The sequence below is a fragment of the Bombus flavifrons genome, chromosome 3 (assembly GCF_040668555.2).
Source record: "Bombus flavifrons isolate JBK064 chromosome 3, iyBomFlav1_principal, whole genome shotgun sequence".
NCBI lineage: Eukaryota > Metazoa > Arthropoda > Insecta > Hymenoptera > Apidae > Bombus > Bombus flavifrons.
This window is the reverse complement of record NC_138444.1, coordinates 3,022,611-3,080,478: the sequence shown is the minus strand read 5'-3', so window position 1 is coordinate 3,080,478 and position 57,868 is coordinate 3,022,611. Positions and strand designations below refer to the sequence as shown.

Genomic DNA, 57,868 nt, shown 5'->3' with positions numbered 1-57,868 from the left:
TAACCGGAATAATTTCAGCCACCTCGTGAAAGCGATCGTTTAATGTCCCCATTTACCAGCTGAATCTTTTTTTTTTCGTTCGTTCAAGCTCCTTTTACCAATCAAGTACCAGCTGGGCTAATGCGAACCGTTTACATCGTGTTAGGAAAGTAAACATAATTACGTACGCGTTGTTCGTTAATTGATACAATTCGTTGGAGTATCACACACGGTAGATACGTAATTAGAGAGGCGCTTGTCCCGCGAATTTCTTTGTCGCGCAATAAAGACTGATCCGTCGGCACGTCTCGCCAGGAATACTCACGTGGCGCCAATACGAGCTTCGCGAGCTTAATTATAGTCACTCGATTAGAATGCACCGGCAGGAGAACCGTGGTCGTTCGAGGTACAAGTGCAACGGTGCACCTTTCCTTTTGTGTTCGTGCCTCTCGCCTCGGTTCCCTCCGTGCGATTCCTCGCTTTTTTTGCGAACTGCGCCACCAAGACTACGTTCACGCGACAAAAATCGTATTTGGATGAATACGAAGGGAAATAGAGCGTCTTTATATAGAAAATCGACTTCTAAAATAATTCGTTCCATTTAACAATTTTTCATATCAATAAATCTTCGCACGTATACACATCTGTTATACTGAACTCGTCGTTCAAAATATCCTATTTGCAATTTCGGAACATAGGAGGAAACCAAAGCTTCGTCCTCTTTTTGTATATCTATATCTATATCTTTTTGTATATTGTATTTTTCTGCATTGAATTAAAAATATCCAGTCATTACGACGCAATAGTTTGTGTAATATAACTCTATGTACAGAACAAAGCATACGGGAAACATCAAATATTTTCCAATATTTTGAAAAATCAGCTCGCTCAGCGCTAAGGAAATTTGAAAAAATTTTCTACGAGTATCCAAATACGTTCGCCAGTCACTGTACGCATCTATCGACTTTTCAGGAAAGTTGCCCAGCGGCGCGGCGTGGCGTGGCGGGCCCAGTTCCGGCAACATAACGATCCTTCGATAGTTCGGACGATCCTATTCTCCGCTCACTCCGCTCTATTCCGCTCGATTCTTTCTGACATTTGGAGCTCCCCCGGTTTATACACACCTTTGCACGCAGGTATGCAGAGCTATACCTCCTCCTACACCTTCTCCGCGAGCTGCATGCCCTCCCCTTTCGTGTCGTACGTTTAAGTGATCGAACCTTAACGGTCTACCGGCGCCGCGGCCGGTTTTACCTAGATTCTAAGCGTACGTACAAGTACGCTTCGAACAGCGCCGAGAGAGAACGCTGGTCAAAGAACCGATAGAGAGGAGAAGAGGATACTACCGGCAAGGGTCAACTCTCCGCCACCTCCGACGCGCGTTCTTTTCGTCGGCAGGATGTGCGCGCACGCGGTTGATATCCTTTGACCTTACCGGTACTTAAACGCGAGGATTTCGATTGGATTTTGTCGCGCGTTTTCGTGCCGCTTCGCGCCTCTTCAAGGCTTTCCTTTATCATTCGTTTCCTTCTTCGATTTCTCTGTTTCCTCTTCGTTTTTACATACATACGCCAGCGTAAGTATTTATTCACTTCGAATGAAACTTTTCAATGTAATTCTTCTTCTTACGTCATGCACAATATTATTAAATTAATCAGTAGAAATAAAGATAGTTGATAATTTGCGTTTCTTGAAGAACGTTTTGAAGCTGCGATGTGGTGCGTTTCTATTCCCTGAGTCTCTAGTTTCTTTAATCAGTTTACATTTCTTTCGTACCAAATTTGTTGCATTTTTAGCAATTATATTTTAAGTAGAATAGAAATTGATTCAGTTCAATGACTCCATCGACAAATGCTTTTATCTACCCTGGAGAAATTAGAAATATTATAAATATTATTCTTATTATATTTAATATAATGTTGGGTAATTGAAAATATTAGATTTTATTATTAATATTATTAATTATTATTAGAATGATTAGAAATTATATTATCAGAAATATTATAAATTATAAATATTATTCTTATTATATTTAATATAATGTTATGTAATTGTAAATATTAGATTTTATTATTAATATTATTAATTATTATCAGGATGATTAGAAATTATATTATTAGAAATATTATAAATTATAAATATTATTCTTATTATATTTAATATAATGTTACGTAATTGAAAATGTTAGAAATATCTTTATAACAATATTAATATAATATCGGAAAATTAGAAACACTATAACGAATCAAAGATAGGTTGATTCTACTTGGCGAAGTTAATTGATGAAAATTGCAAATCTTACGGGCGAGCGTAATGTATGGGCCGACGTTGATAATGTCTTGATGTATAATTTACATTGTTTCAAGCATCCAGTTCTTATGTGCCACGGACACTATCATGGAGATTACTGTAGGAGGTCAAGTATAGCGGATGGTCGAGGATTTTTCGCGGAGGGGATGCGTGTACGCGGGGCATGCAGGTGATATCCTTTGACCTTACCGGTACTGAGCAGACTCTAATGCGGGCTCGAGTTTGGCTGACTGTGGATGCATTTTAACGCGCTATGCCTGCACGTTTAAAACCGTTGCTTTTAGTTCTAAACACAAAGTCGACGAGGCACGCTCATTCGATCCGTTTAAACTTTCTAATACTAATTTTGTATTTTCTACAAAAGTTGACTAATTCGTAATTTCGAGTTACACAGCAAATTAATAATTGGTCACAACGTTAACTTCAAAATATTGCCATCAGCGTGTTTCAAATGTAACTCTCATAACACAGCGACTCGTGAAACCAATGATCCTTAAACCAGTAGCATTGCTATCGTAGCAAATCGGTTACAAGCAGAATAAGAACAACGTTTCAATAAATCGAACCTCGACCAGGAAACAAGTGTTCTTATCGTAAACACACACATTGCTTGCCAGCTGAGGGGAACCTCCTACTTTCTCATTACGTGCGTACATCGATAAACAATCGTTTTAAGCAGACCACCGTCTACGATTTTATCGCACACTTCCGACTTAACTTTTTTAATTCAATTTACTGTGAGAACGAAACAAGATAACGCGTAAGAAAGTGTAAATGAACGTATTCATCGCAAGATCGAAAGTCGTCTCGATCTTGGAAAAAACAGTTTTCCATTCAGTCCGGTGTTTTCAATGTGAAAAACTACGAAAATTTCATTGTTCCGTGAATTTGTTAAGAAAAGAAAGACGAACCAGAGGGCAGGTAAGGAAAGAATCTTGCACGTAGACGATGAAACGATGCAAAGGGATACGATGCAGCAAGGTACGGCACGGTACGGCACGGTACGTTCACCAATGACCGAGTGGCACGGATCTTCTTCCATCCTTTCCTCTCTTCTCTCATCTCCGCGTCGTGCAAACACTTTGTACCCACAAGCGTACCGCTTTCTGTACATGTGCCTGTATATATGTGTAGAAGAGTGTACGACCATGTGTACTTAGAACCACCGCGAACCTATTCCCCTTCGAATGCAAGGCTTGAATATTTCCAGCGGCACTCTTTGCCGGTATTAATAGTCCTTACTTTGAACGTGATATCAGACTTCTTACCGATGAATGATTTTCACAAGCTAGCCAGCAGTCATCGACGTTTTTAATTTCATGCTGTTACTGCTCGATCGATGCAACTCGACATTCATTTAGCTTCGACTTAGTGGATTATTAATCCTTAGAAAAATGAAATAATCCGAGGCAATAGTTCCTACTTCAACAAATAGAATACAACGATTCAACGTGCTTCCACGATTCATTTTATCAATTACTTTTAAAAATCAATCTTACAGACTGTTACTGTATATAGATGCAATAGTAACGATCGTAGAGAATAAAATCGTCGTAGATCCTTTCACGAATACGATTTTCCAATTAAAATACATTCAGCCAAAAGTATGGAAATTTCTAGAAATGTTTGACCAACGATTACGTTCGCAACGATTTATTCGTCTTATGCAGAGGGAAAGAAAGATGAGAATATGAATGACGATGGAACGAAGAATTGGAAAATTTTTAATTAGTCAGGTGTATGCTTCACGAGCGTCGGTCGAAGATTAAAATCCTCGAATCGGAAATCAACGAGAGGAAAATCAGTGAAAATTAAAGAGACGACGCGAAGAAGGAAAGTATCGACATAGCGATAGAGTCTTGATAAGAAAAAAGGAAGGTAATAAATAGCTGGGATGGGAAGGATGCAAACAAGTTGAATCGACGTTGGCTTCGCGGGGAGTCAGCCGCGGAAATCAAACGGAATTCCACTTGCATTGCGTTACGCTGCATTCTCCGCGATCGGAGGCTCCTTGTACTTTCTAATTACGCGTTGGTTTCTCATTCGTCGTGAAGGTGCCTCGTAACGGACGAGACGCGGCACGATAACACGGGCCGATGATTTTTTCGTAACAACCCGACCGATTATTTCGGAACGTGAATTTCTCCTGGTGAATTTTTTTCCATCGATCCAGACCACAACGTAGCCTAGCAAACACAGTCACGCTCGCTTCCTACTGGGAACAGTGAATCACTGGATTAATCGTACCAGCCGATGATATATTAATTTGTCGCTCGGTAGCTCGTGAATCAAGCATTTATTACGTTTAATGCGTAGTAATTGCAGACACAGATTAGATCGTTTAGAAAAATCCAAGTTCGCGTATCGCATGTTTCATAAAAAATTTACAAACAACTCGATATGTATCTAGCCATTGCTCCTTAACCCTACCGCGGCCCTCGAATTCTTCAAATATTCCAATCTCGTTCTTGTATCAATACGGAAAAAGAGACTCGTAATATTTTAGGAAAACTTTAACAGAAAATTAAAAGAGAAATTCCTATCTATCGATGATGATTCTTTCGTATTTCCTTCACAAATTGTAAGTACAAGTACGAATTAAATTAACTTGAATTTGCTATAGTCTATCGCTATATGTCTCTACTATTATTATTATTATTATTATTATTAATAAAGTTCGAAATTTATGCATGATGTAGCGAATAGAAATGAATAGTTAGTAATAAGAAAAATTGATACTTTGAAATTAAAAGTTGCTAGTTCAACTCAGTGTATTAAAAATAAAATGCAGCAGACTAATCTTCGCGTTCCATCATTTAAGATCCAGCAATCCCATTCACGCGCTTTCCTAAAGCGAATCGTCAGTAGCGGACTATTACAGGCTATGGGAAGTGGCTTCACCTTTTCCTCCGCCAATAACGTCTAACGAAAAATCTGCAACAGCCATTGTGGCATAACGCTTGCAAACCGCTTTTACAAGTGAAATTGCGGAGGACAAGAGGTGGCGGCTGGTTGTGTTCGAGGCATAGAAAATCGCCAGCGATGAAGGCAGGAATTACGACGCGCGGCGGCGCGTTGCACACGTTCGCCCACCTTGAAAACAGAGAAGAAAGAGAGAACACCGACGCATCACGTGCATTCATCGGCTCCTACGAATTAATCCTATTATAGCGGAAAGCCTCACCTTCGTCGGCCACATCATCATCGGCGTCGCCGTCATCTGACATCGTCATCGTATTCCATCGTCGATCCCACACCGCGCGCGAAGGCGAGCCTTTTACGTAATGGACCGGAGGTTCCGTTTGTTTATGTAATCAGATCCCCCAGAAACTCGCGGAGAACGGTTCGACAATTTTGCAATGAATTCACCATTCATTTCCCGTGCTTTCTGCACCTCGAGATTTAAGAGAATATCGTAATAGGCGCATAGATATGGATGGATCATCCGTTTCCGAAGAGAAAACTACGCCATTCAGATTACAATAGATATCTTTAAAATTCCAATTTTTTGCAACTTTTTAATGATACCGTGGTGAGATGGCGCATTTTATCGACCACATCTGCAATTATACATAGAAACATAGATTTTTGTTTTGACGCTTAGCTAAAGCATGTATCGAGTTTATACTACGAGTAGACTGTGCGTGTTTGTACATTTATGGGAAGCTTGAAAATTATTTACTTAAAAATATAGAAAATGTTCAAGCTACACCGCCTTCGTTCACGATAACTTTTTCTTCTTGTTTCTTCTTCTTCGCTACTCGTTTGTTGACTAATTTGTAATTTTCTGCTTGACCACTGTGTAGCAATTGAAGGAAAAAATTAAGATGATAAAAATATCGAATACGTGTCTCTTTGTATCAGCGATTACTCGCCGGCACGGTATTCCATTTCTGGTCTACGGTACTCGTGTCCTCGTAAATATCAATTGCAGCATTGGCAAATCGCTCTTACCATAAGGAGAACGCATCCAGTCGATGGTCGAGCGGGTTACAATCACCGTGCACCGAGTAAAAAAATGATACGAGCGCCACGTGTAACTGCGCGATTACGGCTCATGGGATTTCCTCGGGAGATTCGATCTTCTCTCGCCTTCGATCAATTCCAGGGACAATCGATAGTTTTCTTAATCGCGTTGCACCGCCATCGAATATCTATTTTACGCCGCTTGTTCAACCGCGGTCGCCGATGCGTAAACACACGTCCTTCGACGTTAATAACTACGATAATGATATCACGGTTGCAAAAATGCCGCAGAGAATTGCGTGGCATCGTTTTCTGCAATTTTGCACGCATCGAAAATCCAACGCTCTTATCCGAGTCCCATGGATTTTTCTGCCTGCGAAGAACGCGCTAATTAATGAATTGCCGACGGTGCTGCACCTTTAAAAGAATGCGATGGGAATGCACGGGGTGATCGAGGATCATAAATGAGGTCAGAAGATTGTATTATTTATACATTGATCCTTTCTGTTTCTTTTCGGTTTGCAAACCAACGCTTAATTAATCCCGTTTGATTTAATCTTTATGATATTTATGATAATTTTTAATCTTCAACTCATTCTCAATATACGCTCTCGTCCATAAGTCATAAGAAACTTGCCTATTTCTGACAAAATGATCGCTGGAATGTATAATATAAGATGCTTTTCGATTGATTTTATCGTTTCGATTAGACGTCGAACGTTGAAATTACAAATTACGTCAAAAGTATTGTAAATTGTAACAATCATTTTGCCCAAAGTAGGAAAGCGTCCGGTGAATTATAGACGAGGCTGTAACGATTATCATCGATAATAACGAAACACCCTGTGTATGTAGATATTCATTTTTCACTCTTGCCTCTGCCTTGTCAATGATCGTGTTCAAAAAAACAGCCTTAGGTTCCCATTTCGAGCGCGTCGGATGCAAAGAGTACAAAGTGTGAATAGTGAAAAGCGCTATCCAAAGCGTCGTGTGTGTTCCCTGCAGCGTGCGATTGTTTCGTATTTCTGGTCACGAGTGCAGCCGCGGGAGGAGACAAAAGAAAAATGAAAATGAGGGAAACGAAAGGAGCAAGTGGAACAAGACGATTCTCGACGGACCAGCGACAAAAGAACCGATATATGTAGACAAGAAGATAAGGACGAGGAATAATAAAAAGAAATAGAGAGATGCAGGGAATCTAATGCCGCTGGTGTAAATGTGTACATACGTAGAGGACAGGAACACGACACAGGACAGAAAAACAAAGAGCGAAAAAACAAGCTGGAAATACGGATACAATAAACGACGGATACAAATTCTCTACAGAGGAAAACGTCCTCGTTTTTCACAATGACTGAAAAAGAATTGCCGCGTTTCGTATCTCCGGGCTACATTCTAATTTTCAAATGATCTGTACAGTTGAAACGATTAATTTATAACATAATAATTCGGTGTACTACACGTACGTGAATTTATCGACAGCGATCATTTTACTGTTCTATTATTCGCTATCAAGATCCATGTAGTTTTCGAAGATTAATTTCCGATCCCAAGGGGTTAATGTATCCTAACCGTCACAATGGCACATAAACGTCACATCAAACGATCGGTAAGAGGCCGGCGAACCGGCAGAATTGCCAGGAACAAAGTAATCCGGAGGTTGTCTACTCAAAACAGAAGAATTCACCTGACTGACTTCGTGACCCTAAGCCCAGGCACAGAGAGAGCAGACCCGGATTTCCCATTAGGCTAATCATCAGGCCGCGGGCGCACGATCGTACAGCATATACCTAATCTTCGTGAATGTACCGATTAAGGCAAAATTGCCATCTTTTTTGCTCCTGAAACGAGTCCTCACTGGCGTTTCGTGATGAATTCGAATCTACTTTTTGATAAACAGATGGCATTCGTTTAGATTCAATAATTTTTCGTCTGTAAAACATACCCAGACGATCGTAATCGTGAGTTCTAATAATATGCGAATTTACATTAGTAGTAATTATCTATTGAAATAAATAATGTCTATGATCGAATGTCTAGAATGTCTGTAATTTTCTTAATTTTTCTCAATTTTAAGAATTCGTATTCGAAACAAAACGTATACGTATATCGTGATTACTTAATATATTCACAATTTTTAGCAACAGGCTATCGTGATGCAAAAAAGTGGGCAGAAACAGTCGGATCAGGAACAAAGACAGATAACGACTTCTAATATAATAATAGCTGATGCGTGTGCTGGCCTACGGCTATCTTTTTTTTCTTTTTTTTTTATACCATTCGGTCCATCCTCGCTCTGAATTTAAACGCCGGAAGCAGGAGCAACGCGCTGGCACCTTAATAGCTCGTCGGAAGAACAGTCTAAAGCTTCGACGAATCTTCGACGTCGTAGGTCAAGATTCTAATAAATCAAGGCAAGTAATCCCCAATATTTCACCACTTTACGATTCATTCGCGTTGAAATTGAGAAAGCCAGTAGCAGCGTCCACTTATGGTGAATTCTTTACTTTATGGTCAATTCTTCCGGGCGATAGTATCTCTCTCTCTCTCTCTCTCTCTCTCTCTCTCTCTCTGTCTCTCTCTCTCTGTCTGTCTGTCTCTCTCTCTCTCTCTCTCTCTGCATACCATCACTGGTATTTTGACTGGAAACAATATAACGAACGTACAATAAAGGTTCTTTGCGCAAAAACGATCATAAATCAGAATTTTCCATACATCGATAACAAAGCCCGAAGTTGCGAAGCTTAGTTCAAGCAACACCGTGGTTATCCTTAAGACTATTCGAAAATAAAAGAACAGCTTCCATAGGTACATACCCCATTGACATCGGGGAATCTCGCATTTCCGCGTGTCTCCTCCTCCTGCTCCCTCCGCCCCCCGTCAGCTGAAGTACCGCTCACGTGACTAGGTTAGGACAAGGATGACGTGGTCATGGGTTAGCCGAAGGTTACTCGGAACTCGTCGACTCGTCGGATGGTAGTCGGCTAGCTATTGGCAAATCGCGACTCGGAGGAGCCAGCGGCCGCTTCCTTCGTGCAGCATGTCCGCAAGGAAAAGAAACCGATACCGAAGGAGGAAGAGGAGGTGAACAACTTTCACGCGACCACGAGCTTCTTCGTATCGGAATGCATCCGTGCCAGTGTTCGGCCTCCCCGAGGGCAACGAGTCCCCCTAGCTGTTTTAATTGCAAATTTCTCCTGGCCGCTTGACCAATCCTCCTGCAAATTGTTCAACGGAACTAGCATTAGAGGTCGAACATTACCATTAAGGGTCTACGATCAGCGTCGTGAATTTCTGGCGAAAAGTCGCGCGTTCTCTGAAAACCACTTCCTCAAGGTTATATAGCGTGATTTTCTTTTGTTCGATGGATTTACGCGTGTCGGCGTTCGATCGTATATCGAGAGTGTGAAAACGAGGTTATATTAGAAGGATGCTTGTTGCAAAAGCCGGCTCTTGAACGAGACGTAATGAACTTCAATCATGACGCTGCCGTGTTTCCATGAGAGTCGGGCCGCGTAATAAGCTTTGAAAGTAACTAGCAAAGAGCCAAGTGATTCAGTCGGCGATAGCGCGCGCGGGGATGCAGAAAACTTGATGACGCAAGGACAGAGGTATGCGTGGAATTTCGCGGCTGTTCGCTGAATTTTTCTAGCCATTTACCTGAAATAACAATCAATATGCTAATGGACGTTTGAAACCTTCTTGTAAATGCTTATTACCTCTCCTTCGTCAGTCATTAATCATTGTATTATCGACGTGTAATACACGGCGAAGATGCCTATTAAAAATACATCTAAATCTTAGACGTTTCAAGACACTTGTCACATTCTATTACTCCTTCGTTTGGCAAGCAGCTTCGAACATTCTTAAGCGCATTGCCATTTTCCGACCATGGAACATGGCCGTAACGCGCGCGGACCGATCGACTTAATTATTCGCGAGATTTTGGAGAGCATAATCGTGAGTGTAAAGGTGGCGCAATAACGGCGAGGGGTTAAGCGTGACGATTATTTGACGTCGAATCGGATCGACAAGTTCATGGTCACGGCATCTCCGGTGCCACGAGCCCAAGAAAAGAGATACAGGTACCGAAAACGGTACCGGACACGAACAGCGTGTGCGGCAGGTGGATGACGCAAGCGGGATGACTTTACTCGTGGTTATCCCCTCCCGAAAGCGAAGTTTCTTTCTCCCAGAGGGACTTTACAGCTGACATTTCGCATCTTTCTATCTTTCAGGCTCCCTCATTTGCCAGGTTCTGGCATGATGTCGGCTTTCAGTAGACAGGTTATATACACACAGCAGTATACCTTTATACCATGCAAATTGCTTTGCGCGACGTCCTCCGCTTGATATATTTAAGAATTATCGGCTTCGATCGGCTATTATTAACAATCCTCCTTTTGATCTTTCAGACCGCGGTACATGGAAACTCTGTTGTGACCAGCGTCGCATCGTTCGATTTCATTCGCTCGTTGTTGACGAAACCTGTTCACGTTTGGCAAATTATGCGTGACCAATTGTTGCAATGTTTTATACTATTACGTGTTAGGTAATATAGTAGCTTAAGCATAATCCGACGTTTAATCGTTCGATAGAATAATTCCGTTATAAAAAAACAGTACGGTAGTTCCACGTATAATACGAAATTCGTCTGACGCCAAACGTATTTCTCTTATATTGCGTTTGTATCTTTTTCAAGATATCTTTCTTCTTTCTTTTATTTTTATGTTTGCATGTTTATTAAAAGAATCGAAAGATATTTGTGTTTCTGGTAAAATACACGGGACACGGTGGAAAATGTTCAGGTTACAGTAACGACGACATAGTGATCGAGCATAATCACGCACCGTGTCCTCTTAGAATTTATTGTTTCGTTATCGAGCGATTCGCGATCCACTTTGATAATTACGTACCGTGTAAAACGATATTAAAGGGATAGCGTTTCACGAACGTAGCAGGTGATAAGTAGGTTGCTACCCCGTAAATTTATGTGAACTTCGTGAGGCACGTTCTTCCTCGTTATTAACTGCACATACGCGACCCAGTGTGCCGCGCTTGCGAATCATCCATCTATCGGTCGATCCACGCTCCGTCGTTCGATGAAACCATTCGAAATCGGGTCTTGCTCTCGTTTCTTTCGACCGGTGTTCCCGCGGTATCGAACGTTATTGATCACCTTGCCCAATTATATCGACACAGTTTCTCGACGAGTGAAATACAGATGTACTCTCAATTATATTCCATCTTGCTTGTCGTCAAAACTTTTTCCTCTCTTTCTTCGTGGCATATTTATTGCACGCCAATGTGGTGCTTCAAATTATCATTCGATAAATGAAAAATTACTCGATCAAGTTTCTCGAATCAGCCGATAAGCGAATACGACTAACGTTCTCAGCGTCGTTGGATCGTTCAACTTGCGTATTCGCTTCGATCGATGATGCCACCGAGCGCAACAGACGAATCACCGAAACGGACATGGAAAAATCACGTTGATTATTCCGAGGATTACACTCGGTCATTGACTTGCTGTCTTCCGGTAAATATCCTCGCTGAAATTGACCGTGCAATCTGCTTCTCGGCGCGATGGTAACACGTTCATTTGCATAACAACGAAACACGCGAAACAAGAAATACGTCTGTAGGGGACAAATTTTGCGCAACGGTCACTAGCCAATCTTCCTCAAGCTGGTTTTCAACGAATGCGAAAAATACGTGAAATTATTAACGCGGAAATATGTCTTTGAAACGACTCGTCCTTCTAATACTATTAAATACTATTAAAATACTATTAAATATCACCACAAGATATTCAGAGTTCCATTGTACCACCCTGTACAAACATTGATTGTGGACTATTAAATGCACAATGGAATCGTTATGCCTAAACCCATCGCCGGCTAAAACAAGATAAATCGTACGATTTATTTTACCGGGGATCGAGCAGCGACGTGGATCGCAGTCTCGCAACTTGAAGCTCGCGTAGGTGCATCATGCGAAGCGCTAAGCACAGATATTTCAATAGCGCAACCAGCAACGAATGCCTGTACACGATCGTGTTGCCCACAGGCTTCGTTTGCCCCGGCACAGAAACCTTTCTCTCTTTCATCTCCTCGAACGCATCTACGCGATGCTACGTCCTGCAGTATATGCAACCATGTGCAGTTAATTGATGCAGCGTCGCGTAATGACGCGGTTAAATGATCGACGAGGTGCACAGAGACAGTCACACGATAACCAAACCGACGCCACGGTTTCCTACGAAATGCTCGCTTTCTCTCGCTTACTTAGCGTTTGCTTTTGTATACAATTCTAACGATATGTCGACCGTTAATAGGCTTATTTTTATATATAGTAGCCGACGAAAGTAGTGAAACACTTACAGGAACTTTGTACGAATGTATTGCGTTGTACGAAGCTTCTATAACGTATAACGACAATACACGAGTATAATTTTACATTCGTGACAGTCGTGTCTCATTAGAGCGCTGAAATTTCAAAATGTTTTATACATATAACACATATACAGAACGTACGGGTGCAAGTAATATTTTATAGTATGCGTTCGAATATTTTCACGAGCCAATGTACGTGACATCTTAGATAAATAAGCGAAGATACGGTTAGAAATGCGAGAAATTTGTTTCACCTGAAAAATACAATGGTTATTGTAATTTGCCTGGAGCAATATTTGAAAAGTTATGAAAAATAGAGAAAACAGGATTGTCTGAAGGATTTGTCGCTTTCTGCTGGTCCGTGCGAGTTGATGATGCAGATACGCGTGAAAACATATACTCATTGTTGGAGCACGTTCGTACGCCACGACCCACTAAAACTAATAAATCCGTGAATACGCTTAATTAATGCGCCGCGACGGAAGAACGCGGCTAAAATGATCAACGACGCGCGGAATTAACGATGTTAATGAGACAGTTTCAGCTATATAATCTAATTTTATGGAGCCGTTTGGTACATGTCAAGGTGCTTCTCATTTCTTTTCTACCACGTTCTTCATTAGGAATCCCCTTTAATTAAGCCTTCATTTCGAACGCGTTTACTTGCAATTAGCGGTCGATGTAACCCGCAAGTTCTCACGATTGAATAATCCGGAATATTTAGAAACTCGGGCCGAATTCGAATTAGCCGAGCACGTTTTTAATTTCACTCAAGTGGTCCGGCTATGTTTGCTCTGGCTTTGACAGTGCCACGCATCAGGACCTTTGATAATAACGTTCTATTTAAAAGGAGGAGACAAGCGTCACGTTGAACACGGGGAAACGTGCGTGGTGAAAGTGGCTTTTTCTACAAAGAAACAAAGAGACAAGGCAATAATGGACGAAATATCACGGCGTTCATCGTACCATATGATTGTGATCTGCATCTGCCCGGTTGTTACGCCTAAATTACGCATTGCCGGAGAAATTTGATGCGCCGTGGCAACGTAATGTCATTATCCCGAGATAGCAACTCTTCTCAGCAACAACATCACCGATAAAGTAATTCAATGACAAGCCAGATGCGTTTAATTAAACGATTGCTCCCTCTTCCAGATGACACGATGTTAAATCTTGAAACATCAGGACGTGCTAGCCACGTAATAATTCGAGTCTGTAATAAAAATTGTTCGCTAGCTCGGATGAAATTTCATTATACGAATTTTTCTCTCTTTCTAATATTACCATTCTGCAACAACGCCATCGCAGTCTAATTATTCGTAACCGTCGCAAATGATATCGCCTGACGATAATTGCTAACAATAATAATTGGACAATTACGATTACAACAATAATGATAAAGAAATAGCCAATATCGGATAACGATAAAACATTTAATTTCACCTGTTTAATGTTTAATTTTAAGGGAACGTACCGCAACGATTTTTCACCCACGATAGCCTTTAACGATCGACAAAAGCGGAAGAAAATAGATGCCTAGGACAACAATGCAGATACGAAGCGTTGTTGCGTGTCGAGGTGATCGTTCTGATTAAGTTTTCACACCGTCTTAGAAATCGTGCATTTTCAATCAGCTGTGTACAGCCTTGGCCGTATTCCGATTTCAATAGTCGTTGAAAAGAATTGAGATACGTACGTGTGATTGAACGTAACGCGTGGATTCGATTGCGATTAAGAGGATGCGCCAGCTAACGCGTCTGTTCCATGTGCCAGAAGAGAAAGGATTTTACTTGATAAAACGAGCGGATCGCAAAAGGAGGCTGGCTGCCGCCTTATTGCCAGCCACCGGTCTCACGGTCGGTAAAAACGGCCCGCTCTTGTTCCACGATACGATGAATAATTGATTCGTAGTTTCACTGTTTCGTGGGTTACGTAACGATAAGGGAGCATAATTTCATTACTTATGGATAATCGATGTGTAACGAGAGCCGTGACGTTTCAATCGTTGCGCCGTAACACAGCAACCAGCCAACTTTCATTCATCCGTGAGATTTTCTTTTCTACAGCTGGCTTTCTTGCATTTTCATCCATCGAACATGTACTGTCTTCTTTCATCCAACACTTTCAACCGGTCGCTTAAATTAACACTTTACCGACCGCTGGCGGTTCAACAGCATACGCACTCCCGACCGGTAGTTCAGGCACAGATTCTCCCTGGCGCCGGCTCTGTTTCGGTTTAGACTCTCCAATACCATTCTTTTCGTTCATCGCGAACGGTAAGTTTTTCAAATTGTTATAAAGCTGTGGGAGCTTACAAAGCAACGAAACTGACGCAACTGAACAAGGTACCTTAGCACTAAATAACAAATTACTGCTCAAATAATAAGAAAGATTGTCGGCAATGAAAAGCCGATTAATAGGCTATCGGTCGGTAAAGTGTTCATTGCGTTTGAGAAATCTGGTGACTAAAATGTTTGCCGTGTTTTTCGAAAAATTGTGTTGGTAAAATTGAAAATTTCTAAATTCGTTAACGCTTTGACTACCGCGTTTGTCATACATAACCGGCCGCGGTTTCACCTGTGACTCCACGGTGGTCAGTGGTGACCGGAGCGCTTGAACTTCTTACAATTGAATAAATTGAATGAAAATTGTCAGTTAGTGCATTTTAAAGTGCCCCATTGGACAATTAAACGTTTTTATTGGAACATCAATAAAAAAAATGAGAACACACCTCGCATCTAACGGTGCACTGTGTTAAAACACTTTAAACATAAATGTGGCTCATCGATACAATCTGGACAATAAATAGGTGGTCACCTTTTTGGTCCGATTCTTAGCAATTTTTGGTCCTAACTGTTTAACATTTTTTTATAGCACTCTCTGCAAAATTTTCGTGCCAGGTACGCTTGCCCTTCTTTCTTCTGCATTTCGTGTCGCAATCTTTGTCGAATAAGTATATTTGATGGCTCTGGTAAATGGCACTGTGTAAGGTGTATTGCGAGTGCCATTCTAAAATCTGATACCTTGATTTTTGTTTTTCTTGCTTGTTTATAGAGTGTCATCGCGTTTGAAATTAATGCGTTTAATAATAACTGTAAAGCTAATTTTATATACCAGTTGAGGGTTCTTCTATGTGGTGTAAAATATGCTACCGTTTGATCTGATAAATCTACAGCACATTTTCCTCTGTTGTAATCTACCACTACCATTGGTTTATTACAAACATAATTTTTTTTTACCTCTACCATTTCAGCCGAATGTTTCGTCGAAATCATAAAAATGTCACGCTTGTCTCTCCACCTTACCATTATATATAGAATGAGCAAATACTGTTCACTAATATCTTCTACACGTTTCAACAATATATTCTGGACGTTTTGCTTACGACGAAATAACGAATGCGAATGGTTTGTTGAAATAAACGAAGCCTTGTTATAATACGTCGCTATCAACTGTTACCAAGGCGTCACGGTGGTCACCCGTGACCACCAATAAGATAAACGGTCCATTGCAGAAGAATGTTGTCTTACATCATCGATTTATTATTATTTATTATTTGCCATTATATGCTTTGAATAATAAAAATGTGATTTCGGCGTGGCAGTCAAAGTGTTAATTCGTATTGTAAATCAAGTGTAGTAGTACACTGTTTGGAAGAAGAAATGACGCGGCGACGGTAACTTTTTAGTCACGAGTACTTGACACAATAACGTGACGGAAATCGTCATACCGCTAACAAAACGTGTCGTGCTTTACGCCTTTTAAACCGGCCCACGGCCTCGTCACTTTTTTTTCTCCTTTTTAATGGCAGCTAGTTTTCAGAAAAACGCGCGGGAAAACGTGCCACCAAGCGAGTTAAGCGTCTATTTTATCGTTGCGGAAATCCAACGACCATGAAGAGCTAAGGAAACAATATCACTGTTCAATTGTAATACTGCATAGAAATGATCGTCCTATGACATTGGGAATATTTCGTTACGTATAGCCCAACAGCTTTCTAATCTTGCGTATTTTATTTGTTTCAGGTTGAAATGTAGCAGGTTTATGCGGATTGCATCGTATCGAAATTGCTCGTGGGTGATTGAAATCGATGCACGCTCCGAATATCTGTCGTGCACGATAGAAAAGAAAAGAAACACGCGTTTAATAACCGTGACGAGCAATATAACCGTATTCGACTTTTCCGCACCAAGGCAAACTTATGGAGACCATTTGCCAACGGAAATATATTTTCGTTGCGGTCAGCCTCGGACGATTCTTTTGTGCAACCTACGAAAATTTGTAATTCGCTAGAATATATTTTTGTATTAAATCGATATACTAGAATAGTACAGATGCTAAAATAAAATAGTGGATCGCTGCCATTGAATATACATAGCAAACAGAATACTCGTCCCGATGAAAATCTTTCTAATTCGTCGTTTACCATTATATGGCCATTTAGAGTTTCAGAGTTTGCAATAAAATTCGTGGATTTCGAAGTGTGCGGTAGAAAAGGACAAGAAGACCTTTGAAATTGTCCAGAAAGTACATTAGTGGAATTACAGGACAGCATATACGTAGCCAGGAGTAACGTTATCCCTGAGATACCTGGCTGGCTTTATCGTCACGATGCGTGACGAACGTTCGTTTACGTACGTTCCGTAAGCAGCTTCTCCAGTCTTTCTCCCTACGTCCACCGTCGGGTTGTCCAGAAAACCAGGAACTCTGCGAACCGCGTAAAAATATCATCGTACGTGGTGTAGTTGGTACCGGTGCCCTTAGAATTCCAAGTGATTCTCGTTAAATTGTAAACTCGATGGACCTGCTTTTTGACAGACCGTCGATTACTGCGTTGCGTCTCGTCATATTTGGAGGTCAATGGTTTGAGATTCGTGAGTTTGTTGAAATGAAACATTCTTCGATTATCGATGATTTTGGATGGCGATCGTTAAAGATTTACCGATAGAAATGTATATATATATATATATATATATATATATATATATATATATATATATATATATATATATATATAGGCACTTATACAAGTATGTTGGTATTAGGAAGTTTTAAATTGAGGAGATATAACGTTTCCACGGTTCGGTGTTCTTCATTTGATTAATTATTTGCGAGATCGCCAGATGATTTTCGGGCTACTTATTTCGAAAAAGAAACGACGAATTGTCTGTGTAATAAATTGGACAGAATCCGCACGAAGAAGTTAACAACTCGTACAGGAGCCAACTCGAGCGTGCACCCGTACACGCTTCGTTTCGCTGAAATAATAACGAAGATCTTCGAGGCCCACCACGCCGTCACGGCGTAACCAGGAATTCCATGCTCCCTTTTCCTCGTATTTTTACCGAAAATTATGAAAATCATGTGTGCAGATGTTTTCTTCAGTTTGCGCCCTCGCAAGTAATTTTAATCAATTACAAATCATAGTTGCGACATCTTATTATATATTATATGTGTATTGAAGGAACAAACATATTTTTAAAGACGGCATAAAAACTAAAAAGAAAAAACTGCGTACAAGTTGAGTGTACTATGTATTGCTTTGGTTTAATCGGATGTAGAATTGGGCTGAAACATAACGTAAAATATTCTTTAGATTATTATATGGAAATTATTTAAAATTAACTAAAAGCAAAGTCATGTAAAATAATATGGTAATTGAAAGTTCAACCAGCGTTCCATATCAGAAATATTTAATTTCTATCTTATATGAATATTATATCAATTCTTTTAAATATATCATGTCATTTTTAGAACGATACAGGCCAGTAAAAATTAATTGAAAAATATTACAATTTAAAAGAATGTGATACAACCGTAAAATTGATATTTTATCATCAACATTTCACTCTTATCAATTTTTTATTATCAATGTTTGTTTCTGTTCCAAAAATTAGATATACGGAATTATCATATAGTATCGTGTAATTTGAAGAAATTCAAATTTCTAATTTCTGGAATAACTATGCGTAGAAATTAATGATTTTTGTCGAAAGTCGATGAAGAAGAAATTTTATATGTAGTTGTTACCAACAGGACATAATTGTAGATCGTGACATACCATTTGTTGATTTTCCTTCTTATACCTTTGAATGATATATCGTTTCTACTTTATCGACTGAAGTATAATTTTATTTTTTCAGATGGTACCACTGCGCGATTACTCTTCGAATGCTTTCCCGATTATGAATATGCAGTATAATTAAGTTTAAGAAATGCAAGAAACCACGTACTTAGAAAACGAAATATCCAGTAATATATTTAAACATTATCTCTTTCATAAATCTTCGTTCCATGCATTCGGATACAAAATTTGTTATTAACTTGTAATTAAGAAAATTGTAGGAAGGGACATTTGTCCTATGTTTGTGCTTTTTACGATTAAGGCACAATTGCTTTCGAAATAATATAATCCTAAATAGTTTCCAGCATATTTAAAAATAAAAGTGTGATATTCGTACTTGCAAATATATTTTACAATACCAAGCTGCCAGAATATGACTTTCATTATGCTTGAACTATTCGTATCACAGTCAAGCTATTCAAGAACAATGATTATTTAATATACATATGTTCTCGAAAGATACGAACGTTTTTACACAAATTGTCTACGAAGAATATTATCTAATTATCATTAATTACATAAATTCTCTGCATCTCGGTCCAAGCATTCGATAATTATTGATATAAATAGGAAATGCAGTCTACATTTTGAGGCAACGCAAAGTCTTATCAGGTACTTGAAGAGCGAATTGGAAGGAATTTTTCCTGAGATTATTGGTTGCGTTATTGGTGACTAAGTCACTGTCCTCATCCTTGGCATCGATCTCGACGTCCTCCAGGTCGATATTGAAGTCTCGCTTGCCCATTAACGTATCCAGACACATATTCGTTTCCTTTATCCTCGAACGTACTAATAATTCCAATGTAAACAAATGCTCGTCGTGGGCTTCTGGTAGATAACGATGCATAAACTCTGCTAATCTGTACGTGACATATGGAATAAAATTTCGAGAAGAATATAAATTGCCGATTTAAAAATTACAACTGAATGATGTCATTTATGGTGAAACGAACCGTAAAAGATACTCGACGTTATGTCCATTCGGTCCGGAACATTCAGAAATTTGCTTAGCGATATTCTGAAGCGGCGCCTCACCGAGCCAATGTTTATTCTTGTTGGTGGCAATGTAAATGATGACTGGAAAACTCTTGTTTCCTTCACGACTATAAAACGTGGCAATCGTCGTCATATATCCCCCTAAAGTACACTCGCGATTTTCCAAGTAAGGAAATGCTGCAGTGTCTTGGACTTGGAAAGCCCGGCCGTAAACAACGCCCTGTGAGTAAACAGAATTCATGTAGTTTGTCGTAAAACAAAGTCACGTAATATAAGAAACAATGAAAATGAAATGGTAGTGTATGGTATGTACGTTAAATAACTTAATGAAGGATGTTTTAGGAGTAAATAATGTTTACCTCTTTTTCCTCGACCAGCGTCGCTACTCGTCCAGGCTGCAACAAAAATAGGGCAACGAATTACTAAAAAAACAACTGATAACTTCGATTACAACGAAATAAATGAGTAAGAGTTTTTCTATTTCACGATGGCATGACGCAAACACATAACGCGAACAAAGAAGGAAATCGTGTATTCGCGAAAGATATCACTTACTACAAGTTGTAACTGGTTTCACATTAATCGACAGGCAACCGCAACGTGATATCAAGAGAAATTCTCGTTTGATAAATCTTGTCTATATCCATAATAGTAAAGGACATGCGATGGACTGTAAGAAGTCGAAAATATCAGAAGAAAACGCTTGTATATATTTATAATATATAAATAATATTGTATATAAATAATATTGTATAAATTAGAGAAATTGGAACGGCAAGCTCATCAGGTGAAACTGTACCCGATTTTCATCAATCTTAATGGAAGCATCCGTAAGTACTTACTGGAGCGTACTCGCACCGCTCCTACAAACATTATGCTCTACCGGATATTTAAGAGAATTACCGCCTATTAAATATTTTTTATATTACAATTCTGATTAGGCAATCGAAAGGACAAGACTAAAAAAAAGAAAAAAGAGACAAAACCATTTTTCTCAAAAAATCTTTGTCAAATATTTTGGATTATATATTTACATTATACTATTCATTAATTATCGTAAATACATTCATTGTCAAACGAAACTGCAACTTTGTCATCTGACGTGGAAGTCTGCCAGATCTTTGTGAAAGAATTCACGTGTTGAATTCATGAACAAGAAAATTAAAGGTATAAATAGAACATGTGAAACGAACATCGTGCGAAAAACTCAATCTGTCGGAGAACTTGATTCAAAGCTGAACTGATGTGGCCAGTTCGACGCAAATATTTATTCATAAATGTTGTGTTTATTATAATATTATCTTATAGTGCGTAATAAAATATTTCGAAACTCTGCGACATACATCAGCATATTTTAGGACTGGATGTAACGTGACAAATTATTTAAATATAATTATTTTATTTCTAAATGCGAACGTCTGCAGTGATTTCACCATGTAGAATGATTTTTACGCATATATGTAGAAAAAGCTTCACAACGTGGTATTAATAAGCCGTAAACATTGCTTCTTACGTTACTGAAATGGTGAAACTGCCAGCCGAAATGTGTTTACACTTTTTACAGAACGCAAATAACAGTAAACATTTCCGAGAAACTATAGATATTTGGCTAATTCGCTTTGTTTGGCCATGAAGAAAGAAAGGAGAAATGGGAATGCATTCGCCAGAGACTTACCTTTTCTATTGTACCACGGTGAGTCGTATTCCCTTGCCAAAATCTTCTATTAAACCCCTTAATGTGTCCCACAGCACTTCTTTTGTATTTAAAACCTGGATGCCAGCACAAAGATCCATATCCGAACACCCACAGAAAATTCTCGTTATTGTTCCTAGCTTCCATTTTATTTAGGAATTGAAAAGCGCGGAAGAGTTTCTAGCCAAGAGTAGTTTCTTTTTCCAATGGGTTGTTTAATTCTATCTTTATGTTCAACCAAAGCATATCTCTTCCAATTTTGTTGTTTGCGTATCTTCTTGTTTCAGTAAATATTTCGATTCTATTTCAAAATAATCTTGTGAAAATATTTCACAATTGGTCCTTAAATATTTTACCCTCTACGTCAATGTATGCATCTCAATTTACTATTTAACTATTTGAACGGACAATTGGTCAATTTCAGGTACGATTTACGTTTAAAGCGATTTCAATATTCAAAGCCTTCACATTCGCATATTTTACTTAATTTACATTATCGCAGAGGAAAAACGAAAAGATAAGAAGAGCATTAGTCGTCCGTTTTCTACTTTATCATTCGAAATTGTAACGTAAGAATAATTGATTTGACAAGTGCAGCACGTGGCTCCAGTGTGCTTTTACCCCAATGACTGGCATGTACTTTAAAGCTCGCTGTCAAGACACTCACTCCCACTATAACATTCTAATTCACATGTTGCCTCCCACTTTCGCTTGGTGATTTTACAGGATTATTATCCTATTCATCTGGTCAATCATCGTATGTCTCTTTTCTTTTTCGTCTTTTTCGCGTCGGTTTTTCAATATCACCCGTGCCATTTTTCAATAATAAATATCTAAATCTTTATCTAAAGCATCGTGAATGATTTTAGTTAATTACCTTATCCAAACCTTATGATCAATTAGTAGGATCTTCGTTGAAATTTTACTTGGTCGATACTTTCTTCGAAGTGTCGTATATAAATTGACAATTTGACGATTAATCTTTGTGACTGTTGAATATATAGAAATCTTTGAACTGCTTGACTTGATCTTTGCGAATGTTTCATTGGAACTTTCACGGTTTAAATCAACAACAGACATTGACAAATTTGGAAGATCCGAATGCAACGTATACACCGTACGGATGCTTGACCGAGACTGCCGGTCGTCGGGCGTATACTCTTACTAGTCTTGCTAGAAGGAGATAGAATTATGCTGACGGAGAGGGGTATAGGCGACCGTTATTAGTGAGAAAGAAGAAGATATAACGTGAGGTGCGAGTAGGAGAATCGGATGAGATGGATGATGAAACACGAGGCGCGGATTGACGTATGACATCAACCGTATATACTTACATACATATATCTAAATTGCATAGATACTTAAAATGTACACTTATCTAGTAGTTATTAGTTACGTCAGACAAATTGCAAGTATTGTGATTAGCTTAGAATTATATAAATACTGAAATTTCAATATTTTATTGTAAACATCATATGGATATTACGTATTAATAGGAAAAGACAAAGCATTTTATACCGTTATTTGTTGGTCGAGTGTAAGTTAATTTCAATTCATGAAAGAAATACGATATTATCACCTCATTATTATTAACAATGAAGTATATGTGATATATACGTTTAATTCTAATATTCGTCTTTTATTCCAAATTTGATTAGTAGTCATTTAATACGAATTTATAATTTTATATGACTAAATTGCATAGTAAATTACATAGTAAAGTTTGCAAATTTAGATAAAATCTATCTTTTGGAAGAAAATCTATTTTCCTTCACATGATAAATGCAAGTTTAACTTCTTTTTAAAGATGTCGCTACTGTTATAAGACAGATCTTAAACATTACCAATAACAAAAAATCCCTATGATTTTTGTAGCATCCAATTTCCAAATCAGCTGGTGCTTCCGAACTCCGATTGTTGACGGGCGTTTGAATTTTTACTTTTTCGAATGAAAGACTGAAATTTTGATTTTATTACTTAGATAAAGCGAAAGATTTTAACCGGACGCACAATTTCTACATAAGGTAATACGATTATTCTTAAGATTTTATTTACTTTGGTATGTAGTGGCATGTAATTAAATATATTTGTATCCTCTTAAAACGTGACCTGTATCTGTTGCACGCTTTATGAAGTTTTTAGAGTAAATCATGCATACAGATACTCCTCCCTCTTCTCCAGACATGGCTAATCAAGTAGATGACGAAGATATGATATACATAGGAGATGTAGAAGAAGTGATAGATGCATATGATACAGGAGACATTGAAGAAGAAGATGCCATGGAGGAGGATCCTTCAGAAGGAGATGCAATTTGTGTTTTTAGTAGTCACGAAATAGGTAAAGAACATTTCTGTTATTACAATCAAATTTATGTGTTGATAATAGATTGTGATTTTCTATGAAATCATTAGGTTCTGTCTTTTGTGGTTCTTTGAATAAAAATGGGAAACTAGCTACTACAGGTGGAGAAGAAGATAAGGCTTACATTTGGGATACATCGACAGGAGAAATCATTTTGGACTGTACGGGTCACAAAGATAGTATTATCTTTTCAGCATTTAATCACGATGAATCATATTTGGCCACTGGAGATATGAGTGGAATGATACAAGTTTGGAAATTAGCCGATAAAACTAAAGTTTGGGATTACAATATGGGAGATGCCACCGTTAGTTTATTCTCCATAATTAAATGTTATAACATTATGGATTCCAGCAAACTGAAATATTATTTTCTTTATCGCAGTGGATGATGTGGCACACAGTTGCAAATATTTTATTAGCAGGATCTGTTGATGGGGAAATATATATGTGGAAAATACCTGATGGAGATTGTAAAGTTTTCCAGGGATATGGTTGTCGGGCAGAAACTGGTTCAATATTTCCAGATGGTATTCATGTCTTTGTATTTCTCATTTTTCAATTAAAGGCATAACTGAACTAAATGTAATATTTTAGGCAAGCGTATAGCAGTAGGTTATGAAGATGGAGCTATTAGAATATTAGATCTAAAAACAAGTTCGGTGTTGTCATCCATATCTTCTGCATTAGGTCATTCTTCTACCATAACCACCATTGATTGTCATTGGGATAACAATTTAATACTTTCTGCAGCTGTAGATGGTAAAACTATAATCAGCACGTCAAATACAGGGAAGGTAATATATCCAAAAGATTCCTTATCGAGCAGTTGAAAGTAATATTGTTTAAAAACCTCAGATAGTTTCCATCCTGCAAAATCTTAATAATGGTGAGCACAATAATGTTACGAATAATGATCAAAATGCTGTAAGTAGTGAAGGAAACAGGGATAGCAATTGGGTAGAAACAGCAGCTTTTTGTAAAGATCCTGCATTTCAAGTTGCTGCAACTGGTACAGTTAATGGAGAAATCTTCATCTGGGATATCTCAAAACAGGTACTGCTATTTTCCCCATTTGACTGCAATATTTACCATTTCAAGTCAATAACTTTGTATTATTACTTAGATGCTTAGACAAAAGATAGAGCAAGAAAGTGGTATATCTAAACTTCTATGGAAGGGAAATACGGCTCTATTATTTTCGGCGGGACTAGATGGTATTCTGAGGTGTTTTGACGGAAAAGATGGTCAACGTTTACGTTCTTTCGTTGGACACATGGCAGATATTCTTGACTTATATATATCCGAGTAAGTTGAAAGAACTATAGATATTTATTTTCTTATGTCAATCCTTTAATAAAAATATACATAACAATAACAACCTTTTAGAAATGGAGAAAAAGCACTGACTACATCTGATGATTCTACAGCTCGAATCTTTGATATTTCATCTTTATCTTAACAAAATTTATTAGATAGAGAACAATTATAAATCTTTGTTATTATCTAAAAATATATGTACATTTTATGAAAGTTGTTCATATATCGTGCTTAGCTTTCTTTTTTAATTAAAAATAAAGTTTATTTATTTTTATCTGACAGCCTGTGGTACTTTATCCTTATACCAATTGCAATCTAAAGTATATTTCCTATTTTCCCAAAAAATATGAGTTGGACCATTTTCTTCTCCTTTTTCAAAGTTAAATAATGGGCTAAGTTCAATTGCAATTTGTGACCTTACTAGACCAATTCCTCCTGCCTTTTCAGGTGCAGGATGGTATATTCTTCCTGATTGAATATCCATATATATTTTATCTGGTTGAAATGGAACCTATAATGAATTTATTACTAAATATTGAAGACTAAATGCATAGTTATTTAATTACTAATAAAATTAAATATACCATTAATAATTCTTCAGCGTGAGCATAACCAAAGCAGTCTTCGGTTTTCTTTGTTGCACTATTATACATTTTAAGAACTTTTGTGAAAACTATTGGCAAATCATCACATCTTATAAAATTCCTCTCTGGACCACAAAGAGAAACATAAGGAAAATGTTCTACATATCTACCTGTGTCATTCTTTTTTAGGCGCTTGAAAAAAAAAGCTAAAAACTTTTTATCTAAAATAATATGGCTGCCATGAGATATAAATTAACATAAATAATAAATTACTCCATTACTCATGCACACCTTTAAAACATGATGTGAAGTTTCTCATACGTGTATCATCCAGGAACAACTATAGCAAATAAAATACAAATTTAACATTTAAGAGAAAGAACTTTAATATGATTATTCCTAAACTTCTACACTTCTGAACATAAATTTAATTAAAAATCATATTGTACCATGCCTTGATGGTCGATGTAATAAAAATATTCACGAACTCGAGGTTCTGGCGATTGTCCTTGCACATACTTTACGCAGTACCTTTTAGGTGTCTGGGAGTAAATTGACTTAATTTTAATTGCGAACACTCGTGAACGATCAAATGCAAATATTTTATTCAATATATACATAATTCCAAAATTATAACCTCACTTTTAAATATTTACAGTACACTATGAGTTTTAATTGCGTCACGTACAACGTATCATGTATAATTCATGTTATCATGCGGCATACACTGTAATTAATTACAAACGATACAACTTTTTTTATTTGAATAACTTTTCTTTTATTTGAATAATTAGCTCTTCTTCTCACTCTGACACTTGCCGAGGTTAGGATTCAATTGACCGGAGAACTGGTGACATCTGGTGCGGTCGATTGGAACGTAATCTCGATAGAAACAGAACTTCGATATTTTTCAACGTCACGTTAGTTCGCGCTACCCACGGACAGGCAGATTCAAGAAATGAGATACGACGAAGAGGTGGAACGAACGGTTTGTGAAAACGGTCAGAAGTTTCAAGGAAAGGATTGCCTTCAGGACCAGAACGCGGCGAGATGCTGCCGCCCCGTTGAATAATCGTTCCTGCACTAAATAATAACACTAAGTAAAAATGTTACCTACGAATTCGAGCAAAAAAAAATTGTGCATCTGCAAGCTGAAATCTCAAATTGTTGTCGTTGCCAAATAAGTCGTGCACAACGCAATCCTGTGGTCCCGGAATATGGCTTCGTCCACGAAGAGGTCATGGAAACTCCGTAAGTGATTGTCTCATTCCCAGTTGTATATTCTTTATTTAATACATCAGTCGGTTCGGTGTGCATCTAACGGATTCCGTTCTGGCGCTCTTTCTTCCCTGAGATAAGTAAACAATTCGTGTTTACAAATCTTTCGTTAAGATCCAATAATTAACTGTTCGCTGCATCTTCCTATTATGGTCATAACCTTTTTCAAACCGAAAATATACTGTCTTTATGATGTCATTGGTAGCTGACATCTTGTTCAGCTCATTTTGAAAGAATGATCTCTTTTTCCTTGTACAGAGGATTTTGTTGCCCATTCGTCCAATGTCAATTGCCTGGCACTAGGTCACAAATCTGGACGCGTTTTGGTCACTGGTGGTGATGATAAAAAAGTGAATCTATGGGCAGTTGGAAAACAGAATTGTATTATGGTACAGTTTTATTTTTTACTTGCAATTGGTTCATTAAAAGGAATATTTCAGTTGGAATACTATAGTTCAATTTTATAGTGTTTAATTTATTATTTGTATAACCCTGATTTGCTGGTTTACAGAGCCTGAGTGGTCATACCACTCCAATAGAATGCGTAAGATTTGGACAGACAGAAGATTTAGTATGCGCTGGCTCGCAAACGGGAGCATTAAAAATTTGGGACCTAGAGCATGCTAAATTAGCCCGTACATTAACTGGGCACAAAGCAGGCATACGTTGTATGGACTTTCATCCTTATGGAGAATTATTAGCATCAGGAAGTTTAGACACTGCTATTAAACTTTGGGATATCCGAAGGAAAGGTTGTATCTTCACTTATAAAGGACACAATAGGATGGTAAATAGTTTAAAATTTAGTCCTGATGGTCAGTGGATTGCTAGTGCAGGAGAAGAAGGAATGGTTAAGGTAAATGTTATACAAATCCTATTTTGAAATAGTGTTAATTAATATAAGTAATCAATGCCTTCTTTTTGAATCAGTTATGGGATTTAAGGGCTGGTAGACAGTTAAGAGAGTTTTCTGAACACAGAGGTCCAGCAACAACAGTGGAATTTCATCCTCATGAATTCTTACTAGCCAGTGGAAGTGCAGACAGAACAGTTCACTTTTGGGATTTGGAATCTTTTCAACTTGTATCTTCTACAGACCAAAGTCATTCCTCTGCAATCAGGTATTCACCAACTCTGTAGAATTTTTATTGCTATTAAAGGTTTTCACTAATTTATAAATATTTTTTCTTTTGAATAGATGCCTCTACTTCAGTCAGGGTGGAGAATGTCTTTTTGCTGGTTGCCATGATGTATTAAAAGTTTATGGTTGGGAACCAGGTAGAACATTAGATTCAGTCCCAACTGGCTGGGGAAAGGTACAGGATATAGCCATCGCTCAAAATCAACTGGTAAGATAGTTGTTCATTGATTTCTTGTATACATAATAATTTATGAATTAAGAATTGTGTTTATTGGTTATTTAGATTGGTGCAAGTTTTCACACCGCAAACATTGTTTTGTACGTGTGTGACTTAAAGAAAATTGCTCCATTAGGGGGAGTATCAACATCCAGTTCTCCATTTAGTCATGGGAATTCGTTAAGGAAAAGTTTTTCTAGGGAAAGGCCACCTGGATTAAAAAAACACACGTAAGTTTAATAAATAAGTGTCATGTATTTTGTTATGTTTTTTTATACCTAATATTTTGCTTATAGATTAGATGTACGGACCATAGAAGAAGCAGACAAGTCTGGAACTGATCCTGAAGATGAAGCAACATATGCAGATATTCCTAATGTCACTGAATATCATGACATATTTCAACCTAACAGGTCATGTAAGTACAATATAAAATTATAACCATTACTCATTCTTTGTTGCAAGATCTGTGTCTCACAACATATTCAATTTCTCTTTTTGTTCTAACTCTTAATTACTCACCTACAATCACGAATCTGAAAATATAAACGCATTTAAAATTTGAATGTTCTGCTGTATGGTTTGTGAATGAGCATGCTATGCACGATATGTTTCAGTGTCTCGCACTCCACCTCCAGAACCTGAGGCTTTCCCGGAGCCTCAAGATGTAGGTGAGTTCTCTCTTATAGCAAACTCTTCTTACCTATTTTCTTTTCTTACTCCAATATTGCATGAATGCCAGTGTACAAATACTTGTATGGTTTACATAAAGAGTTCAACTTTACATCGTTTCGCGTGCTTTCTTTTTACAGATCCTACACAGCCACAGATACTACAAAATCTTTCTACCTCAATGTCAAATTTAAATACGGTGGATACAGAAGAAGTTCCACCTATCTCATCACCGTCATCTCCGCCTCCACCCGCACCAACGTTATCGTTGACAAAACCTGTACCAGTTCGTGTTCAACCGATTAAATCGTCGCCGCCAGTTCAAAGAAATGCAATTACGAGTACTAGCCAAATAAAAGCAAACCTTCAAGCAAATAACGGTCTTGGTAGAACATCAAAAAATCTCGCGTCTATACCACCTCTAAGACAAAACATTACACCTCTTCCCGGGAAAAAAAGCGGTCCTACCAATGATATAGGAACACTTCCACAACCTTTGGGCCCGCAAAGGTCAAACTCTACGCTGACGCCACGTGTAGCACCAATGGCTGCTGTTCTTCCAGTAATGGATGATGGAAAACTAAAGAACAGAGCACCTAGCCCGGATTCTCCTAAGCATTACTTGAAAAGACAGAGTAGCTGCAGAGATGGAGAACAGGGTTACGAAAGCGATTACCCGGTACAGTAAGTATAGATACTTGAAGCGTAGATATTAGCGTATTATACAACAGTGACAATTATCGGAAATGCGTTTAACGTTCTTGCAGAATTAATAATATAAGGCACAGCCCCTCCGACCCTGCGTTAAACAGGCCAAATTCTGCGCAATCTAGGTCTACTTCGCTGAACAGAAACTTTGCTACCTCAACGTCGCTGTCCGCGCGCAACGCTTCCACAACCACGACATTCGTTATAAAGAAAGCAAATAAAGCTCAAGTGCCCCCGAATCCTAAGTTAGAGGTCCGTGCGTCCCAAATAAGGCCCAACATCGAGAACACGGAGAAAGGCGAATTTGTCCCCATAAGCGCCGATAAACCTTACGGCTTGGATGTTGAAACTTTTCTACCAGTGAGTTTTTACTATTTTGTCGATAAATAAAACAGTGTTTTAAACATTAACTTCATAAAATGGCGTTGTCTTCCCTTTTTTTTATAGAATCATTTTGCAACTTCAACTGGTTTGGGTTTCTCGCAAATGGGAGTTCTTAATGAAATGTCAGAAGCCGAAGTGCTCAACAGCATGATGCGCGGTCATGAATCGATGATGGCAGTACTCACAAGTCGTCATCGTTCTTTACAAATTATTTACTCTTTGTGGCACAATAAAGATCTTAAGGTAATCGATCAACTTCCATTATTGTACGTAAAATAGCTAAGACAAGATTGTAAATTTTCAGGCTGCGGTGGAATCTGCTGTGGCAATGAACGATCTTTCAGTTATTGTGGATCTATTGGGGATACTGACATTAAAACCGTAAGTAATATGATTTCATGAATAATTGAAGAACATTATTGACTTCTGAGTTCTTATAATTTGTTTTTTATTTTCTTCAACTTTTTATTTACAGGACTATGTGGAACTTGGATCTCTGTAACTCTCTACTTGGTCCAATTGGTGATCTACTACAAAGTAAATATGAAATGTGAGTAAAAATCTTTCTTTAACACTTCTTTATTTCTTGTTTCACAACTTTTATTTTATTTTACGTCTCTTTTTAAATGTCTCTAATTACGCTTACTTTTCATATTTCACACTTTTATAAAAACTATTGAGATTTAAAAAACCTTTAAATTCTTAAAGAGATCATTTCTCATCCCATTATTATTTTTCTTTCTCTTTTTTTCTATATTGATTAAAAGTTTGAAACACATGCCTATTCACGCGTATCCTCTAACGTTACTTCAATTTCTATCGTGAAACACAACACGGTTGGTGAATTAAAGAAAATCGAGACACCCCTGTGTGGGGTGAGTTCTCGAATGGCGGATGAGAGGGTAAACAGGGTATTTCGAGTGGGGTCGCGTACACTTCACGTAACACGGCTGCCTGTATGGGAATGGCTAATTCAACGAACAGGGAAATACGAGGCGAGAAGAAGGGTTCACGAAAATTAGCCGAAACAATGGAAGATAGTGGCAGATGCAAATTCAAGCTTCGAATCCTCGGCTGTCGCGGGTATTATTGTTGAATCTTAAAACTCGAAGGGCCACGCATATGTTGACGCACTCCATGGACAGTTACGGACAGTAAGTCCTTTTCTTTCTTGGCACTGACAGCCGATCATGAATATTAATGATGGCGTAGGAAGTTGGATATGGCTGTGACGCATTCTTGAAAAGCATACTTTCGTTCGTAAACGTTATTGATATTGGTGTTTATTCAAAGTATGAAAAAATTATCATTCCAAATATTAACACGATAATAATTCGATTGTAAATTATTTTTTGACAACAGCTTTAGATAAGAAGCGGAAGAATGGCAATAGCTCGTTCGATCGATGCTCGAAACAGTGTAATTAACCGGTGCTCAGTTACAAGCTGTTGCTATTGCGCTGTCGTGACGAGAAACGAGCATTTCCTTTCACGTGTGCATTGGTTATCCATTTCTTCCTGCCCATTCTTCCTCTAATTACGCACACAATGCGCATTATAAATTGTACACGCCTATTAACGTCGAGTGGATTGCGCGCCACATATATCTCGTTGCTCCGTCTTAATCGTCCTTTAAAAGAAAGAAAGTATGAATTTCATTGGGCAATGAATGGAATCATATTTATGGAATCATATTTGGATTATTCTAATTTCAGATATATAGAATCGTTTAGCAGTTGGTTTCTGCAAATTTGATCAGAGTAAATCCTTTTAGTTAAATAGATTTAGATAATTACAGAAACTTTCCTATGTTAATTGAACGAGAAACCAATATCAATTCTATAATCCAGCGATCTAATAATAGCACATCCGTTTAGAATGCGAGTTTACCAGTCCGGAAAATTGCCGTTCCGTTCGTTATGCCGCCACTTATTGCGACCATCATCGTCTCCGCGTTTTGCCTCCTTATTTGTCATTGCTATTATTAGAAAGAAAAAAGCAACAGAAAAATGATTATTGTACAATTTGTCAAGAACTATATCTTTTAATCTTTTATGTTTTCTATCATATTCTTTTAGTTAATATAATATCTCTAAAATCTTGCTTAGAATCTATTTTATTATTGATGAAATATTCTGAGCAGAATGGATTAAAAATGATTAATCGTGAATTACCATTTTCATTTTAAATCTTAGTGAAGATCTATTGATTACCTTATATGTGATTATATAAATCTTTCAAATCTTATAATTGGTTAAGGTCTTGTATTTTATCACCAATGTTACGTCCTAATTCGAATTTATTGGAAGTTAACATTGACGTAATATTCTAATCAGAATGAAAATACTACACACACATAAATTACCATTTCATTTTAAACCTCAATCAGGATCTAAAAATTTATCGATTACCATATTTATCATTGATTATAAAAATATTTGAATCTTAATTTATGTCTTACATATTATCACACGTTACATTCCAATCAAAACTAATTAGAAGTCACTAATCGTACATTAGCATTTTTAATTTCAAATTTCAATTAGGATATAAAAATTTACCGAGCACGAATGAGTATTTGGAAAGTCATTAAAACAAAAGAATGTTACGTGCAGGTAGATATTTTGTTAACACGCAAGTACAAGTTTCTCGTTTCTTCTGCTTTTTGCTGAGCGTTTATGGTTGTTGACCACGTCCGTTCAGAAAATAACCGATACCGTAAAAGTGAATTCAGACTAATTTGTTGGTCGCTCAGCAGCTGCCATTCGCAATTACTCGACGCAATAATTGAGTTCGTGTGTCTTCGTACCCATTTTTCTCTATCTATTACCGTTTTCTGCCTTTGTTTCGCTCTATGATCAGCTTGAAACGAAAAGAAACTAATTATCAAGTCGTACACTTTCATTGATCGTGAAATTTATGAGAAAACTGTGACTTTTAGGATAAAGTAGCTCTAATGAAGATTTTACGGGCGATAAATACATATCGCGAAACGAGACAATTAAGATCAATCTAGTTTAGTAACGTGTGTTTCTTTCATCATTTAATCGTGTCAGATAATCTTTCCTTCTCAGAGTTTTCTTAAAGCCTAACACAGTAATAAAATTAGTCTTGTGCATAAACAATCTAGTTCTGAAAGAAATGTGAAAAAATATATTTGCCAGTGTATGTATTAAGATTAGTGTATTGTATACAGATTAATGCTAAGGACAAATAAATTCTCTTAAAACAGATATCATTTGTTGAAAATTGAACTTTGAATCTCGAAAGCCGAATTTGTTATGAATTCGCACTGATTATGGTACTTTCGAGTTATGGTTCGACAACTATCGAAAGGGTGAATCCAGCCAGGAAATTGTCAGCTAAATATACACATCTCGGTGTCGTAATGCAGCACAGTTTGCATATAACTACTCGGCATTTTCACGGCTCGTTCGTCACGGGCTTTCGTCCTGGTCAAAGGTGGTAGGTTCGTGAGAAAAAAAAAGAGCACGTCGAGAAATATTTGATCCGACGTCACGTGCCACACGATAAAGGGATCGCCACACCATCATCGATACTTCCCCTCCTTCTGAATCTTTTATAAATACGAAAGATATTTTTAAAAAGAAATATTTTTTTACAAAGATGAACATTTAATAATCAAAGCTATATCAATCCAGGAAAAGAAGATTTTCACAAATTAAAATTTGGAAAATTTTTCGTACGTAGGTGAAGTTAAACGTTAACAGGGGAATCTGTATACACGTGCTCGCGAAGGTTTGGAAATTTAGAACAAAGTTCTCTATATAGATACAAATATTACGCATTACGTTATTTCTTTTTTTTTTACGAGGATCAAAATCGTATTGGTGAGAAATAATTTTATATAATATTATATAATAGTTAATAAATTTTAATAATTGAGAAGATTTTTATGGGAAAAGTGTACTTTCCCGTGGGCGATCGTGATACAGAATGTTCGTAGAAGGTAGAGAGACGAACGTTGAACGTTATATGGAACATTTATGAGGCGGTGCGCGGATTCGTCTCGCTGATTCGAACGGGAGCTCGCGCAAACCCTTTATCGCCGGTCGAAAGCGAGCGTGTCGAATCGCGGGGCCAAGCCTTTCGTGCCTTTCGTTATTTATTGGCATCGTTATGGGGTAATAACACGTTTTGGAACAAACTAGCCGTGACAAGCACCGGTGGGTGCCAGGATCGAGGCTTTCTCATCCTTTGCTCTTTTGTGAATCTGGCATACTTTTCGAAATCAGCGTCGTAGATTATCGAGTAATGATTAATTAGTGATTTATCAAATTTTCTCTTATTTTGATGTTGAAAGTAAAAGAATTAAAGAAAATCTTGAAGAAGATTTTCAATAAAAAGCTATAAATAATACGTCGGCTTTCTTTTTATTACTGTTTCAGGTATATAACAGTGGGATGTTCGGGGTTGAGATTAATTCTACGAAATTTCGCATCGGTGATCAAGTCGAACGTGGAAGCTCCACTTCACACGATCGGCGTGGACGTTTCGCGAGAAGAACGGTGAGTATATTTTATCTTTTAAATCCCAACAAAATCCGATTATTTTTTCCCCACCTTTTAACTAACCCCCGCCCCTTCCCATCTGATTATAAAGAAATGGTATTGCTACTATAAACTATATAAGTGAGAAAGAATTGGTTTTATATGCGCAGATACCACAAGTGCCTCTCCTGTTACGAGAAGCTCTCGACGATCAGAGGTGTTCTATTGAAGAAACAGACGACACCAGGTAAATTGGGTGCCTTGTTCCGCGAGATGGTCGTATTAATACGAAGTCTCGAGTGACCACGGCTGAGGCATTTGGTGAACTCGACCGCCAGACTCGTCGTTACCTGACAAAAAATCGAGAAAGCTCGAGTAAAGAGAAGCAGATGTACATTGACCACGATGGGGAATCATCAGCGCGCTTTCGAGCTGCTTTATTCCGGAAAGCTTGGCGGATCGGTTCGTCGAGAATCGCTTCTTCCTTCTCCCCTCGGCTCCTTTCGAGTCCTAGCTTCCGATTGGCGGCACGTTCCAAGGGAAACAAACGAGTACCGTGGAACACCTGCGAGATTGACGACCCGATGATGTCAAAATAATGCTGTGAAAGAAGAAAAAGAGATTTTCTTCCCTCTCTCTCTCTTTTTTTTTTTTTTTTTTTAATTACACGATGGAAACAATCGACGAAGAGACTTAGAGTCAATGTTATATTGATTGAATGCTGGCGATGAACTCGATGCACGTTATCGAGACTGTATACAACGTTTGCTGGCCCTATGTGCACAAGAGTAGTCAGCCTGTTTTAAAGAGAAACGGGTATACCTTGAACAGTGAAGTCTGAACGAGAAAAATTTCCACTACCGCGAACTGCTGTATTAATTCGTCGATCCGAATTTTAGAAGTTTCTCGGAGTAGAGATCGATGCTTGGAATATAAAGATGTTAAACTGATGATTATTGTAAAATATTATATTATACAGGATGTGGTAGGACGTGCAGTACAGCGAGGCAGGGTGTGATTTTAGATGTGAAAATTAGTTGCGAGTGAAGAATACAATTTTTTCGCTTAACGCTAGAACTACCAAATTGACAGATTACGGATTTATTATAAAATACAGTTTGGCTACTAAAATATGCAACTGCTCTTGGTAAAATTAATGTTGGCTTTTCTCGAGTTTTAGTATTAAAACCTTGTTTTATGAGAAAGTCGACACTGAAATTCTATAAAGTACACGTGCAATTGATTATATTCGGATTTAGTATTTATACTAATAAGCAGTATTATGATAAATACTGTCTTACGTACACATTATTGAATGATGAAAGTAATGTTCTTTTCGACACTTTCCGAATCAGAAAGCTGTCTTGATTTTGTACTACACTGTTTGTATGATCCAATGGTAAAATCCAATGATTGTTATAAGACAAGTTATAACAAAGTTATATTCACAGTTGTTATAAGAAACCACTGTGATTGTTTGACCAACGGAAACAGGCTGCAAGTAAACAAAACAGTTTGAAAGTGGAATACAATCCATACCAGATGGTTTATAAATAAGTAAATAAACGGAAAAATAACGAAGTGTATGCATACTGAATAAATTTATAAATTGGATTTTCTCAAAAAACGGGGCTTCAAATGAAAAAATTCTATTCTTTATTTTCGGTTCATCTTTACATGTAAGATCACTCTCTGCCATTTTATACTACATGCTGTACTCTGTATGATATATTGCACTACATATGCATGTATATAAAATTTGATGCACGCGTTGCTTCGCGGACAATACGAATAAGAATAAAACGGTGTCGCGGAGATGAAATTTTTCTCGATGTAATTACTCACGCGTCCGCTAGAAAATGCGACACTGCGGTATTATTGACGGCCTTCTTGCCAGTCTTGTGTTGATTTATACAAGCGAGTAACCCCAACTGAATCTATAAAATACACAAACACGCGTGAGAAGAGAAAGACGAAGATGCTTAACGACAAGTGAGTTAATTAAGAAATATAAAATAGGTAGTAACACTTTTTTTCTAGAAGTAACAGAAAGAGATAAAATAACAAATTGTATTTTTGCAAGAGCCATTTGCGTCCGTTCATTAATAAAAAAAAAAAAAAGGAAAAAAAGAAGGTACTCTAATTGTAGGTATGTCTTTAAATCCCTGATATGTCGCACGAATATACAAACGAGAGAAAAAAAATTGTGTCGAAGCTCCTCGTGAGTGAAAGAAGCGCAAAGAGGAAAACTAAAATGATTCCTTCGAAGTTCGATCATTCGATGACGACACGAAAACGAAGTGAAGTGCGATTTAAGGATAATTATTCGAAAAGGAGACGAGAATATTTCACTTCATCTTTTTTTTATTATTAGGTTGTAACATATGTTTGTCTCGTTTCCTCTATTTGCAAATAAAGATAAAACTAGGATGAATTTATGTTACAACCCAATATATTTTTCTGTCTATTATATTCTTTACTCTTACATATATTATTTTCAGAATTTTACAAGAGGTTTTGAAGCGAGCCTAAATTGAAACAAATTGGAAGTTTCAAAAAGAAGGACGGAAAAGTTAAATATGTAGTTACGGAAGAAACACGAAGGTCTCGTTGGACAAACGAATCCAAAGATCGTTTTGAATTTTCTTTGTTCGAGTGCGGGACGAATCGATCGTTCCACGCGCACAACGTTTCTTTCACTGTTCCCCATGTTCGATTCTCGTCTCTTTTTCAGTGGTCCCTGTGATGCCAGCTTAACTTGTTCCCTTTATCCGTCTTACTCTTCGTCCGTTCACCAGCGAGTTATCTCAAGTTTCTAAAGACCGCATTACGAGAAATTTCATAGCAGAAGATAAATTAAAATCGTTCAATATGGTTCAAAATTGAAATGAAAATTGTGTGGATGAAACGAAAGGAAAATGTGAAAGATAAACAGAAGCGAAAATGAAATTCTTTCGAAATGAAACGAACTAAGATATTTTATATTATCGTAATTGGAGATTGCAAAAGGTGAAATCACTCGTATCATAGCTTTTACAAACTGCATACAATAATATTTCATAGAAATCATTACTGAATATTTGGAAGGAGAATGTTTTTTCAGAGATTTTGGATTTCACTTTTTTTGCACGTCGTAGAGGTACTGCAAACCTTTCGACATCTTGTTCCAGTGACAATTTTTGGGATCAGAGAAGCAATCGATCGATGAATGTAACAAAAGAAGAAAAAAGATTACGTAGCGTTATTTTTTTAAATTTAACGAGGGAAAACGTATTTTATCTGGAGGGACGGGCGTTTTGCGTTTAGTTTAAGAATCCCTTCTCGTAGATGTATTTAAACAAGAAAAAGAGAAAACTATTGTTGAGAGGTATTTGTTTTAATCATTGTATTTTTCGATTATTTAATAATCAGTATTCTTTTATCAACGAAACTTTTGAGCGATCCCATCGGGAACCGAATGGTACATCCCGATCATCTTTGTGTGTTCAAAGTTGTCATATACATTTTTCAACACCAAAACGGTAATTACTACGTTACGAGAAAGTTGGAAGAATTCATTCGGATATGTAACACTTTATAGAAAATGTACGATATCTTTCATCTTCATACGAATTTTATCAATAACCTGTTTTTATACCATGTGATCAAGTAAATTACCTTTATTGCTGAAACATCGATATTTTTTGTGATCCTGTTGCATATCAGTCTTTGTACACTTTTACACTAACTTTATAAGCTTTCGATTTTGAAAGACGACTTTGATCGAAGATTCAAAGCTTCTTAATTTTATTTTTATTTATATGATTCTCACGATAGAGTAGAACAATCTTTTGGAAAAGAATAGAGAAAAAAGGAATTGGACATGGTTTTTAACTGTCGTTTATACTTCTTCGATCCCGTAGAATTCTCGATGGAACAGAGGTGGCAAAGGAACGAATTGGAGCGCTCAAAACTTAGTCTTTGATACACAATCTAACGCCGTTTCAACTAAGCGACAAAATAAGAGAAGAGAAACAAAGAATAAGAGTGAATACAGAGAAAATAAAAGAAAGAAAGCACGAGGAGATTAACTCGTCGTCAGTTCCGTCCAACCGTATTTTTGTAAGGGAGAGAAAGTGCGAGAGCCACGAGAGGAAGTGTGAGTGTGCGTATTATTCCTTCGGTCATCAACTTCAGGATGCGCTATTAACACGTTGGCTATGATTGTTACAACATTTTTACATATTTTTCCAAGGTTTTGCAATTAATCGCCGCATGTGAGTTTACTTGGGATTCAAACATTTAGAACCTCTTCCATCGAAATTTATTGTTAATTTATTGTTAATTTATTGTTAAATTATTGTTCAATAATCACAAAGTTTTTTGAAGAAGCTTAATCTTCTATACGAAAACAAGCTTCAATATTTAGTTCAGTAAAAAGATATAAAAATGGAGAAAAGATATCGATATAATAGAATCTTAATTCCAATTTGAGATAACATTGAAAAGTGTTAATTATTCTAATAAACTTCGATCGATCGGCATTAATTCATCTATTATAAGGAATGTGAGCTGTCCGATGAAGCGAGGAAGATAGTATTTCATAGCCAAGGTGTTAACAAGTTGAACAAAGAGTTGACGAAGCGCATCCTCATGCACGAGGAAACAATCGGGTTTCCTCTTGTTCGACCACAATGTACATACATACATATACATAAATCGCCTTCGTTGTTTAAGCCTTTGCACTTCTAACGAACAAATACTACGAGCTGTCTACGCTCAATTAATTGTAACTCGACACACCGAACAGATATCGTAGTAGAGCTTACGATTGTAATTTAGGATTAATCGAACGTATATAGATTATAACTTACAAGTGATTCCGATCCTCCACGCGTTATGAACACACATGCTCATAGCTCGTAGAGATCGTTTTATTATAAGCATTTTCTTATTTTATCTTCTTGTTTTTGTTTTGTATATCATTTTCATCGTGCCAGTTTAATCGTATATAGAAAGACACTGTTTTCTTTTCCTTTTATTTTTTAATTATGAAGATTATTGCTACGTCTATTATAGATATTATGTGGAAGACGATCAAAGAAGAATTCAAATTCTTTTTTCGTTCTATTTTTTGTTTTGTATTGTTAAGGGATTTTTATCGACTAATAATTACGATAATAAATTACGATCACGATACTGTAATCGTACGAATGATATACATAATGCAATTAATTACAAAATGGTTCATTGATGAGGACGTATGGTTATAGGACGAAGATTAATATCATACGAAGCTATTAATCGTCTGCTAGAACGTTCTAGTTTTGTACGTTAATGTAAATAACAATAACGATATTTTCTATATATACTAATTATAATATTTCCTCGTACTATTTGCGATCGCACCAGTGCAAAGGATTAAAGGCCCGTGAAGAACGCGCAGGGACGATGTGTTTAATTACATTATTTTATCTGCTCGGTTTTTCGTATGTCTCGAGAGAACTTGTGCGAGACGGTACTACGTTTAAATGAAATATCAAAATTTTGCAATATTCGAGTTCTCGTTGGACTGACATCTTTTTTAAAGATTAATAATGATATAATAATAGTAATAACATATTATGATAATTAATAATTAATAGAAACCTAGATAATTAGACTATGCAATTTCCAATAGGCCTGGATTATTCACATCTGGACTAATAAATTTACTTTACTACTAAGCCTAATTAGTGTTAATATAGTGTAAGTAATGAATTGGTATAATTTTAGAGTAGTACCGTCGCTTTTTCTTTAATGTAATTTTAATTTTAACGCGTGATTGTGATTCCCTCTGTGAAAATAGAAAATAACGGTGAGTCCAATTTTATTAAAAAAAGATATATATATATATTTATATATATATATATAATATTTATATATTTATATTTATATATATATATATTTATATATATATATATATAAAGTGTTCCACTACGAAACTGATAAACTTTGTCGGCATATTTACAGAGCCATTCTAAACGAAAAATGTTATGTAAATAATGATGTATGTAGGATTATTTCAGTCTGTTAACTATAAGCTTCAACATTTTAAATGTCTTCGCGCTTTTTATATGATAATGACAAGATGAGAAAATATCGTGTCTTAGGTCGGGCAAGGAAAAATATCAAAAACAAGAAAGTGGCAAAAATAATTTTACGTATGGTAAGGATGCATGAAGTCGCACAATTTCAAATAAATAATTAATCAAAAAGTTAAGTAGCTTCGATACATCTGATCATTGTTTGTGCTTTATATCAATACATTTCCCATATCTAGAAAACGAAACTGAATCGACACATTTTTTACTTGGAATAACATCCTGGACATGCTGACAAAATTTATGATCTGCTCGTGGAATACCCTGTATATTCACTATTTATAGAGTGCTGAAATCAAGATACACAGAGGGAAATGATTTTGTAAGATTCTTCAGAGTGAACTCGATCGATTTTTGTAACTCAACGAGCTTGTCTTTTTGGCTGTCTTTAACATTTATCAATTTTTTCGTTCCCATGCGACGTTCCTCGTTTAACGCGTAAAACTAATCGACCTTAGCGTTTAAGAATCGGCCACGGAACAAACTGAACGTCCGCGTATGGACAGCTGAGAACAAATAATAACTCTACTGAAAATTTAAAAGACTTACACTTATTACTTCCTTTCCATTTAATAGAAAATATACCAGGACAATACTTCTACTGAAACGAAAAATTTCGAAAATTTACATTCAGAAGTTTCCTTTTCGTATAACAGAAAATTATCATAAATTGATCATATTGTATATGTGATAATATGTGAATAACACAGAACGTATAAAGAGTTTATCCGAGAATTATCCGAGTCGCTTGGGGAGCATTTACACTGTGCGAAACTAAAAAAGTCGAATCTTTGTTGTACGATCGATTAAATCCTTCATGAAACTCATCCATCACCTTCCGTCTAATTTTTTTAGACGACAAAAGAGACACGAGACTGCAGGCGATAAAAAAAGAGGGAAGTATCATCGCTGATCAAGATTCTTGCATGGAAAAGTCGGTACAACGATCGAGATACCGTGAAACGAAGTGCAAATATTCGTAATCCGTGAAATATCACGGCAGTTCTAAAACGAGCTACGCGTGCCGGCTGTTTGCATCTAGATTATGTATTCATGGGATTATAAGAGCACGGAGAGGGGTAACCGTGTCCTACAACCCTTCATCGATCAGAGAAATCATATCAACGAAAACTGTCACCGAAACGGACTATCATTATATCGAAAATGCACGTGAAACAATTTTCTTTTTAACTTGGGTGAAAATAAATCGAGATCGTATAATTTGTATAACGATAAAGTAAGGAAAACTTTCGAGTGATATAATAAGAGTTGAAATAAGTGGATTCATTCGACGGGAATTTACTTAATTGGATACTATATAATTAAAATCTCTTTCGACTAAATAGAGTTCATATAGTCAGATTTCTGCTGCAATATGAGCTGATACTTTCTAGGCTTTTTCTGAAATGCTCAATCATTTATTAAACGAAGACATTAATGAAGATAAAAATTAATGGAAAATATTTCAAAAATATATTGATGATATTATTTATAATTAAACGGTTGAGTAAAATTTTGGTGCTTCTTCTTGAAATTCATGCAGGGATGTCGCAACGGCGAGTCAGGTGCACTGTCGGGATCTGACGACGAAAACAAGAATTCTCGAATGTGAAAGGAAAGCCGGCCGTTCTTGTTGTGACGGAGATAAGTTAAGCTCTCTTCTTGTCGCCACCTCGAGCGTCGAAAATGCTGTTTTCTCACAAAACGCCGGCAACAATGCCACCAAGGACGACGTGAACGACGTGAACGACAGACTAGCCCCGCGTAAGCGGATTATCCCTAACCGTAGAAAGCGATACTCAAATACACCTACGCTCGGGAATCAATGATTCGTGTACACATCAGCATTCGCGTCTTTTATTGTCATCGATCTTCATAGCCATTCTTCTCGTTTTCTTCTCTTTTTTTTTCGACTCTCCTCTCGTCATCGTATACTCTGTAGTGCGTAATCACTATCTGCTGGAGATCTTCTTCATGGAGAGGAAGCTCATTCAACTCTCTATCTTTTTTTTTCTCTCCTTAGTTTCCTTTGTGAACGCTGTACACGATGTAGAGTATGCCGATAGTAAAGATTCATAGTTAGTGGAATTTTCTCAGGAATTGGAAGAACAAGACGCAACAGTGTTACGTACCGTTGATGTAGAAATAATTATAACATTAATTTATTAAGAATCAAACGACAAAATAACTCGTGAAGTCGAAATTTTTACGTATTCGCGAAGACTCTACCGCTAAGAAACACGAACTTTTCATGGAACATAATTCACATATATCGTTCTATTGCAAAATCACACGTCCTCTAACTACCGTGTTCTTGACTTAGTCGCTTTTCAATTCTCTTAGAAAAAGCTTTCTGGCCATGCATCATATAAATAATTTCACTCTCTGAAACAACAAAAAGAAACAAGTAGGAAAAAGGAGGGGAGAACTACATACAAGCAAAAGTAAGTACAGTACTGTGCAAATGTCTTACGCTTTATACTGTTACACCTTGAAAATGTGTTTGTAAATTCGATAAGATAACAAAGTAGAAATGAGCAGAGAGATTCCAGTAGAAATGATGAACACATTGATATGGACTAATGTTATCTATAATTTTCCCGTTTTAAATGAATATAATAAAGAAAACTCATGGAAACTATTCAAAAAACCTATCGAAATGCTGTAGAAATGGAGAACGTGTAACAGCTTAGGTAACAATTTATAATTTCCTTGATAATTTTTTATCCTAGAGATCGCTTAAAAATAATGTTTCTAAATAGGAATATCGTTTCAAGTAAAAAAGATTTAAAAGAACGGGAGGCCAGAAACGGGACGAAATATTCTTCGAACGAACTACGACCCAGGGGAAAAAAGCAAAACGATGGAGGGACCATTGTACCGTTCCTGTCTTTTGCAATTTAGACACACGATACGCGTGTTCGCACATACACACAGATATACATGTTAAATTATAGAGGCTCGGTCGAATACTATAGAAATCATTGGCTCGTAAATATATTTGTGCCAGGGGTTGGATGGTGGCCATCCGGCGATGGGATTGGCTAATTACGATGCAGAGGGGTAAAACTGACGTCACTGGGCGTGCACAAGCTACGATTGGCCATAGGTAAGGGATGGAAACAGCCACGAGGGATGAATAGTTCCCCTCTTTCCTCTTAGTTGCGTATACGTGAAATCTACGGGGTGTACGTGAAATTTTCAGCAAGAGGGGACGGTTCGAGAAAGGGAGGATGTACTCGGAATGAAAAGGGGACAAAGGAAAGGAGAGGAAAGGCGGTACTTTCGCATAGTTAATCGATAGCATCTCTTTTTCGAGCTATTGTCTAGGCTCTTACCCTGTCACCAACAGAAACTGAAACCGTATCCGAATTCTCTGTATGTTGCATGGCTTTTTTGAGAGATGTACTTACGTCAAGCTTTAATATAACGAGGAACGTTTAGGAGAAAGTTTCACGAAAAGATGTGCATATGCAGATTGTTCAGTACCATCTGTAGCAGCTTATAGAATATGCACACACTTATTGTTCTTACATTTAGAGAAACGAAAAGAGGAGGATTGAAGATTCTTTTCTCTAGATTCTATAACTTTGCTTCATACGATTTAAATAACAATGGCGTTATTACATATTTCTCTGGATACGAGAAACGATTGCAATTCTGGGTAGACGTCAGTCAGGTTCTCGAAGGAATGTATGAAAAGGATGAAATAGGAAATGGCTAAAGTGGAGTCCTAAAGTGTTGGCCAGGAGTCACGATAATTCAAGGAGGTCACGCACACGCCAGATGGATCCCGTGTTCTCCGTTACTCTATATGCGTGCACGACGCGTGGATTTCGTTGGACCTCTGCACGATATTTGCAGCTGGCAGGCGTACGTAAGAAACGAGCTAGCACGTGCTCCTTTCCACGAGTATATATATATGTACATCTCAGTGAAGACTTCTAGAATCCACGAATTTAGTCTCAAAGCTGGGAGAAATTCGATTCTTGCGAAGAGAGAGATAGAGAAGCATTCTTTGTGTATAAATAATACTCTTTAATACACTCTAGGAGTAGGATAAAATATAATACTAATATTAACGCCTAAACTCTCGAATTCTTTTGATAAGTTATTAATTAACCAAACGATAAATGTATTTAATAGTAGTAGTAGTAGTAGCACTTTGGATGTTTTGTGCGATAAATGTATTCATTTTCAGTAAAACTGGTAAAACAAAATCACGAGGAAAGTTTATGTTTCTATTATATATCTAATATGTAGATACAATATAATAATTAATAAGAAACAGTTTTTTTCGCAAGGTAAAAAGAACTCAGTCCTGAAACTGAACACACAGTATCAATGATATTTATTTGCAATAAAATATTACACTAATATTGTATAATAAAATATGATTCATCTTAAACATTTTATATTCCGCCATTTAGAAAACAAAGAAACAGTGCAGCGTTGTTTCAGTGGTAAAATTGGAATAGTTATCGGCCGCATTCGCGAGTCGACCGATTGCGTTGAAATAATGTTCCATGACACCGCAAATTCGCTCCAGCGATCCAACAAGCTGTCCAGCATCCGCAAAAGGCGAACCGTTATCGTCTGGCCACCGCGTATCGTCGACAGCATTGTCAACCGATGCGCGTGGTCGGCGATCAACGTGACGAGACCTTGCGTGTACCTCTTAGATATAGGATTACGGTATCGATATCGAATTATACGCCGTCTTGAATCGATACCGGTGGAAAAAAAACTCACCCGACTTCTCTCCATTTTGAGATGGTGGATAGAACGGGAGACGGAGGATCCTCCTTCGTTTGCCCTGGTATAGAATCGACCTTAACCCTACTGCAGTCCTCGAATTTTTATGCCTGAATCACACTCACGTCTTAATGAAAAGAAAGATGTTTAATGCCTTAACAAAATCTTTAACAGAAGAACGGGAGGAACGAAAAGTTCTATTTTTTCCTTTAAATTTAAGAAATTTAGGTAAAGAAAAAAAGTTGGGTTGAAAATGCTTGAAAGAACACTGCAGAGCTAAGCGAATTTTCTTTGGTTTAATTAGGATAGTGTTCGTTAACATGATCAATTGCAAAATAGGAGATCCATTAATTAACAAATTACTATATCTAAAAGATCCCAAGAAGTTCCATTCGCGAATCAACTCGTGTTCCACGATTAATCGAAGAATAACTTATTGGATTTGTTCTTCTAAAAATACTACAAGTTAGCAAATATCTTCTTCTAATCGTATCATTTCAATTCTATCAATATTACAATGTGCAAATACAAGAATTCAATGAAAGTAGAAAAGAAAAGAAATAATGCGAATTGGTAAGTTTCTTTTATGCGGTTTGACGCTGATGCTCTGTTGCCATTTTCTCGTCGATGTGCTCGTTGTTGCTTGTCGATGCACGATCACCATGACCAGCGTCCTACTCCATTCACGAAGACAAAGTAACCATGTAATCGAGCTTCACCGAGGAAGCTCCTTCCGATCCACTGTCTTGTTTTTCTACTTTTGTCCCTTCGTCGTTGATTTCGTTTCTTTTTCCTCTGTATACTCCGTTTCGTTCCATCGATAATCACTTGAAAACGAACAAATTGGGTGAAACTGCTGGGACGAGGGATTGAAATTTTATGTTATATAAAATTAAAAATTTTATGCCAGTCATTTTGACTGGTCTGATAGTTGTAGTGTTAAAGATTTTCAATAGTAAAAGTTGTAAATTACGATAGAGGACTAATTGTGAGGATAATTGTGAGTAGTTTGTCTCACTGAAGTAGCAAAGGAGACGTTGGAAGGGAAAATTGTACCACTTGAGAAATCGTGACTCCCGAGGCGGCTCGTCGCGTCAAAATAGACATCTGCGTTCTCGATCCTTTGAGGACCTCTTCAGACCTCTTTGAAAACCTCCGTGGAGAGGTCCTGAAGGGTCAGATTGCGCAAACAGGGTCGACAAACAGACACGAGAACTATTTTCTATTTCCGGCTAGAGCACGCGTGCAAAGTCAAACAAATGATCGATGAATTGACCGCTCCTCTTTCAACTTTTCCCCTTAAACTTGGAAAATAGTTAAATATTTATCCAAGTTTCAAACACGGCTTTCCATAATCTCTGTGTGCTTTTACACCTTACTGCTAGTATGTTTATATAATTCATGTCACTCGTTGTCTATTCTAATGTAAAACATTATCACATTCTTCTATAATATCCTAGCTTGTCTAATTTTATATAATACACTTCACCAAACAAAGATTGCGTGTATTAATGAAAACAGATGTTAATAGCCCACAGATTTAAAGTGAAATAAAATTCTCCATTGAATTTCTCTACTAAATTTTTTCAGTGAAAATTCATGGATCGGAAACAATTATCTATGACTAAAATAGATTTAATGATTTCTCGACTGGAACTAGAAGAAGGAAAGAACCAATGGAACGGATTGAAAGGGAAAAAGTATCCGAAGAAGGCGCTACCCTCCGCAGTACCATTTAAACGATTTAACGTGGGTGTAATTGAAAGGCGCGTAACGGCTGATTACGAGTTCCGGAAGGGGCCTATTCATCCGTGCGACAAAAAAGTACGACAAAGACAATGCTGGGTCCCGGCACAAACACGGCATCGCCTTGATTAAAATGAGAATTAGGGAAATAAAGCTGCCTGTCCTAATTGCGCCTAGCAGCTTATCGCATGACCTTATGTCGACACGACGAGTTGGCCCTCCAGATTGCCAGCTAACTTTATGAACCCTGACATCCTTTTACGTCGGTCAAAGACGCCTGTGAAACTAATTTTCCTCTGTACTGATTTGTACAGTTGTGTGAAAAGATTTTCGATTTTCAATGAAATACTAATATAATATATGTATACTTACATAACATCTGTGACGGTTTATTTTTCTTTATTTTAAGCTGTTTTCTATATTCACAAAAAAGTTCAACAATTACGTCAGTAGCACAGATTAAATATCTAAATCGAATGTATTAAACAATCGATGTTGTAGCAACTTAAGATAAGATTTTCAGCCTAGAATGTTAATGACCTATTTGAAATTAGTAAATATAATCTTGATGCTTTTAGCGAAATATTATATTTTCTGCATTAAATCGAGAAGTAAAATATTCATAATTATTCAAGAATACAAAGAAAATCATTCTACACTTTGCTACGGTTACTACCTTTCCCCATAGTCAACATTATGGGAAATCTCAGTTCGTCTTTGAAATCGAGATAAAAGGGTAACACGTTGTCCGATGACGACGATCTTTTTATGAACCCGCCCCCGTGCCGGAACGAATGGCAGACGATTAAATCCTCGACTACACGAGTCATCCAGCTTCACTGAAAAACGAACAGATTCAATGAAACATGACTTCTAACCTGAACAAGGTTAAATCCATCTGAAACATCTCCTTTCCTTTTTCCAAACACACAAAAAAGTAGAAGTAATTCCTTTTAATCTCTTGCAAAATCCAAAAGAGAAAAAGAGAAAAGAGAGATGAAGCTCGTATCGAGACGCAAGAAAGAAGGGAGATAGAAGAGATTTCCACGGGGGTGGGTTTTTAACGAGAGGGTGCATCACCTGGTAGGACCATCCATCACGCGAAGGAAGAAGGGCTCGACTAAACGTATATATATAGCGAGGGAGGGCAAAGAGACGAAGGGACGACGGTATCCACAATTTGTCCTCGTCACGTTTAACGCGGCCGCTCTTGGAGGCACGCAAAACGGCCGAAAGGGGTTGCAGGCCTTCCTGCACCCGGTTATAACCTTGTTACACCGACTATATATTATGTGCGATTAAATACGTAACGGGGAAGCTACGCGTAGCGTGTCCATTAACTCCTCGTCGCAGGATATTAACGTTTTGTATATTGTTCACTGTACAACCGTTCACAGGATGGAAGATGGGGCTCGTAAAGCGCACACGGCGTCCAAGCTATCCTCCATCTACATACGTTCTTTACCGTGTCATTTAACTATTTTCCTTCATTTCTACAGTGATTTATTTGGGGCAATAAGGTTCTTTTGCGAGCGAGAATATTGCAGTCAAATTTTAGATATTTTTGCAGGTAGAAGTAACGTTTTGGGATAATAAGTTTCAGGCAATTTAAATAGCCCATTCTGTTTAGTACACACTGTCATACAGTGGTTCATAATCCTAGAAACAGTTATGTGACACAGTTTGACAACATTGTGAGGTATATTTTTATAGAATGTTAAAAAGCAATCATAATTGGAACTAGCCCATATTTAAATTCCCTTAGATATAAGACCCTTATAAAATTTTTAATTAGTTTTGTCTCCGTTTATCTGTCAGATATTTACCTTCATAAGAAGACGTTCCTTTTTAAAATGTTGTATTTTACTGATCTTCGATATATTTGATACTGACGTCATATACATATATACATATGTATACATGTGTCAAAAACCTCTACATTGTCGATCTTACATTTAAGGGTCTATAATTCCTAACTATAAACATCTGTAGTTCTGCCATTATGACAAGAGTATAATCATTCAGATTACTTAGTATTATAAAGGATTTCAACCATAAGATAAATCGACTTCGTCATTGAATCTATCTAACCAGCTCTAGTTTAGTCTGCTCTAAGTTCCACGTGAATGGACTTCGGCCTAGAACTTCCTGCGGTGGTCCCATCGGCTCGTAACTCGTTTTTAGACGAGTAATTTTAGACGTTGCTCGCCGTTTGAATCGCGTGGAAAGGATTTCTCGGTAGAAGAAGCCGATGTCGCGGAAAACGGTCGTCGTTTCCCACAAGCGGAAGGGGCGTCGTTAATCGGCCTCCGAGCACCACCAGACATCAGAGACGTCTGGCAGGAGAAACAAACAGAACGGAGCCTACGGTGCCTTTTATTATCGACGTAAGCGCGGTTTTATTACGACGAAAAACTGTTTGGACCGCCGTCAGGCTTAAGCTTCCGGAGAGAGAAGCTGCTACGGAGCGTAAAACCAAAGCTTTGACGAGTGCCGACGGCATCCATATTCTCGCGACTTTTCTCCGTTTTCTGGCGTCGGAGATATGACTTTAATGAATATTTACGCGGCCGTGCCTTGATTAGCTTTTTTGTAACTGTTAACTGTTGGTCTACTGTGGTGTTTCTTCTAGAGAAAGATGAAATATTGTTGTTTACGCGGATAAAACATAGTCTGTTGGCTTTGGCCGTCAGAAGGATACTGAAACTGGCCGCGTTTGTACTATGGATATTATCGTTTGATTTTGTAATTATTTAGAAGTTTGGAATCATATTATGTACTTCTGTATTTGGAGGTACAATTATTTGGCTAACTAATAATATCTGCAAAATGATAAGTGGCAGGTTGTAGGTTACAGACTTCTCTTTTTATAATGCAATAATTGACTAAAATATATATAAGTCACATCTGTAGATATGGGTTTGTGCGTTAAGTACATTTTTCGCAAAGTTTCTATTCTCTACAAATATATTACGCAATACAGCAGACTAGTCTGTAGCATTAAAAGGAACCGAGAATGAAGTGCCAACAGAACGTATAATTTTGTTCTTTAAATTGGTGTACCAGTAAAGAGAGTCGATTCTAGCGACCGTCCAAGAGCGTCCAGTTCGCAAAATTAGGGAGATAGGAAAAATTACCGGTGCGTCCAGTAGGATGGGCGGTCAGTTTCCTTCATGAATGGTCAACTTTCCTCCGTGAACAATCGAAGAGGTTGACCATCGTCCCTTCCTCCTCTCTTTCTTTCTTTTTTTTTTTTTTCATTATTTCGTTGGATTGAAAACGTTTCGATTCTCAGACAACGTTCAACAGACACGCGTGCACAGCGCAGCTGCGTTACTTAATTGACAGAAAGGGCACGCCATAGGAAACACCTTGTAAATTTACCCCCACCCGTGTAATTCGATCAAGAACCCCGTTGACTCGCGACACTGTTGACATTTGGTTATTTTGACGTCACGCTGGGATCCATCGATTCGAGTGAACTTCTACGGAGCACCGGCGCTCGTAACCCTTCCACTTCTCGGCCCTCCTCTGGGGACCACCCGTGGATCCTGCTGCTCGCATCGACTAGCAAAATTACGACAGAATGCTCAGGAATTAACGGACACCAGATTGAAACAATATTCCACGATGAATCGGAAATAATTCATTTTTTGCCAGATTTACTCCTTCCATGACGTATGATGGCACGAAAGCGGGTACAAAACACAGTTGGTTGCGGGGACTCGCAAGCGTCGAGTAGCTCGTAAAATCGCGAACCGCGTCAGCCGGTTTTTAGAGACTAATGGAATATGATGTCAAGCTGGCCGCGGCGCTTGCGTTGTAAATCTCGATGAATTATCGTCGTTTAAACGACTGTGAAATTAGCGGTTTAGCGAGCCGCGTCTCTGGATCCTCTACGCATAGAAGCGCACCTCGTAACTGTCTTCTAGGTGCTAAATTTCGCACGAGCCCATCTCGAGGGGCAAAATCCCGGGACGTGGAACGGTTTCTGCACGAACTTGAACAGACACGTGTTTCCTCCGTTGCTTTTGCAAGGGTAGCGCAATTATTCTGCTCTTGATAACGAAAAAGATGTGAATTTAATCATGATGCATCTGTTACCCTTCCAAAAGAAAAGCATTTTTGTTATTAAAACAAAAATAAGAGAAGCATGGAACAACTTTTAGTACAATCATAACACCTTCTATATAAACTCAGAGGAAACACATATGAAATAAACCCAACTATAACCTTAGTAAGAAAATAATCAGATTCAAATAACCAGACTCAGGATAGGTCATCGCATATTGTCATCTTATCAAAATACAGGAACCTGAACTCTGTGAATATTGGAACACCAACAACACTATCGGACCACTATTTTCATACTGCAGATACTGACATACTGAAGATACAAGATGCAAATTATATTATTAAGATATACTCATCAATATACAAACATTTCGAACTAACGTAAAAAAGATTCTAAATTGTCTAATAGAAATAGTCTTCTTGCACCACCTACGAAAGTATACAAACCGTACCAACATGCCGACTAATGACTAACTAATTATTTACTAATTAACAACACCTACTGAGATAACTGTACCAAATTAAGTTTGTAATTAGTATTACCTATCATAATATCTTGCCAAGGGATGTGCTGACAAACAATAAATACGAAAATTGTATTATTGATTTTATTATTACCGTACTATTGATTAATACTTTTAACATTTCTATACTCAAGCTTTTATAAATCATATCAATCTTACTGGCTGTCTAACTCTGAATGCTCCAGTTTATGTACACTAATGGGTCTCATCCGCATATCAACAAATAAGTAATAATTATTGTGAAAGAAAAAAATTGAAAAATTATTGTTCTTGATAATAGAAAAGAATCGAAAAAGAGTATCTAGAAAAGAGGAAATAGAAGAAACAGCGGAAACGATGATCCAGTTATTTGCAACGAATCGACGTCTCCCCTCGAGCATTTTGCGTACAATCGAGGTCTATCCGTGCTGAACGATACAAAAGTCGCGTTCTCCTCTTTGAAGCGCGTAACAGAAGCGGAACCGACATTTGCATCGACGTGGAATCGTGCCACTAGGTCTTTCCATCGAACTGCCGCGATCAGTAACCAGAGAGGGGAGGTGAATGGCGAAAGAACAGGTACGAGACCGCCTTATTTTGCTTTCCAAAAATGCACAAACCATCGGCTGATCCGTCAGTGGCATCGTTAAAGGAACCGACAGTTGGACAATAAGTCCTTTCGTATCCTCTTACGTATGCGAATTACACGGATCAAAAACCATCAATGTCCATCGATCATATTCGTGTCGGACACGTTGACGTGTCTTTGGAAAATTGGTCATTTTCACGGTTCTCGTTGATAGTTGAATGTCTTCACCTGGACTTCTTGTAATTGTAGCTATTTTTCGAAAAATTCTACTCTCACAGAAATGTTCACTGTTCTGGCCGATAGTTAAATGTCTTCACCTGGATTTTGTATAATTCTTAAGATTTTGGGCGATCAAGACTCCACTTTCACAAGAATCGATCGTTCTTTCAGTTTCGATTGTTAACTGAATATCATTGATAGATTTTTTACATCTCTCGAAGTATCTGAATGATTTGATCGCTTTTTTCCATGGCGAACATTTCGATCATCAAAAACACATGAACATTATCTGTCTAAATTCTCTTTTTCGTCTTGCAAATTCCACATGCAATAGCAAAATCCACTTTAGTATCCTAGTAATCCACTGGAATTCCTTTGCAAACGTACCTGTTCATCGAGGAGTTGAAAAATCAGTTTCGAGTGAAAACGCTCGTTACATTTACCATTGATCGTCTCCTCGAAGGCGAGTCGAAGAAGAGCAACGTCTCAAGAGAGGCGATCAATGAAAGGAAACGAAATGCGAGCAATGGCGTGACGGGAAGTCGTTTCGTCAATGGCTACCGTGTATAGGCAGCTCTGACAATAAACGACAGCGAAGAGATCCAAGGGAGAGAACCCCCTTCGATCTGCCTGTTGGAACGTTCTCGAGGTGTAAATGGCACGAAATGGTATTAAAGGCACCTTCTCTACCTGCTGGACACTTTTCAACCCAGAGCCGTTCTATGTTCCTCTTTCTTTCTCCTTCGTTTTTTTTTTCGTTTCTGTAAAATTGAAACGTAACGTTGACGCATCAAGGTCCATTCATAGAGAAGGACACGAGAAGCTGGGGCACGGTAGCGTCTTTCCAGGAACTTCTTCCATTCCTTTCACGTTTCCTTTCTTTCCTGTTTATTCATTCCTTGTCATAGTTATTCTTCGCCATCGCTTTTTTTCAAGCCGAACATTTCGCTGATACGTCGATCGTCGATGAGACTTTTTAAGAATGATGAATAATTGATTTCTTTGATGAAGATCGCGTGAGAATCAGAGAGACTAGAGGCTAAGAACAGGGGAATAAAACTCTTTTTAATGTGGCAGAATAATATTGGAATATGGAAAGACCAAACGTAGTGCTGTTCGTAACGCCATATGCGTGATTAGTATGTATGTATTAGCTAATTATTATAAATTATATCATGACACTTGGGCTTCTTTCCTCTCGCTTTGAATTCCGACGAGTACCGAAATAGTGCTGCATCATTGACATGTATTAAATACAAATATTATTACAAAATTATATTATTATTACAAAATTATATTATTACAAAATTTCTATCTTTTAGTATAAACATATACTTGTGCGAAACTTAATAGTAATTCGGTGGTCCAATAATGAAACAGAATAAGAAGAAGATAGAAAGGAAGATTATCAGAAACATTCGATTAGAGTATTAATAACAATATTTCTAATTATTACAATTATCAGGAGCTTTGAAAATATTAGGAGCATACAATATAAACCTATATCTCTTCTTCAAAACTTACGGTAGGCTCGTATAATGATATAGAATTTCCTCCACGAAACCCTCGAAAGCCCGAGGATATTACGAATCAATTCCCAGCTATAAATATAAAAATACATCCGATGCCATAGATGAGGAAGATCCTGTCGGCAAACAGGATAGCGTTACAGATTCCTTAAAAGAGATCTTAGCTCTGAATTGAATGGCGGCCAAGAGAGGGAGAGGCAAAAACAGAATGGCCTGAATCGGAGCTGGATACGAAATCAGAGGATTAGCCAAGTTGAATACCTTCTCGGCGATTTCCTTTCTCGTCTATCTTCCTAACCGGTACATACATCTTTCCTTCTTCCAAATTCGACGGATCAAAGGTGAACGTCCCAAAAAAGGAAGCTAATCCGTACAATACATGCGTGCGAGCATTTCGCGTGTGTAGCTCGATCCCGACGGGAAATCGTGACGGTATTATGAGATCTAGATCGCGTGGGAGGGTAATGTTTACACCTAAGTAACGCAACACCGATTCAAGAAATACTATAAGTCGTGAAATCGAACCTATTAGTTGCTGCAGTCGTTTATTATTGGACTAAATTTTATATCACCAGTCAAAAATTTAGGATTAATATTTATCCATATTCTTATTTATAAGTATTTTTAGTATTATTAAATATTATTAAATAATAAGTATTGTTTATAAGTATTAACAGTCCTGATAATTTCGTAGAAAATCTAATGATTGATCCAGATTATCAGAAGACCCAGATTAAAACGATTAATTCTACGATCAAAGTTATGCATTCATAAAAAATTAGAATACGCGAAAAAAGATTCGTGAAAATTATGTGTAGGAGCTTCAGGAAGCAATGTATTAACAATTGTATATTGTAGTATACAGATGTTATTGTTTCAGCTTCGTTGAGAAAATTTGTGATGAATTAAATAGGAAATTCAGAAGAAATTCAGAAGAGCTATGGTAAGTTTCCACAACGATACGTTTAGAGGTTCATTTATGGTTTTTTAAAGTTTCGAATTATTCGAGAAAAGCCAAGCTTTCAACATAACGTCGATTGACGTCTGTTTCAAAACGTCCCTATGATATTTGACATTTCACACCCTTCTCTTCACGCCCCGTAAGAAAAGTAGAGAGGCGCGAGACTGTTCACGAACATTAATAAAAATTTCACTGATCGATGCCCACGAACCATAGATCCTCGCGAGCGTGTACTGCACGCGGTCGCAGAGAACTGAGCGGGTACGTTGCGCAGGTAACTCTTTCGATCTGGAAAGGGCACCCCTGATCTTTCTGAGCCGTCGCCCAGCGGGATGCTACGTTGGTCCCCTTTTATTTTGATTTATTCGACGTTAACTCGCTTTGACGCCCGGTGGCCCGTGCCTCTGAATAACAGCAGCGACTCAAAGTACCTCTGAAACATTGATAAAGAACAATCCCTTTTGTCGACTGTTCGATATTGTATCTTTGACATCGTCCAAGGCCAAGGAAGAAGAAACTAATTGCCTGGAGATGATTTCTCGTTTCTTAGATAACTATTGATGATGATAAATGTTGTAGAAGATATAGCACAGAAAATGGTAACAAGATTCGATAATTCGTATCGGAGGCATGACGTAGTTTGACAAAAGAGCGAGTCGCACTTTTACCGATAAAGATGGAAATTCGCGAGCCACCCCAGCATGGGAGCAGAAAGGGTAACACATGTCGATCCAACAGTTAAGATACGGGGAACGATGGGGTTGGATTCGGCCGATTTTTACCCCAAAAGCTAGGTTTTGTGTCGCGCAAGTCATAAATCAAGGGGCGTAAAATCAATTATCACTTATCGGTGGCCGTGACTCGGTGAAAGCCTGAACCTGTCGCTTATATCCAGTCTGTCCGACTTTTTTCATCGTCAATTGATAAAAAAAAACGGGGAAAAATTAAGTCGTACGTAGCTTACGAGATATTTTCAGCCCTAACGTCCGTATATCGAATGAAATATTATTACTAGACTACGAATGTTTATGCAAATTCATATTTTTACGAATACAACTAAAGGAAAGTAGCTCAAATACTACAATAAATAGTAGTTGTACGTATAAATATATAAACATTCACGGTTGTTGTCACAATAAAACAAAATTACGAGATGAGAATAGAAATACTCGTAACCTTGAAAATTGAAAGAAAGAATTGTAAGATAAATTATAAGAATGGAATCAAGGTGTGTGAAAGAAATCAATGATAGTCGGAGGCGAATCACTCGGAGCAATCTCGTCGCCTTTAAAGAAAACCGGCAAGCAATAATACTTTTGTGAGACAGTCGTCTCTGTAACGTCGAAAATCATGGAAGAATCGAATCGATTTTATCTTCTGTCAGGCGCAACGGATACTTTTTTTTTCTTACGGGCACTCAAGCTCGATCGAATCTTCCTGGCCCAGGGTAAAAAGAAAGGAAAAGAGGGAGGAAGCGATGCGTAGCGTCTCGGAGTGATGGACGATCGATCTCTACTGATTTCTTGCACCATAGAACACGAGTCTTCTCGCTGTTGCTTGTCGAACAGTACATAAACAGTACATAGAAACGATACAGAACCAACCGTACTTTCGAGATTTCTATTTATTTATATATTTTTGTAGATAATTGTCATATGGAATTTTGAGCATTCTGATTCTTTCTATTATTTGATATCGTTTACCTAATAATATGGTAAAACAAAATATCTGAAATTAATATGATGTTAAATAGTCAACCGACAGAATCGATTGATCTTTGATAAATATATTTATAGCAAATAAATTACACGGTGCCACTTTCTGTACATAGTCCATTATTACACGCTTGGCTGAAGCTGTTTGCCTTTCCCATGTACGGAATAATCCGCGATTTCGACCGACTTGTCGCACGTATCGCGCCTTCGCATTATCCCGAAACGGGTAAATACCCTGTCAGCCTGCTCTGGAATCGGCTTAAACGTCGCTTCGCTGGCGTGTTGACGTGTGAAAGGGGTGAGAGTTCACGATTCTCCCATATTTTCTATGAACACCTTTGACTTACTACAAACATCTTTAACCTATTAGTGATATCTTCAATTTGCATGAAATTGCAATGATACTGTAAACATAATAACTTCAACAGGATTTTATTATGTTAATTTCACGAAGCTCACAGGAGTACGATCGAGTTTAACTCTAAACCTACCGACACTTCGTGTATACCTATTCCGACCGGTGATTAAAGAAGTAATAGTTTTTATGATTTAACTTAGATAATGATTAATTTATAACTAAATATATATATAAAATGATGAACTTTCATAAAATTTCGTCTAAATTTACTTTTGTTTAATTTCAATTGTGACTTAAATAAAATTACACTTTTATTTATATAGAGATATATCTTACTCAACTTTGTTGCATTTTGTACAAATTATCTTATTATCAAATGTACATTTGCCGCATAAATATTTCCCGCATCTTAAACAAATTTTCGTAATTTTGTAACCTTTACTTGAATACTAATTTTTTACTTGACAAATTTTTGAACCTAATCTGTATAATAGTAATGAATCTGAACTTGTTGATAGTTTTATTGCACGGTTTTTTTATGTATGTATGCACTAGGTTTATAATAATTTCGTGAATTCTCTGTAAATTGGCCCCATACTGTAGATACCATTGCAAATTTATTGCTTCGTAAACGTTGGCTTCAAATCGTATAAACCT

At 37.4% G+C, this 57,868-nt stretch overlaps 4 protein-coding genes and 1 long non-coding RNA gene across 12 annotated transcripts; 2 read left to right on the top strand and 3 right to left on the bottom strand.

The window, feature by feature from the left end:
• Nucleotides 1-18,883: 18,883 nt before the first annotated feature.
• On the bottom strand, nucleotides 18,884-21,610 carry LOC138178519 (putative glutathione-specific gamma-glutamylcyclotransferase 2). The gene is made up of 5 exons (XM_069110464.1): nucleotides 21,446-21,610; nucleotides 20,130-20,165; nucleotides 19,728-19,990; nucleotides 19,359-19,634; nucleotides 18,884-19,258 (listed from the first exon to the last, which is right to left on the bottom strand). The coding sequence occupies exons 1-5, from the start codon at nucleotides 21,608-21,610 to the stop codon at nucleotides 19,246-19,248; spliced, it is 753 nt and encodes a 250-aa protein (XP_068966565.1). The 3' UTR covers nucleotides 18,884-19,245.
• A 967-nt stretch (nucleotides 21,611-22,577) lies between these two features.
• On the top strand, nucleotides 22,578-25,425 carry LOC138178517 (angio-associated migratory cell protein). Of its 5 annotated transcripts, none has more exons than XM_069110460.1 (9): nucleotides 22,578-22,716; nucleotides 23,339-23,487; nucleotides 23,599-23,803; nucleotides 23,878-24,134; nucleotides 24,212-24,356; nucleotides 24,424-24,623; nucleotides 24,685-24,882; nucleotides 24,953-25,134; nucleotides 25,216-25,425. In XM_069110460.1, the coding sequence occupies exons 3-9, from the start codon at nucleotides 23,614-23,616 to the stop codon at nucleotides 25,286-25,288; spliced, it is 1,245 nt and encodes a 414-aa protein (XP_068966561.1). In that variant the 5' UTR covers nucleotides 22,578-22,716; nucleotides 23,339-23,487; nucleotides 23,599-23,613; the 3' UTR covers nucleotides 25,289-25,425. The 5 variants fall into 5 exon arrangements, with proteins under 5 accessions (XP_068966561.1, XP_068966564.1, XP_068966563.1 ...); XM_069110463.1 differs by lacking the exon at nucleotides 22,578-22,716 and adding an exon at nucleotides 22,864-23,000 and having other exon boundaries at nucleotides 23,645-23,803; XM_069110462.1 differs by lacking the exon at nucleotides 22,578-22,716 and adding an exon at nucleotides 22,864-23,000 and having other exon boundaries at nucleotides 23,624-23,803.
• LOC138178520 (UPF0598 protein CG30010) lies at nucleotides 25,383-26,565 on the bottom strand. Of its 2 annotated transcripts, XM_069110467.1 has the most exons (5): nucleotides 26,373-26,565; nucleotides 26,185-26,272; nucleotides 26,022-26,070; nucleotides 25,731-25,951; nucleotides 25,383-25,657 (listed from the first exon to the last, which is right to left on the bottom strand). In XM_069110467.1, the coding sequence occupies exons 2-5, from the start codon at nucleotides 26,245-26,247 to the stop codon at nucleotides 25,418-25,420; spliced, it is 573 nt and encodes a 190-aa protein (XP_068966568.1). In that variant the 5' UTR covers nucleotides 26,248-26,272; nucleotides 26,373-26,565; the 3' UTR covers nucleotides 25,383-25,417. The 2 variants fall into 2 exon arrangements, with proteins under 2 accessions (XP_068966568.1, XP_068966567.1); XM_069110466.1 differs by having other exon boundaries at nucleotides 26,180-26,563.
• Nucleotides 26,566-26,680: 115 nt separating this feature from the next.
• Nucleotides 26,681-38,611, top strand: kat80 (katanin p80). Of its 3 annotated transcripts, none has more exons than XM_069110458.1 (15): nucleotides 26,681-26,981; nucleotides 27,267-27,397; nucleotides 27,520-27,864; nucleotides 27,939-28,129; nucleotides 28,207-28,357; nucleotides 28,433-28,596; nucleotides 28,663-28,784; nucleotides 28,984-29,037; nucleotides 29,179-29,722; nucleotides 29,872-30,106; nucleotides 30,194-30,373; nucleotides 30,435-30,511; nucleotides 30,606-30,680; nucleotides 34,539-34,658; nucleotides 34,811-38,611. In XM_069110458.1, the coding sequence occupies exons 1-15, from the start codon at nucleotides 26,948-26,950 to the stop codon at nucleotides 34,941-34,943; spliced, it is 2,556 nt and encodes an 851-aa protein (XP_068966559.1). In that variant the 5' UTR covers nucleotides 26,681-26,947; the 3' UTR covers nucleotides 34,944-38,611. The 3 variants fall into 3 exon arrangements, with proteins under 3 accessions (XP_068966559.1, XP_068966558.1, XP_068966557.1); XM_069110456.1 differs by having other exon boundaries at nucleotides 26,682-26,981; nucleotides 29,806-30,106; XM_069110457.1 differs by lacking the exon at nucleotides 28,984-29,037 and having other exon boundaries at nucleotides 29,806-30,106.
• LOC138178521 (uncharacterized) lies at nucleotides 31,132-33,102 on the bottom strand. Its single transcript, XR_011172731.1, has 3 exons — nucleotides 32,304-33,102; nucleotides 32,020-32,107; nucleotides 31,132-31,759 (listed from the first exon to the last, which is right to left on the bottom strand). It is a non-coding gene; the product is annotated as an uncharacterized LOC138178521 (long non-coding RNA).
• Nucleotides 38,612-57,868: the final 19,257 nt, after the last annotated feature.

Coding starts and splice junctions, on each gene's coding strand:
- LOC138178517 (XM_069110460.1), top strand. CDS start 23,614: ATGCATACAGATACTCCTCCCTCTTCTCCAGACATGGCTAATCAAGTA. Junction 24,357..24,423: donor TGGTTCAATATTTCCAGATG/GTATTCATGTCT, acceptor GTAATATTTTAG/GCAAGCGTATAGCAGTAGGT. Junction 25,135..25,215: donor CTTGACTTATATATATCCGA/GTAAGTTGAAAG, acceptor ACAACCTTTTAG/AAATGGAGAAAAAGCACTGA.
- LOC138178520 (XM_069110466.1), bottom strand. CDS start 26,350: ATGTATATATTGAATAAAATATTTGCATTTGATCGTTCACGAGTGTTC. Junction 26,071..26,179: donor ACATCGACCATCAAGGCATG/GTACAATATGAT, acceptor TATTTGCTATAG/TTGTTCCTGGATGATACACG. Junction 25,952..26,021: donor CTTCACATCATGTTTTAAAG/GTGTGCATGAGT, acceptor ATATTATTTTAG/ATAAAAAGTTTTTAGCTTTT.
- kat80 (XM_069110456.1), top strand. CDS start 26,948: ATGGCTTCGTCCACGAAGAGGTCATGGAAACTCC. Junction 26,982..27,266: donor GAAGAGGTCATGGAAACTCC/GTAAGTGATTGT, acceptor TTCCTTGTACAG/AGGATTTTGTTGCCCATTCG. Junction 27,865..27,938: donor GAGAAGAAGGAATGGTTAAG/GTAAATGTTATA, acceptor TTTTTGAATCAG/TTATGGGATTTAAGGGCTGG.
- LOC138178519 (XM_069110464.1), bottom strand. CDS start 21,610: ATGGAAGCTAGGAACAATAACGAGAATTTTCTGTGGGTGTTCGGATAT. Junction 19,991..20,129: donor CGCTGGTCGAGGAAAAAGAG/GTAAACATTATT, acceptor GTTTACTCACAG/GGCGTTGTTTACGGCCGGGC. Junction 19,635..19,727: donor AACGTCGAGTATCTTTTACG/GTTCGTTTCACC, acceptor TGTCACGTACAG/ATTAGCAGAGTTTATGCATC.